Raw genomic sequence first — 72,089 nt, 5'->3', positions numbered from 1 at the left:
GAACCCAATCAACAGATCAAACATTGATATTCATTCAGTTAATAAGTTGCAGGGGATAGAAAGAATTTGCTGAGCCTGGAAGAAGTCTTAAATTTGGGAAAAATTAATGTGATTTTTTATAGGTTTTTGGTGTTGCCATTTAATTTAGTTGCAGGGCGTTGTTTGTGCGTGTGTGGGAGGGGGTTGTTTTGTTTTGGTTTTGGGGTTTTTTTAATTGTTGTTTTAATTCCAAATGGCACAATCATTTGAACTTAATGATATTTAACGAAATAACTAAGTTCAAAGAATTCAAGTAACCTATAATGATTTGCATTGCCAAAACTTCCTTGACTGTCCTTTTACCATCAAAAATTCACTTGCGAACAGTGAATGGAAAAAAACATTTCCAAGAAGTGCTCTGACCTTTGTTCTCCAGATTCCTGGTAGAAATGTATCTAAAGCCTCCAGATCAATGCAGGCTCCATCCTACAGTGATGCTTATGCAACATGGGGAGGTGTTGTGGCCAAAAACATCGGTTATTTTGCTATGATCCCAGGGAAATCCATTCAATTCTTGTTCTGGATGCCAACCTAACTCCACCCAACTGGTCTGTGGGTTATGTAGGCTGGAAAGTCCAAAAGTAAGTAGATGGTCTATTCACATACACATTTGCCTGACTGAACATCAGACTCCTGGGAAGTCATCCCTTTAATTCTAACTTGGCTTGCATCTACGTGAGGAAAGTGTGCTTGACTGACCTATATTACTTTGCCTATACTGAGATCAGCAAAAACATGAAGATTGTAGTTTGCTGTTGATTTAAATAATCTCCACTTGCTTCCAATGATCTCTTAAGCTGAGGAGTGATTTTCTTGTTTGGTTTCAATTACACTGAAAGAATCAGAAAGTAAGGCCAGGACTCTTGTCATCTGATAGCAAAGTGCCAAAAGATACATCTAGACCTATCTGAGATGCCCTAGTGCAGCTGAGGCACCTAAAAACATCCACTGAAATCATCTTCCAAATGGTCTTTAAGTCTGCGTCCTGTAGCCAGTGAGTTCAGTATGCAGATGAGTTAATCTTGATTTTATATTATTCATGTTTTATGTTTGTCAACAGTATATTCCCTGAAACCAGATTGGTATGCCTTCCAGATAGAAGAAAAACACTGGAACCCACCAGAAAAGCTGGGTAGGCTAAAAAATCCCATTTCTCTTCTTCCTCTGTACCTATATCATTTCCTTATAAAGCAAGTCATTTCTTTATCCCATACTGAAAGTACCAGAGCATGAAAATGTCTTCAGACTGGCTTGTAATTCTTATGATGTGCATGCTCTGAGTTACCTGTTGGTGCATGACATACAGATGTCACAGAGACTTGAAGAGCAATGTTATCTCTGTAGCTGAGCAGCTAATCCCTATGAGATGTAGAGGTATAAGGGTTCAGACCACTCACCCTAAAGGAAGTTGTTTCTACATGAATGCCTTACTCATTGAGAACTGGAGATGGAAAACACACAGTAGAACTGGAACCTGTTCTTGTATTTTAGTAGTGACATCTATAGCCCCTTGTCCACCACATCTTTAGCATAACAGAAAGAAGAATGAAGGGGGGGAAAAAACGCATAGCCAAATAACATTTTACTCTCATCTTTATCTTCTGCTGCTCTGTGAACTGTTTGATTTACTCCCTAGTGATGACCTTAAATCACAAAAAGTCACCAGTTAATGAACTCCTCTGCGTGCTGTTTACAGCTCTTGAAGATTTAACACCATGGCTGAGCTGTTTGGCTGTATGTTACTCAGATAAAAGGAAATTAAACCAGAAACATTTTCTAAGATGCTGTGTCCTTTGAAGGTGAGAAGTGCTGTGAGTGGAAGCACACCAATGGGACATGGAAGACTATAGAGAGCCTTGCAAATAAAGGATCCCTCTAGAATCTTGCTGGGTGTTAATGGGACTGGAGTACGAAAACACGACACCCAGCATGATCCCTAAAAAAGCTCAGCAGAACATTCAGAGTACAAAAACCATTCAGAAGGGACACCCTTGGAAAACAGGCACTTGTACACATAGCTTTCAAAATTATAATAATAGCAATAATAATAATTGCTTATTTATTGATTGGTTTGTTTATTAATATTAAAGTTGCGGTGTAAATACATAAAGACCTGTGCATAATGCACTCTCATGACACCAGAGTTGAGTACATATTAATTTACAGCCAGGAAACTGGAGATGGAAGACTGTAAGAAAGTGAAAGATCCAAATCTGGAATTTAAAGTTCAGTTGTGGAGGGAATTTTTCTGTGTGTTTGAGAAAAGGTTTCTGTGCATTGCTTCCCAGAGTCTCCTCTTTGACATGAATTTATTCCAAGAATAAAAGAAAATGCGCTACTAGGGGCTATCATTCATTATCTTACCATAAAAGATAATACTTTTAATCTTTAAAATACCAGTTGTTTTTTTTTTTTCAGCCATTTCCTTGCTAGCAGATGGAAAATCTCTTACATTTATCTCACACTGATTGCCCATGGTGTTATTCCTTTTGCTCCTTTTCTTACTAATGTAATTCCATAGTTGTAAATGCCAGTGCGTTGAAGCAAGGTGAGCAGACACTGAAATTATAGAAGTAGAAAGAAACTGTATTTTCTTATATTTTGCATATTTTGTTCCTTCCCTGGTTTCTTCACCACTAATCCATGCTCTGCCTTTTGCATGACCCAGTGCCCAACCACTGCATTGTTGTGTCCCATGATGAGGATTTCCACTGGGGACCTTGTTGTCTTTCTCCATATGGCAGGGAGTGTTTGTGTGTATAGGTTCTAGGACTGAAGCACTGCTAAGCTCTACTCATTCCTCATGATGACACCGAACTGTCTAATTATACTCTGGAGAAAGCTGAATGTTATGAATTTAATCCCATTAAGGCCAACAAACAGGACTCTAGTAGACAATATTAACCAATTCTTGAACACTGGCTGATACACATAGATAATTTCCCTCCCACAACACTTAAAATAAGCAGACACAAGTGATCTTTCCTTTGGGAGCAAGCAAATCTGTGCTTCTCCAGCAGTTCTCAAGCATTGTCTGAGCATCTGAGCTTGGACACAAGTCAAAGCTACGCCAGGGTCTATGCAAACAATATATGGTACGGGCAACTGTTGGATGTTGCCTACATCCATGGTTTGGCTCTGTTTAATTTGCTATATAGACATCCTGACTTCAGCAAAAAGATAATCTAGCTGCACAAGAATAATCTGTGCAGTATCCAGCTACAGTTCAACTATCAGGCAAGCAGGAGTCCTAGAGAATGTTTATTTTTTTCTTGATTCCTTATGGGTATTTTTCATAGATATAAGTATTTATACAACTTAAGGGGAAAAAAAATAGCTCGTAGAATTTAGGCTTTCTTCATGTCTTTTGTGGTATTTGATCAGTAATACTCTTAAATACTGAGTCACAAAACAGATTTAGTTAAGGAATTTCTTCCTTCAAGAGTTTGTGAGATGTCTCAAACCATTTGAAAAGCTTTGTTACTTTAAACTATCATTTCTATTTAAGTAGGTACAATATAGTGATTTGTTGCTCTAAGCAGAGATTATCCTCTTTGTTTTAATGAATTTGGCTGAGGCTGGGGCACAGCCCTGCTGAAGTTACTCTGACTTTGATGTAGAAAAATCTATGAAGATGACATAAAGATTCACATCTCACAGAACAAGAACATACTGAATTCTCTCTTGGTCCTACAAAAGTCACGGAAACCTCTCTGTGTTGTTGGGTCTGAATATCAGCTTTCTTGTGCAGGGAGAGTGAAGTGCTCCAGATGAGGTTTTTCAGAGCTGGCTTGCTGTGCTTCCAGCTGAGGTAGATCATCAGAAACACTGAGGGCCATTGCTAATCTGAATGCACTAAAGGGCTGAAACACAAAATTTGAGGCTTGTGGGAAAAGCCTCCTTCTGCATCAGATTTGCAGCTGGAAATCATCTCCTGAATTTCTTCACCTAAGCCAATCCAACTGCATTCATATGAAGTGTAGATAAGGACCTATGTGAGGTCTGGTTTCTTAAGTGTTGTCTGGCATCAGATGAAGTATGAATCAATGTTTGGAATTCTATAAGACTGAATCTGCTACAGCTGCAGACTTGCCCAGCTCTGGACCCTCAGACCACTTCATAACCAAGGGTACAATAGTAGGGCATCCTGAATAGTCTTATGTCTTTACAGAAGTCATTCTCAGCTTAAAAGAAACCTAGATTTTGACGTAAGAATTGCTACACAATGATCTCTAAGGTGTTGGCTTTTTTTTCCCCCCTGTTTTTCCCCAAAGCTTACAATTCCTTGATTTTGGTTTCAGAATAGAGAATAGCTCTGTTTCTTATCAGTAGAGAAGTAGACTACCTGAATGTGTATAAAGGATGCATATCTTCCTTTCTCTTGCATACCCTCAAAACTGCAGGCTTTTTACAACCCCAATAGAGTACTTTTAGTACTTCATTATCCTTAGTATTTTTATCATAGCATCCAACTAAATCTCCCTAACAGCAGTTATAGTCCAGGACCTTTTTTTTCTGTCTTCAGTGGAGATGGAAACTAGCTTAATCTCTGGCAACAGGAACCATTTACAACTTAAAATAGAATTAGTTCAAACCGTTGGCAAAGGCTCTGAATTGAGATTCTTTTACCACATTAGTGTCATAAAGCCAAGGAGCTAGACAAAGAGCTGCAATCATGGGGAAGAAAAGGGTTAAAAAGGATAAAGAAAGAACAGGTTAATGAAGTCAATATGTCTCTATCTAGAGGCTGAAGTAAAAGAAACACAAATTGCAATCAAAGAATCAGAATCATTCGAGTTGGAAGAGACCCTTAAAGGCCATCTGGTCAAACCCCAATGCAAGGAACAGGGACACCCACAGCTCCATCAGGTGCTCAGAGATCTATCTAGCCTGATCTTGGATGTCTCCAGGGATGGGACATCTACCATCTCAGTGCAACCTGTGTCACTGTCTCATCAACCTTATTGTAAATAACTTTTTCTTCATATTTAGTCTGATCATTCAATCACTAAATCAGATTGAGCGCAAATGCTTATACCTGAAGCTACACCTTTATAGACAAAAGGACTACATCAGGATCTGTACAATATGCTCAACTTTGGTTATCCATGGGTTTGTTATCTGAAGTGTGTGCTTAAATTTCTATAGCAAATCTGTTAAATATTAATTGCTTTGGGATACTCAGACTTGGAAACACATGCCAGGATGTATGTCTCAGACTTGGCTTTCTCCAGATTACATGTAATTACATTGCAAATGGTGGAAAAGTATTCAGCACAGCTGTGATATGGCACCTGCAATGCTGACTCCAAGTGAAGCACTGACAGAAACAGTGGAAAGCTACAGATAGTCCTTCCAAGCCTACTTTACTTGATTTGCTGGTTGGAATTTGTAATGCAGTGATTATTTTTTCTAGCACAGCAGACCTTCTTCTGCCTTTCAAAGGAACTTACCAAGCTTTTTTATTGAAAACAATAAAACTTAATGCTTTGAAAATATATTTTGTACCCCTGTATCTATTTCTCAGTCTCTTTTTGCTGCCACTAGTTTCTTTTGCTTTCACTGGAAGCAAATATATATATGTATATATATATATACATAAAAATAAAAAAAAGGAAAATAGAAAAAAAAAACAAATGAAGAAAAAAGACTGTATTTTTGCTTGAGATAAAAATTAATAATAGTAAACAAGGGTGTGAATAAAACGGTGCTGAAATACTGCACTTTAAATGAAGGGCATAGTCATTTTTACAGTTGTTTGTAAGGAAGAAAAACACATTAATTCTGGTGAACGATAGTCATGTCCAAAGAGAGTCTAAATCCAGTTGGTTACAAACCTCAGAATCTGCTCAGGAAGTCATAAACACACATTCTCTCAGTCACACAAACAATAGCATCAGTCTTCCCCTAAATGAGATGCATTTTGCAACCTGCTCTCTTCCACCTCCTGCTTTGATGGTCTGTTTCGGTTCCTGACAAGACATCTGTCTGGCCAGTTTGTTCTTGATTTTCTCCTTCTAGCACCTGCTCTGCATTAAAAACTCCAGCTCTACAAGTAAGCATTCCAGAACCAGACACAAATATAACTCGGAATTTAATGAACATCCTGCTCCATTAACTTTCATAAATGGATGATGCCCTTTGTTTTTGAATACTGCCCTTAATGGCCCCTGGTAAGGATGAAGCAGTTTTGAGTTTAGCTGTTACTGGATTTCCCTTCAAACTAAAGGCTGTCAAACTACACGCATGGAAACTGATGGACTTTTCATTGACGTTGCTTTCTTGAACAGTGCTTTCAGAGTTGTTTTCCACTGCAAAAATGAATAAGCAAAATGTGGAAACAAAATGCTGGAAGACAACACAAAACTCAGCAAGCTGTGAGTGGGTTCACAGAGTTTATCACGCGCTCAAAACCAAGTGCTGCAGCACCGTGTTGAACTCGGCTTTAAGTTTGCAGTAGAGGGAACAAAGTGATGCACTGAGAAAGATTCCTGAACTGCAAGTGCTCAAGTCCTTAATCAGATTACACTTTATCAATTTACCCCTTCTGATTGATCCATGGTAAAAGTCACGTGAGCTCTTAACCTGTCCCAGCTCTGAAACAAAATGTCATCCGAGACTCTATATTAGCATCTATTTCAATGCCAGGCAATTGCTGAAGGCAATTTACTCAGTGCTAGGGAGGTACAGCTTAGAAGTGTGCCTCCTGTGAGATACTGCAGAACTTCTGAGAAATGTTAACCACATGCACGATTAACTGAGTAATATGCAGAAATCGGGGTAGTTTCAGCTTGCAGATTCAAACTCAAGTGTTACGGGAACACATGCAAATGTCTGCATGTGAAATGGTTGTGTAAGATCTCATTTCAGTTAGCAGAAAACCAGGCAATGTAGCCAGTGAAATTCAGAAGCTAGCAGGGAAAAAAACAGGGCAATTGGAAATGTTGGGACCTTCCTGAGCATCTCAAATAAAGTTTCTGCATGTTGAAGCTCAAGATTTCCACATACAATAACATCAGTTTTCACACTTGTCCCACAGGTTGCTCCCTAGACATGGGCACACACATCTTCAAAATGAATTAGTGCCTGAAGGAATGATTCCCTTAACACAAAGCATTTACTGCAATTGAAGATACCACACGTTCTCTTGTCTGATCTCCACCTGAAGTATGAGAAATGCATAGCTCTCCCCTGGATCCTGTGCCATGTCTGACAGCCCAGCATGGATGCGATGATGTTTGAAGCCAGTGCTAAACACTGAGTAAGGCAGCAATAACCATTAAGTTTATCCCTTTCCAAATTCTCCAAGATTTCTTTCCCTTTCAGAGATTGCTGTCTAGTGTCACTGATGAGAGTTCTTTCTGAGCTGCAATTTAAAGTCTTCATAGCCAGTCATTCAAATACAAGGTCATCACCTAAAAGGACTTGCAACTCATGAGCAGCTAGGGATCAGCACCTGCAAAAAGAAGAATATACAGAGCTGGAGTCTTGACTGAACAGAGAAAAATAAGCTGTGTTTTTGAAGGAAAAAGTCATTTGAACATCCCTAAGGTATTTGATATGTAACCAAAGAAGTCCCAGCAATGTATGTACTGAAGATAACTCACATAATTGACTGAGAATATTCATACTTTTCCTGATATTTCCCTAAGAATTCTCGAGTAATTTTGTTAGAAGGGAATCCATGACATCTTTAAGTAGGTTGGACTACTGCTTACCTATATCTCAGTACTAAAAAACAAAGTTTTCTTTACTGTAGGAAAGCCAATAACTTCTTTTCCTTCTTCCAGTGGGTTCAAAGAATCATACTATATTATGATTTGAAAGGGACTTTAAAAGGCCATCTAGTTCAACTCCCCTGCAATGAACATGGACAGGAACACCAGATTCTTAGAAGTTTTATGCCAAATTTATTGTTAGATCTGATAAGACTCCCAAGGAACAATTTGTACAGCTAAAATTCAGTGTCTACTGACAATGGAGGCACCTTTAGGCACCCAGGAGATCTGCACAGGTCTGAAAGTTTTGACATGAAACCAATAGGAAACACAGGATCATCTAAATTTGTAACTGGAGACCTAGTAGGATAGCTTCAGTCACATAAAATGTAATTAGATTTCTGTGACAAGACAGATGAGTCATTTCTGAGTAGATGAAGAAATTCTTACAGCCTTTATTTTGTAGATGGAGAGGAAAGGCCAAGGGAAATGCCACATCCAGCACAAGTAATGAATTTTCTGGTAAAGTCAGGTGTCAAAAGCAGAGCACTGGAGTCTCTCAGTTGTGGTTTGGCCAAGGTTTTGAGGCTGAACTGTGTATCCCGAACACAACAATTTGAGCTCAGGTCACTGGCAACAGAACCTCATTTCTACTCAGAAAAAAGGGTCATGTTCAGTCTGGTTCTGTTAATGCCTTATGCCTCACCACTGTTTCCTCTGTTGCTTGCGCAGGGATCAGAGTGAGGGAAATTGATCATGAGACAAAACCAAGAATCCCCTTCCAAAACCTAAGATAGTAAGACAGGTGCCTAAATTTACCTTCAGTTCCATGGTAAGTAGCCTGAAAATGTATTACTGCTCACAGCTTGACTAATATACCCTACATAAATCTTGCTTATCCCCTTTATGGTGAAGTTCATGTGGGTCACTATGATTTTGGGGTTAGCAATTAACTTTCCTTATACTATTCCCTGTAATTAGAATCAAATACATGTTTAGCTTCAGAAATATCTGGAAACAGTGTTGCCAAGGTAATTGCAAAGGCATTTGTAGAAGTTTTAATAGGGACCACTGTGTAAAACTTTCCCCTGTTGCTGATTTTGGCATGCTGACCTATGTTTTCTCATGTTCTTTATAAAGAGAGCTGTTCTAAATGATTTGCTTGCTGCCTCACCTCCCTTTCCTGACCTCTTTCTTATTAAAAGCTATAGCAAGGAGTCAGTCATTAAAAGTTGATTTGTCTGTCTTGATGAGACTCACAGATTTCCTAGGGTATCTGCCTAGTAGTTAAACAAGGCATTAACTACCCAGACAAACACTACCTATGAGGAATGAGGTGCTATTGTGACTTATTTTCTATTTAGCATCTGTGGTTTTAATAGATGTAAGAACAAAGAGATATGGTACGATCGGGAACACATTAAACTGAGAATAAAATGCATATATATATTTCAAATGCATCTTGAACACTCTGAAACAGCTTCCACTAGAGATTGCCATCAGAAGAGACTAGGGAAAACTGCCTTAAAAATAAAGGGTTTACACTTAAAAGCCCTGCCTGCTTATACGAAATTCAGACTTACTTATTTGTAAAAAATTCTGAGATAATATAACTGCAGTGTTTGGGGATGCAGATCATTATCTCCTCTGAGCTCCACACTGTATCGATGTGAATCTGAGAGTCACTTCAGGCAATCTTTATGCTAATGACGTGCCTGATAACTAGATTTAAATGAAACCAGCTCAGCATTGTGCTGCTCCATTTTCTTCTACAGTCAGTTATGTTTTTGGTCATCGGTAGACATCCAGACAGGGTCTATTTTTTTCTCACTCTTAGGGCAATATTCTGTGACTTTGACAGTTCCAGGGGCTGGAGTGGAGTATTAACCCTACCATGTGGATTTCAATCATCTGAATTCAAGTGTCTATATGCAGTCTGTTCATACAAATGGGATGTCTCGCATCCTGTTATGGCTTAGGTAAACCTGTGATTAAAATCAACTCCCAAAGCAGAGGCAGCTACTGCTATTTCTGGCACACTGGGTTATCTGAATTTTTCCTTTGTTCCCTGTCATTTGTATCCTAGAAGGTAAGATACTTAGCCTAGGGAATCTCGGAGGACATCACGTACGTACAGTGAGGAAACTCAACTGGCATGAGATTTTTCTTGTGCTGTGGGGGGAGGTAGGACACCCATTGCACAAACTGAGTGAGAGGATGTCTAGATTTGGATCTAAATTACACACACATTAGGAGTTTAATCTTTCTGAGCTCCTTCTATAATTGACAGAGAATATTTTCCATGAAAGGACAATTAGGAACAGCAAATTGTGTCCTTCCTCTAAATCACACTTCAGTAGAACCTGTACACTTCCATTGACTGCAGGGTATGCGGGCTCCTAATGCTACTCTAATTTAGGTGCCTGACTTTTATGGCATTACAGCTGTAGTAGTACATATCCTAGTTGATGCATACGTGCTTAGGAAAGCCTCCACCAGCTTCCCTCCCTGGGGAATGGAAAGTTCTGTTCTTATTTTAGGTTTGTTCCCACCCACGTCAAGGATGAGGTATAAAACATGTTTGGCTTTAACCTCTGTGCTATCCAAGACTGATCCAAACCTCATCAATCTTTAAGGCACATTCGTCCTGATTGAGGTGGCCCTTGGATGAGGCCTACAAGATCAAAGATAAAGGGGAAGATAGCCAAAGTCAGATTTAGAAATACAATCAGCTTGCCATAGCTACATTCTCAATTAAATTGCTACAGGCCAACAGCTGCTCTTTAGGGAGTCTCAAAACTCCAACACATGCCCCTATATTACAGTAGTAAAACCAAGGAATAATTTCATTCAACAATAGCTTTCCTGTGTGCGTTGAAATGGCCTAAAACACTTTCAGGCTTGAATTTAGTGGTTTCAGGATAAATATACAACTGTGAGGTTTTCTTCTTTTTCTTTTTCCTCCATTTTTTTTTTTTCCTGCAAAACCCAAATTAACAAACCACAAGAAATCTGCACGACATTTCTCCTCATCCTCCCCACTCACTAAGTGATGCAGCTGTGAAATCCAAAGCACGGCTCTTTTCCACAAATACACCTCTCTGCAGACATCAGTACCACAGACTCTAAACCAGAGCTGATGGCAGAGGTTGAGAGGACAGCAATGGCCTCTTTGAAATGGAGCTACCCATTCTGAGCCTTGAGTGTTCTATCTATTCCAAAGAGCAAGGAGACACAGCAAAGGAAGATCAAGTGAGAGAAAGACAACTGAAAGGGTCCATCAGACCCCAGAAGATATCACCCAAGACTAATACAGTAAGAGCATAAACATCAAGGCTTTTTGTGATCCTACTTCACTTCAGTTTTCTAAGCCACCAGCTCAAGGCAGGGTCAGCTCTCGAATTAGACAGGTTGTTTTATTCAGTCTGATCTTGAAAACAACAACGGATAGAGACTGCACAACCTTCTATTGTAACCTGTTCCACCACTGGGCTATACTCATCACAATAAAAAATTCCTCCTTAGAACCAGTCTCAACCATGCCTGCTTTATCTCATCCTTCTGCCTTCAACACTAAACTGGGAGAGGTTGTAGAAAGGCCTTGCAAAGACATCTTGGTGGACTGGAGGGTTGAGCAATCACCAACTGCATGAAGTTTAACAAGAGCAAGTGCTGGATTCTTCAACCTGGGGCAGGGCAGCCCTGGCTCTGCATGCAGAAGTATGAGAGGCTGGAGAGCAGCCCCACAGAAGTGGAACTGAGGTTTAGGTGGATGGCTGGACTGGATGATCTTGGAGGTCTTTTCCAACCTTGGTGATCCTATGATTCCTGCTGACAGCACATTGAATGTGAGCCAGCAGTGCACCCTAGAGCCAAAAGGGCCCCCGTCTCCTGGGATGCTTCATGCCCAGCACTGCTGGGTGATGGTAGGGACTGTCCCCTCTGCTCTCTGCTGTGGCCTCACCTCAAGCAGTGGGAACAAATTGAATGCCACAGCGTAGGGGCATAAAGCTGTTAGACGGTATCCAAATGAGGGCTGCAGAGATGGGGAAGGGTCTGAGGACAAGGGGTATATCAACAGCTAAGGAGGCTGTTGATATATGAGACAGGTACAGCTCCTCATGGTGACCTGCAGCTCCTCACAGGGCAGTGAAGAGGCAGGCACAGATCTCTGCTCTCTGGAGACAATGGCAAAGCTTTCCTTCACTTGCCTTTCTCAACTACTAGTCCCTACCCTCCAGTATCCCTGCTAGTGATTTATTTGAACTGTATCTGGATATCTCTTAGGATGAAGTGAATCAGATAAAGGCAGATTGCTTTTAGCAGTCTGAAGTTACTAAATATAAACCTTTTTATTACAGCATCCCAACCACCTATAAATACTAAGGAACAAGGAGAAGGCAGTGCATTGCTGCAATAAATGCTCTAGCCTCCACAGGAAGTTACAACACTGTCTGTAGATAATGCTACCCTGCAGTCCTATGGCAAACTGAAAAGTCTAGTCTAGGGATCTGCAGAAAAATACACTTATATGCCATTTACATTAAACTGAATGGGCTATCAAATATGTATTGAGATTCATGCCTGCCAACCTCATTCCATTCCATCCTTTCCCTCTCAGTTCCTTCTGGAGAAAGCAGAAAAGTTCAATGAGCAAAGGAGGTGAACTCCACCAAAGCAACACACTCTACATTTGAACTCATGAAAGAGCTGGTTATTTCATTCAGAGCTAAATAATGGAGGATTTGTACATCTCCTGCTCTCTCACATTTCTGAATGACTTTCTTCCTATTGACAAATTGGTCTTTTTACAGATTGTACTGAATATGTGTATTAACGTGGACGTATACAAGCGTGTACCTGAAACAATTTTAGCCTTCGGTTTGTGTTTTATTCATTCATTATTTGTTTATTTTTAAAAGCAGAGTAAAATAGCAGAGTTATTTCTGGAAACAAGCTGAATTAGACTGAGAAAGTACTGGCATGCTCAGACACGGGGGTTTTTCAGAGGTCAGGTAAGTAAGTGCTGGGTGGCCAAAGGCAGTGGAAATGGCTCAGCAGTTCTGCCTTGCTTGTGGGGTCAAAGAGCTGAGAGAAGCTGTGACAACATGGTGCAATGGCAGCAGAATGGAATTTCATCATCCCAAGTCCTACTGGGGATACGACCCAGCGTGTAGAACCACAAAACCATGAGGGAGAAAGCAATGTAAGAGGTCAGCATGAGCTAGATGTAAATAACTTCTGGCTACTACCCACGGCTTTCTGCAATGCAGATCTATGCCAGCTGCCAAACCCACCTAGCTTTTGGGGGATAAACATGCCCGTATTAAGCCCTCAAACAGCAGCAGATGGTGAATGGAGCCCTCATGCCTGCAGTCTCAATACGCACAGTTGAGCTAGTCTCTCTTCTCCATAGCAAGCAGAGCAAAGTAAGGATTGGAGGGAATAACTAATCAGCTCTACCTTCAGCACAGACTTTAGGATGAGAAGAATCAGACTCCAGTTTATTAACTGTATTGACTGCCTCTCAGACAACAGTAAGAAAACATTCAAGCTATCAGCTCAGGTGGAAATGTTGACACTTAGTTGTGGAAATCCCCCAGCAAATACTTCATGGAAGATATCACGTCCTTCTGTCCTGCAGGATTCTGTCCAAGGACATCTATTCTTTAGTTTGCAATCCTGTATCAGATCTGACAAATGAAATCTGCAGAGTATTAAGGGATGTTATTCTCAGAAATTGCCACATTTGTTGCAGGGGGAGATTCATTGCTGCAGGTTCAGCTGGCAGATCAGTCCTTCAGTGATTGCATCCCTGTCGCTCGCCCGATTGTTTGCAAGGTGCTGATTACAATTCCTGTCTGCATCTTTCATTGCCCAGAGGCAGATAGTCGGGAGTCACTGAACAATTATCAAGCCCTTAAATCAACCAACATCTACTGAAACTCAGAGATGGGAGGTGAGGAAAAAAGCATACTTGGGAAGAATGTGGCAAGGGAGGACATGAATATAAACTGGTTTCCAGTACAAAATGTCCATGTCACGTTCCCTCAGACCTTTATCAACATAATCCCTACATGAAAGCCAGTAAGAAGTCAGAAGTTTCGGTTGTACTAATTTACACTTGTAACTAAGTCAATAATGGTGTATATTTGGATTTTTATTTGTATCAGCTAGATGAAGCCTTCTGAAGACTTCATAGGTAGGAATGGATTCTTATGGCACCTGATTCTTAATCACAGTCCAGATAACCACTCAGTATGTGCTCAGTTCTAAAAGGAAAGAAAAGGGAATGGAAGGAAAGGAAGAGGAGGTGATGTAAGGCATACAAAGCAAGGCAAGGCAAGCTTTCTTTTTCCTTTTTGTTTTTCCTTTTGTTTTCTCTTCTTGTCTGGTATTAAATGTGGAGGATGGTGGCCCTGCCTTTGGCAGGGGGCTTGGAGCTTGTTGATCCTTGGTGTCCCTTCCAACCAAAGCCATTCTATGAGTCTGTGATTCTATGGTTCTTTTTTGTTTGCTCCTTTTGGTCCTGGAGGGATTTTTCTCCTCCTCTGGGGAGGAGAAGGAGGGACTGCCTTTTATTCACGCAGTGTCCAGTCTAGGCGGGCTGGGGACAATCTGAATATCTTGCATTGTCAAAAACAAACTCAGCCAAAATGGAGCCAACATATGTTTTATGGTGGCACTGAAAGTGGGCGGTGGAACATTTTTGGATGTCTTCAGATCTCTTGTCTTTGTCAGTGCTGCCCGGTCTCTAGACACTCCTTGTCTTTCTGAGGTTTTGTTAGTTTATGGATTATCTGTGTCTGATTGGAGGTTCACTCTTCCTTCCCACCTGGGAAATCTGCTTTTGCAAAAGTCAGCAAAAGAGAAAAGGATGGAGAAAAAGTGAAGCACTGGCACAGGTTGCCCAGAGAGATAGTGGGTTCCCTGTCCCTGAGGACACTCAAGGTCAGCCTGGATTGGGCTCTGAGCACCTGATGGAGCTGTGGATGTTCCTGTTCATTGTAGGGGAGCTGGATTAGATGCAACTCAAATGCCCCTATGATTGTAGTATTCTGTATTCATGTGAGTCACTGACATCACATTCAGGTAAGCGCAAGATGAGTGTGTGGATATTGGCATCTATAATGGGTGTTTCTACTTTCTACTTCATCTTATTGGTAGGAGCTAAAAAGTGGTTATATTGAAAAGGGGAATATATATTTATCAAAGACAAATTGTTTGATGCTAGCATACAAGCTGTAATTAACAGCTGGCACCTTAAAACAGCCCATTGGTAATCTGTTTCCTATTCAGACGTCACAGAATATCAGGCAGTAAATGAAGACAACTAATGAAGTCGTCACTGAATTAATGTGCTGGAAAGGTCTACCATGTAATAACAGGGCACCTGATGCAAACCCTTCCCATTCCCTACAGGGGGGAGGGATGCAATGCCATCCTGGTTACATGTGATATAATTAATGGGAATAAAGCATCCTCTGGTCTAGATTTCACCTTTTATCCTGCACCCTCTGCCCACAGGGCTCATGAACAGGAGCAGCTCATTAGATGTCTGCTCTCAGTTACAGTTGCACTACAAAACCACGTAACTCACATTATTCTGATGTTTCCAAGTAAATTATGGTGGTATTTTCACCATGAGAGAACATTATTTAGCTTTCTAGAAGGCTGCTGTATTTTAGGCTTGGCTGGGAGCAACATGAAATTGCATCTCTGCCACCCATGGATCAGTGTGCCCAAATCGATCCCTGCAAGGGTAGTTTAAGCAGGTGATATTCCTTAAATCTTTACCTCGGCTCTGAAACATGTTCCAACTTTGGTCATGTAAAGAGTCCCATTCCCATTAATGCACCTTCACCCTCTAAATAGCAGCAAATAGAAATTGGCTCATGTGTGGTGTGTCAGTTCCCTATAGCACACGTCCGCTGGCTCCAAAACTCATTTATCATAAGCACTAGGAAGAGGAGGAAGAGATTCTGAGCTCAAAAAGTCTGTCCCCTCAGGATGAGGACAACCCATGTGGTATCATTACACACATCTCTGCTCTATCTCTGCGCTTAGTGCCATCTGCATTAACACTGCGATGAATAAGCACCTGCTATTTACATTAGCAGAGGGAGCTAAGATCATCTAGACATGATGCCAGATGCATCATCCCCTCTGTGCACTTCATTAGCTTGATATGTAGTCTAGGTTTCATTCAAGTCTGAAAAGCTGCATCTCTCAGTCGAGGCATGCTTACAGTGAGGGAACTTTGAGCAAAATGCTCCATCTCTTTGCATGGGCCTTACCAATTTAGAAAAATACAAATCAATTTTGCTTGTGTAATTACTCTCACAGCTCCTGTTGGCACAGCTGCACCAAGCAATGGTCGCACCTATTTGTGCTATCAAGCAGCTTATATAAAGGGAGAAAAGTGAAGCGATTTATTTCACCAATTTCGAGTATAAAGCAAATCCCTTTAGCCCAGTGGTCGTGCTTATTCTGGAGGGTGAAATTCTCCCTTATTTCACTTGAACAAATCCTGAAAACCTCTGCAGTCTGTGTGGTACTGAGAAATAACAGGCTCCAGTTCTCTAAGAGATAGCATCCCAATCTATGGGTTTGCATCAGAGTGCATCATAGGAGGAACACTGTCCCCTGGGAATGCTTCTAAACAAGGACTTTGAGCATCTGTTTGAAGACTGTGCAGTTTTTAGCCTTTCATGCAACGTTTCCTTGAGTGATGGAATTCTTTCCTGGCCTATGTGCTCACACTTAGCTGCAGAGCACGATGTGACAGTGTAAGTCAGCTGCAATGTGAGTACAGGAGAGATGCAGTGAGAAGTTCCAGAAAGCAAAACTTCAGATGATGGGGAGCTTTTTGACAACTTTTCTCACACTAGAATTCATCCATGTTCTCCAAAACAGCAATGTGAAATTGCTCTGCCATTTGTCATTAACAGCTTAGACACAAATAGCCGTGGAAACTTGGATTTCACTTTGAAGAATTCTCCTTGGTCATTTCTCATGCAGTTCCTGCACACATTTCTGCTGCTTAAAGTGGTGTATTTTTGTCAGTTGTTCACTTTTCTGTGTGACAGTACCATGAATCACCGGATAAACACCATAAACATGCAATCAGATGAAAATAATAGTTTTGAAAGAAACTAGACTGTAAATATCTCTGTGAAGAAACTGTCTTTGTCCTGTGTCAGTCTAGCATCAAGTACACTGTGGTCCCAGTCAATGACTGCAATCCTTGCAAAGAATCATGATTATTAGGAATTTAAAAATTAATAGAAATTCATGACGATCAGTAGTTGCTAACAGTGCTATTGTTCATTTTGGGATTTGCCTACTGTGCATGTGGTGCTGGAAATTAGCCATGAAATATTTTATCTTTACTAGTTGCCTCTCATATGCATTCATCATTTTTCTCTCTCTACTTTCTTTTCTTTTCTTTTTTTTTTTCTAAAATGCATGAAGCTCCATTTTATAGACAGAGAAAAGGGATCCCTCCTGGTCTTTTGGAGAAGACTGCTGAACTGAAGAAGATAAATAAGTAAGTCTTTCAAGAAGACTGGAGGAAGGCAGATCTCTGCAGCCCACTGCCATGCTGTCTCTGTAGATGTTTGCCTACATTTTGTTAACTTCATATTCCAACTGCCTTCACTCCAGAAATTCCCACAGGCAACAGGTTGAATACAGTCCTACTGTGTTATCCCAGGGCTACTCAATTTATCTTAAGATCCACTTTTATGCAAATAGTTGTAACATCGCTGTAAAATTTGCCTTTTAAACTTGGGCCTCACACACACTGACATAAGCAGATACACTTCCAAGACTCAGTTTCCCCTCAGCAGGAACCACACTAGGCCCTCCATATCAAATAAACTTGTACCATGTTCACAAGGCCAAAAAGACAGCAGAACACCTTAGCAACCTACAGGGCTTTTGCTTGTGGGAATATTAGAGATGTTATATATCTGGGATCTGGGAGAGGCCAGGATCTAGGCAGCAGGTTGTTTTGGATAGCTGTGTTCTGGAGGCAGTAAATTACCTGTCCAGACTAAACCTGGATTTTGGTTTCTAAATGTGCTACTTGAAAGTCCTCTCTTTCTTTCCATTTCCACTCATAAGACTACAGTGTTGGACAAAGGTAACTCATTAGGATCCTAAGAACCTTCAGGCTTTCAGTTGAGCAAAGGAATAATATTCTGGACATGACACAAGCCAAATTTTGTTTTCTGTTTAAGAAGAAACAGAAAAGTGGTGAATGCATGCCATATTCTCAAGGACTTGTCCTTTGAGAATGAGGTAACCAGAATGAAAACCATCAAGTCAGTTGTGGGCATCTACAGAGGAAAAGTCCACATACCTGTGCTGTAAATTCTTTTGGGGGACTTATAGTCCCAAACTATTTGTGCACTTTAAAAACATATGCACATGTGTTTCTTGGGGAGATGGCTGTGGACTCAACACACTGCAATTAAAATCAGCATTAGCATGTTAGAATCCCACTAACATCACAGAGATATGAGATAGACTTGAGGAAGTCCAAAAGATAATTGTATTGTTTTCTACACACCATGAACATTTCCATTCAAGAAATGCTTGATTCTCAGAGATAGGTTTTGCATGAAGTTAACTTTGTGAATGTTTATGGATTCTTGAAATTCACTGGCACCTCCCAAATATCTTTATTTCCATTGTTTGCCAACTATCAACATTTACAAACAGCAGTGGAGAAGAACTGCTCATGAGCTCAGTCCCTTCTGAAGAATGTTTTCTCTGGCTGAGTTGACTTGATTAAAGGTGGTTTTGTTTGTTTTCTTCTTCTTTCTGAAAGGGTTCATTGCTGGGTTATGTGCTAAAACACCGGTAGTTCAGCAGGAAGAAGGTATGACTAAGCATCATCAGATAATTAGCTCCTCAAACTCAAAATGATCAGCATCACTCTCTAAGCTTTCAAGTTGGTGAGCATAGATAAGTTGATGCATCTTCTGTATCACGCTTGTGTTTTCTCCCTTCCCTTCCCTTCCCTTCCCTTCCCTTCCCTTCCCTTCCCTTCCCTTCCCTTCCCTTCCCTTCCCTTCCCTTCCCTTCCCTTCCCTTCCCTTCCCTTCCCTTCCCTTCCCTTCCCTTCCCTTCCCTTCCCTTCCCTTCCCTTCCCTTCCCTTCCCTTCCCTTCCCTTCCCTTCCCTTCCCTTCCCTTCCTTTCCCTTTTCTTTGATGGGATCAGGGATGGATTCAGGATATGTCTATAGATCAGGACAGAAGCCTCCAGACTGTACGACAGACTTAAGAATGGCTCCTTTTTATCTTAAACTTTACCTTTTTCAATTTCTCTATAATGAGAATGTATTCTGTGATTCTGTGATTCTGTGATTTTGTGATTCTGTGATTCTGTGATTCTGTGATTCTTATTTCTCCTAGCTGGTGCTTCTATGTCTGATCTATTCCTATTAATACTGAATTTGTTCTGTGCACAAGTGAATCCACATGCAGAGTGAAGGTCTGAAGGACAGGTCAAACGTGAAGGGAGATGACCTATGAACAGGAGGTGCCTTCTGGAATGGAGGCTGACATAAAGTCATGGCACTGAGCTTAGTGAACTTCAAGAAGCATTTGGACAAAACTCTCAGTCATGTGATCTGATTTTTGGGTGGTTCTCCCTGGTGTGGAACCATGGGTTGGACTCAATGATCCTTACAGGCTCCTTCCAACTTTATTATGGTTCTGTGAACTTTTTCAGATGTTTTGAGCAGATTTGAAGACACAGGAGTTTATACTGGAGTACTCTGTGTTGCATGATTATTGTATTCCTTTGCGTTATTTTTTAATCTGTTACTAGGCTCCCAAAATCCGAGTATTATCAAACAAGAAACTTCTTTGCAGAAATGTCAAACCACATCATGAGAGACTGTTGTTTTTTGCACGTACTCCCGCACACCTATGGGTTCCATCTGGTGGGAACAGAAATCCAGCTTCAAATGCTAGCACTGCCCCAGATGACACATCTTTATCTCAGTTCAATATAGATCTACCGACACACATCTGTACTTTTCTTTCTTCATTGCTCCTGTCTTTTATGTTTGGCATACATCATAACTCTCCCGTGACACTTTTATTACAGGAAAGCGAAGGAATTCATAGAACAGCTAGTACAGAAAACTGGCACTTTTGGGTTTATAAATGAAAACATTCATTTTACTGTTCTGCTGGACTTTTGACATATTTCAGAGACATTGCTGGATAAGTGTGAGAAGAAAGATAGATGAACACAGGCTACATAACAAACTTCAGGGAATCCAAAGAATTTTCCATGTTAAATGAAACTGTAAGAAAAAATAACTATATGTTGTGTCACAGGGCATTTGGTGAATTTTAAGATCATGTGGTCTACATTGTGCTATGTAGTTACAAGCCTAGGCATACTTGCACATATACTTAAGGTTAGTGGTATGATGTTGGATATTAAATCTACCTGTAAATTTGAAACTGCAGATATTTTCACATTGTTTTTCTTACAAAAATGCTGCTACAACAATCAGATAAAGAAACCTGTTATCCTAACTTGAGTGAGAAGGGGGTGAAGTGGTGTGAAGGTGGTGTTATGAAAGGTCTATAAGGACATAATTTCTCTCTTTGAGCAATTAACCAAGCTTACAAATTGAACGAGATGAGTCTCACAGACTGTAGATAACAGGAGGACGAGGGGAAGTGGTTTTAAGTTGAGGGAGCGAAGATTTAGGTTGGATGTCAGGGGGAAGTTCTTTACTATGAGAGTGGTGAGCTGCTGGAACAGCTGTCCAGAGAGGATGTGGATTCCCCGTCCCTGGAGGTGTTCAAGGCCAGGCTGGATGAGGCCCTGGGCAGCCTGGGCTGGTGTTAGATAAGGAGGTTGGTGGCCCTGCCTGTGGCAGGAGGGTTGGAGATTCATGATCCTTTATGTCCCTTCCAACCAAAGCCATTCAGCGATTCTGTGATTCTGTGATTTATCTATAATAGCTCGAATCAGAATATTCAGAAGGCATGCATTTATATCTAAGCAACAGCTAGAACCACGAGCAATAATCTAGAGCATTGCAAATGACAAAGCACACCTCTAGTTAAGCCAAGTTCATCAAACCTATTCCTGAAGTAATCATTTGGGGTCATTTTATTCTTAGGGGAGAGAATAGTGTTTCTTAGTGGCAGTGAAGAACAAATCTATGAAAATCAAACAGGTTGACTGTGAAAACCGAATCCTGGATACAATGCCAGGAAAAAAAAATGGCACTGTCTTTGGGCAATGACATCATTCTGCAGGAAATTCGTGCTTAGAATCAGGTGTAGTTTTCATAACATTTGGCCAAAGTAAAAATCTGGGTCACACAAAATATAATGTTGAAAACGTAAAACTGTTTCACTTTAGAATTATACGGATGGGGCATTTTGATTTTTCACTACAAAGTAGTAACTAGCCATGTTCAAAATGATTTAGAGAGTGTTGAACATGGCAAAAAATAAAATAAAATTGAGATGCATCACATCGCTAGGGGGCAGAGTATTTTTGATTGAGTCCCCAAATGAAACTTCTGATGCATTAATTTGTTTATTAGCTTGTTAGCATCATTGAAAAAGTATTACTGAAAAAGTATTCAAAAGGATTTGCTTTCTCTTCGGCTTCCTGATCAATAACCCCCACGCTTCATACTGTGCTCTGATCCAGGCTCGTGTGAGTTCAAGGAAAGAGTGATGAAATGCCAGCCAATATCCTTACTCCATCTGAAACCCCTTCTGCATGACTGGGTGTTGCAATGCAAGTTGCTGCTGGAATGTACGATGTAATTCTGGCAAGGAGTCAAGAGGCTCAAGCTCCTCAAACAACCAAAACATGGTGCTAAGAAATCAGTGGAGCAGGGAGCAGCCCAGACAGCCAGTCCATTAGCTGCTTAACCACAGCAGATGTAAAGTCACCAACAGAACTCCCTACGGAGACTCCCAAAGAGCCAGATGCTACTGCTATAAAAAGATCTTCAAGAAACTTGGCATGTCTCCTGGCCACATTTAAAAAAATAATAATAATAATAATAAAATTTCTCCAGATAGGTTATTTTTCTTAATTCAGGGTTAGGGGTTGGGGAGAGGAGAAGTAGAAGGGAAGGAGAAAGAAACATTGCTTATTTATTCCGGTTAGCTTGTGTGTGAATCTCATGCTTCTGAAAACAAAATCCAGTGATAACATGTCCTGAGACACAGAAGGCAATAGGCACTGCTCCAGCTTTCGCCCACACACAGCTTTGCTTATGCACCTTGGGCTGACCTGTGTTTCCTTCCATGAGGAGCCCTGCCAGTGCTCTTGGGGTGAAATACCAGCTGTTATTTTACTCTCTTCTGCTGCTAGTAAGCCTTGCTCACCTCCAGTGCTGCACTTTGGCAGTTCTCTTCCCTAGTATGATTTCATGGTGCACTTTAACTCAAATGGATGCTTAGCTTGATGGTCTTTGCCTCTGCTGTTGCTCCACCACAGGACTTGTTCACTTATTTTCAACACTAGCAGCCCTTAAATTCCTCCTGGAATACCTGTGAGCCTCATGTACTCCCAGCAGCTGGATTCATGTGACTATGTGGGTCAACACAAAGTAATAATATCTAATAATGTGTAAGCCTTGCTGTATAGATACCACCAGTGCCGGTAAGATAACCATTGAATACAACACAAGCATAGGACAGACGGGGGCACCAACTGTGCAAGCATTGTCATTTGTATGGATGAAAATCACCCCCTTACCCTGACAAAAAGCTCACTTGCATCTGTGGATGTGAACAGATGTTATTTTGGAAGCGTAAGGTGAAACATTCTGCAAGACTCCAGTGTAATACCTCAAGGTGTCTGTATCCTGGGGGTCTGGGAGGCAGATAAGGTGGTTGCACTGTGCTTAGTAGCTGAGAAATAAAGCAGCTGATGGCTCACTGGAGAAATTAGGATTGGTATACCACACCTGAACTGCACCTGATGTAGTAATTTCACCTCTCTGGAGAGAATTCAGAACAAACACTCTTGTTTTGACATTGACACCTTTTCACAGGTCTGGGCCTGGAATAGGTGATATGGGACTCTTCGTAATGAAAATAGCCCAGCTGGGAGTTGAGTTTTAGTGACTGTAAAACAAGGTATGGAAGAATGAGAGGAGAGGGTCATAACGAGCCAATAAATTTATAATGGCACCTGCTAGCAGAGTTTTCACCAGGCTCTCATAATGCTGTTAAGCACACAAGTCCTAGAGTTCAAGTGTTTTTCATATTGGATGTATCCCTTGCAGGAGATGGGAGACATTTCCAGGTGATACCCTACACCATCAGGAAAGGCAGAATTACATACTTCAGCTGATGCATTCCTTTAATTCAAAACAAAAATAAGCTATCATAAGGATCTACTATGAGAGCAAAGGCAAGACATTTTTGGAATAGTGTTTGCCCCAAGACAAACTAGGACTTAGGAACTTCCAGGAAACAATGAGAAAAGAAAGGGATGTCCCCAAAGGGCTTTTTTTTCCCCAGTGTCTCTTGCTTAAATGGAATGCTGTTCACTTAGATTTCTTTTTGTATCACCTAACGAGCTGCATCAGCTTCTATCCTCTTTTTCCACACTAAAGGATGTAGTGCTTGAATGATCTTTTTTTCAAACAATTTTTCCTCAGAAAATGAAGCAGCTCAATCTGTGCTTTTTTCATCCTCCCCCACTTTCTTTTGTCACTACTAAGGTAAAGCATTTATTCCCCATTTCCCCTCCACTTACAGAGACACAGAAACAATGAAACAAAAAGACAAAGAATCCCATGTTTTACTGCAAGAAAAACAGGACCAAGAAATGCATAATGGAACAATTTCAAAGTCTTCATTGGGAAAAACATTTCATTTGTTTCATAGACCCAGACCGTTAAAATGAGAACATACCCTTGCAGAGAGCACAGAGAAGGGATGCATTCTAGCAGTAAAGCATACGCCTTTGTTTTGTGTTGTTCATCCTTTACATCTCACATGTTAAAGGTGGTGTCTTCCAAAGCTGAGAAACATATAAAAAAAAATCATGCATTTGTTGCTGATTGTTGGGAATTCTATTTTTGCTGTTTTTCACCAAAGACTAAGAATATCCCTTGCACACATGAGATTCATGCAGTTGGCCTAGTTTCTTTTCTCTTATTGCATTTACAAAAGCCCAGGTATTCATGGTTTTGGTTCTATGTTTGTTCAGTTCCCCGTTTTCTTCCCATGAGGAAACAAGACAAAACAAACAACAAACATTTATCCAAATAACTCCAGGGGTGGTACGTTTTATAGCTCTGTAGTGGGAATCTGGGCTGAAAAATGAGAAGACATCACAATAAATCAAAATCCAAGGCCACATTCTGGGCTTCTCCATGCCTGTCTTGTCCTAAAAATAATTGTTAAAACATTAGAGGAAGAAGGCAGAAATAAACAATAACATCAAGAATCAATCTCAGTTATCCAAATAGAATACTCATCTTAGGGGCAATGAGGCCCTATGAAGATCCCAGCTGACATCAGATTTCATGCAAGAAGACCAAAAATTCTTAGACTCCATCTGAACCCTGCAATCTTACACTCAACATATAAATGGTGGATAAAATGTAGTAAGCAGTGATATAAAAGGGTGATAGAGCCATGCCATATATAAGACTAGAGTAAAGGCCCAGCTTTAAAAATAAATAAATAATAATAATAATTAAAAAAATAAATAAATCTCCAGTTATTGAGCCACTGCACAGTTTCTCCTTCTGTTGAGAACATCCCTGTGCAGACAGCACAGAACTTGGTGTTTATGGAAATGTTTTCCTCTTTGCACTGGCATTTAGACTCTATATCCCTCTTTGAGTGAAATGAATCACTTTGCATGCTCCATCAGATGTTATCTCCTTTACATTTGGAAACTGAGATACCCAGCTTTCATGTAAGCATCTTGCTCTGATGGTATGATGGTATGATGATATGTCAGTCAAACACATATGTACTCCAGCATTTCTCCTGTGGTCACACAAGTTCAAGACATGGGGTAAAATCCACTCCCTGACATATTGGCACCTAAAGACACTAGAGATATTCCAGAGTACCAGAGACACAGGGCTTCTGTAGGCTCTGCATTGTATCTGTGAGACCATATTTGAGACACTAGGAACATCTCAAGTACTACCAAGATCTTCTGTGTGGGACATTGAACTGAGCCCCTGCAAACTGTATGGCTCTGCTACTTGAGATTACCTGTTGGAACTAGGGTATTTTTATTGATTGTGTAGAAGTAAACTGTGTTGTCACAATTGTTATGCTCAGAAAATAAAGGGAAAGTTATAATTCAGCTCCTGTATTAGGATACAGATCAAGCCTTCCATCAGTATATGGAAATGGCTTAGAAATATGAGGCACTACTTTATTTTTGGAATGCGATCCAGATTCCCATTGAGTTCAAATCCAGTGCTTGGGAATTTGTTTGTTGTATGCTCTATGGCAAAGGTCCACCAGCCTTTCAAGAGTAAAGACTGCAGTTCTTTTCCCCTAAACGTGCCAACAGCAACACTGCAAGAAATTGAAGATGCCACCCCTGAAAGACACCCATTATTGGCAAATCAGTTTTTGGTTCTATGTGAGCCAGGGAGCTCTCAGCTCCTTTTCCAAACCCATAATAAGTCAAGAAACATGTGCTGTCCCCCGTGCTGCATTTCCCAACCTCTTTCCAGCTTTGCAGCTTACCCACACTCACTTGTCTTCTTCAGTGGCTGTCTCTGTCTTTTAGGTGATTAGAAGGAATTTGTGTATCAGAAGGGGAATTTCCCATGGCAGTGGATTTAGGAAAGGAATAAGAACTGAAAACATCCCTAAACAACAAGCGTGGATAATGCTAACTGTAGGAATACCCAATATGGCTGTGGGCCCAGTTCAGATCTTTGGAATTCAAAACTGGGAGCCAGCGTTGGAAAAATGTGTGCATGTTCAGAGAACAGAAATGCCTGCAAGTAAGGCAAATGGACCACAATAAGGAAAAGTGGTCAGCTTTTAAGACAGTTTACATTTTGGTCAATCATATCTTGGAACAGAAGTCCCTAAGTCTTGGATTTGACTCCTACTCAACTCACTCCCCAGAGTGCCAGAGTGCATAATAAAAAGTCACCACATGGCAGACAGGTCTCAGTGGGCTGGGATAATGTCAGCCCCAAAAGCAAAACAAAGGCAGTCCTGGTCAGGAGTGAGTAGAAAAATAAACCAAAGAAGAAGAAAAATAACCCAGAACGAATCCGAAGGAAGCCACTGCCTTTCCCAATCTATCAGATACTTTGCAAAATAGATGGAGTTGGTTAACTGTCAGGTCAGACCTTCCTCAAGAGATGACCCAAGGTAAATAGTGACAAATGCCAGTTCTAACCAGCTGTCACATTTTACAGGAATACCCCCACCCCCCAAATAAATAAATAAATAAATAATGTATTAAATATATATACATATATAAGATGATGAGGCAATACTGGAAATGAATTTCAATTCATTTGCAATGGCGAGACTGAGATTCCCTAAAAGGCACTGTGGTTTAGAGACATTACTGAATAAAGTCAGAAGATATGCTGGACAAAGCTCTTTTCTTGGAAAACCAATCAATTTGCCAGGACAATCTGGAAGCCAGGTTTATGGAAGTCCAATAGTTATCTTCCATATGTAGGCTCAGAAACAAGTAAACACTAGTCCTTATCTACTTGTATTTTGTTTGTCCACTTTTTCTCTCGTGAACTCAGTTCTTTCTTATTGTCTCTTGGGATAAGTCTAGGAGCAGAGCAAAAATCTAAACCATTTGAAGTTTCCAGTTAATCATAAAGGAATGACTTCTCTGGAAGTCAAATCCTTTTAGGATATATTACATTGGATTTCTAAAATAAAGGTGTCAGCAGGCAATTCACCAGACAAGATTCACCAGACAGTTGTGCCAATTTGTTGTGCATTTGATAGGATGAAGAAATATTTTATCTTATTCTTGATCTAATTCCTTATACTACACGCTGAAAATGCGGTCCTGAATTAATCACTTTCACATTCCTCAAACATATCATAGAATCATAGAATCACAAGGTTGGAAAGGACCTACAAGATCATCTAGTCCAACCGTCCCCATATATATTCCTCAAGTCATGCCTATCTCAGATGTCCTAACTAAAATAATAAGATATTGTAAGAGGACAGAAGAGACTTACCTGGTGTTCAGTTAGCCATGATATGTTTCACAAAAGCTGAAAAGAAGAGAAAGGGAAGGATCGTTTATCAATTCTCCTACATTAAACTCAGTAAGGTCCCACATATTTCATCTTAATTGATATTTAAATTAATTCCTCTTGCTTCCTCTGATGTAATGAACACTACATCACTTTGTAAATGAGATTCCAGATGCCCTGGTGCTAAATGAGTTGTAAATCCTTAAGATAATATATATTACAGTGCAAGGTAGTCAGGAGTCTGGCTGGCCAGTAGAAATGAACACAAATATTAGTCAGTCTATAGCTTGCTTAATCCCTTACCCCTGGCTACCAAATTAAACTGCCTTTCCAAAGTATACAACCATGAGAAACTCTGGGTCATTATTATGGAAGGTTTCAGTGCTTTAGGATTCAGGCAGAGGAACTAAAAGAACCTCTTGGAGTAAACCTCCAGGATCCACACCAGATCTCCTAGCCAGGTGTCATGACTTTATCTCTGGTGAATTCAGATTTAAAAACAGACAAGATGTGTCAAATCCAAATTAAGTTATTGGATTTGTTGCTGTTGTTGTTGTTTTAACAGAAGGCTTTGGGTTTCATTTTTCTCCACTAAAAAAAAAAAAATCACCCATCATCAAAAAGCGGTCATGACTCTACAATTCAAAATGGAAAGGAGAAATTAATTGCAGCAAGAAAATATCATTTTCCTTCCTAGGAATTTCTCTGAGTTTACTGCAAGTTCATGAGACATTTGGGTTGTCTAAATCTACAGATTTCTTTTTACTGTCTCCTTACAAGAAAGATTTCCCTGAGGTCAGATCACTAGCATTTGTGAGTCAAAAAAGTCTACCAACCAGAATATTCATAAAAGACTCAGTGAGGATTATAGACCAGCTAAGTCATCAAAATAATACAACAGCCACCAGTTAACCTCCAGAAAAGGGCTCAGGTGTGTGCAATAGCATGTCTTTGATCTCTACTAGAACACTGTGTTTTACTGAAGGTTGAAGCATATAGGCTGTCAAGATGAGTGAGAGAAACACGGTCCATTTACTCAGGACCAAATCTCTTTTTTTTCTGGCCATCTACCAACAATGGAATAAACAGGGAAGTTTTTGGAATGTCTTGTAGATATCTTAGGTCAAAGGATGAAGGAGGATCCTAAGGAAAACATATTTTGTTAGATTTTTGAAAGAAAATCTAGTGATTTTCTGTATGGAGCTCTCAAAAGAGATCTTTATCTTGTTTTTAGAGGACAAAGAGATGTTGGGTTCAGGTAGAAAAAAAAGAGTAAAACAAGTTCACTTGTATTGGTTATATCAAGTTAATTTGATTAGTCTCAAATATGGAAAATGATATTCTGATTTTTGGGAGTAAGATCTTCCTTGGATTTAAGCCTTCACAGAAAAAAACTGTACAAAAGCCTTCAAGTACATGACCACTGCTCAGACCGGAATGGTCATACCTACCTTCATAGTTGATACAACCATTGGCATCTTCCTGGCCAGCCATTAGCTTATCAACTTCTTCTTCAGTCAACCTTTCACCTGAATGGAAAGCAAAGTGCTTTATTAGCTGAACCATTCTTGAGGATGCATGAAGAACGGTTCAAAGAATCCAAGAATAAGAAAGAGAGAATAGGGGGAGATTTTCTCCTCTGCTAATTTTTGGTGCTGACTGCTAGGAAAGCTAGTCTTACCCTTGCAAACAGAAAATTTGATCTGAAAACCAAAGAGACAGAATAAATACGGAAAGCCACATGACATCCTGTTCACATCCTCCTTCTTTTAAGAATAAGTTTTCTCTAAATGCCAAATCTTGAAGGTTTTATTCAGTCCTTTACCAAGTCCTCACTGGCCAAACTCTCAGAAATTTCACTCTCTGGTATGCCTATGGCTTTGAGGTTCAGGGAGATTCCAACATCATTTAGGAGATCTCTGAACTGAACCAGTGATCCATTCTGTTTATTTAATTATCTAAATACTGAGGTCATATGTGCTCATAAGGCTTCATTCTGGATTAAACAGATGAATCCATTTGATAGGACTCCCCACTGGGCATTAGGCACTTGTTTTAGGATGATATCAAATGGCTTCCAGAAGTGTGTGGGATAAATTTTAGGATGATATGAACTGAAACTGTAGATGTTAAAATAAAATGCACTGGACTTGCCCTGTTACTTCTGTTGTTCTACTTGCACATCACTGTTCTCTGACACTTAGGAACAAGTCCTCAGTGGTGGTAGTAGCAGTTTCTTTTTCATCACTGATTTTGTCTCCCAAACTTATCCATGAGTATCCAGGATGCAAGTGAAAATAATACTGCTTTTTTAAATTATTATTATTCCCTGAATCATTAATGGAAATGGATGTGTCATAGAATGGAAGCACCTGAGCATCATTAAAAAACATATTCTTTTTAAATCAATATCGCAGCTCAAAACATACGATTGGAATTCTTTGATCTAAATAAAATCTCTCTTGTAATTACTCATCCTTTTTTAAAAAAATAGTCAGCAAACCTCAGTAGAAAAGGCTGATTTTGAGAAAAAAATGCCTTCTAATCCAAATTCAAAACCTGTCATTAAGTTATAGACAAATTTTCTATCTGGTACTCATGCTTCTGTTGTCTCCCCTTGTGAAAAGCTGAGCTTCTAAACTCAAGATTTGAGAGGACAGAGAAACAGTAATTCCTGCTTTAAAAAGATATTTTTCATTTCAGTGACAATTCTGTTATGCAGATGACTGATTAAAAAGTACTTCATCCTGGAACTTTTTTGAAGGGGGAGGAAAAAAACAGGTGCAAATATTGTAGGAATAGATGCGTTTCCAGGGTTTTTCTTTACAGTTTTTCATACAAACATGATATTTATAAGAGAAATATGACACTAGAACAAAGAAGTGTTATACTGTGATACTGTGAAGAAAGAAAGGAAGGGGGGGGAAAGAAGGAAAACCAAGAGTTTGAGCTGCAGGCCAATGATCTTATGCTTCATTAGTAAGAAGCTTTTTTTTTGGTCTTTATATCTGAAGACAAAGTGATGACTGAAGACTTGCATGGTCATTTTCCCCATAAAACCACCCAGATTAATACAATCTGCATGGGAAAGACCTCAGTGAGGAAAATGTATAAGGAAAAGTTCACCTTACCCAGTGTAGCCAAAACGTGGCGGAGTTCAGCTCCCATCACTGTTCCATTTCCCTCCTTGTCAAACACACGCAGACCCTCCACAAAGTCCTCATAGGTGCCTGTGTCTTTTGTCTTGGCAATATGCTGGAGCATGGGCAGGAAGGTCTCAAAGTCAATCATCTTGGAGTTCATGTCTGAAAAGGCACAGATAAAAATGAAAGTTTTAGTGGATTTTGGGAGTTCTGAGGACTTGTGCCAAGGCATGGAGCAAGGGTAAATGGTGAGAGTAGAACCATGGCAATAAATCCTGGCTAAAGAGGATGCAGGTATGCAGGAATAAGGTAAGTGTAGGTAGAGGAAGGGATAGTCAAAGTTGGAAAAAGAAGTCTACCGAAAAGAAAAGTGTGTTTTTAAGAGACCAAATAATAAATAGACATCACTTAGTTATCACATCAGATATCATGTGTCTGTCATATGCGAATAGAATGAAAAGCAAGCACACTTAGAATCCCAAGGTTTCTGATGCAATAAAAATACAAAACTAAACAGAATGCAATAGAAAAGAATCTTCCTCCTGACATGAAATCAGATTTGCTTTGCAGCCCTATAGCACAGAACTATCTCAAACCACACTGGGAGAGGAGCTTCAGTGTGAATAGTGGGTTGACGAGTATTGTAAATCCCATTTTCCTCATTCTTTGTCTTTCGAAGTATCACTGGACACTACAGTCCCTTAGGACTACTTGTCCCATCCAGCACTGTGTCTTTGCCTTATCAAAAGGTATCGCCTCCTTTGAATGAGGGCCCAATGGCCTGTTTCCATTAACCTCAGCAAAAAGAACAGTCAAAGAAGTCACCTGGAAAGTCCCTGAATCAAATATACAGTCCACATGAGATTTCCTTTGTTATAAACAATATTCTGTATGCAGTGCATGCTGAAGGCCAATATAACTGCAATTATTACAAAGCATCTAGCACACGCTCTTGTAGAACGAGCTGTGACTTTTCTTTCAGCCTATCCTCTTGTTCCTTTAGATGATTTCAAATGTCTGAGTTTTTAGTAAACATAAGTGAATGCCTACCCTCAAAGCAATTTTAAAAAGTAACATCCTTTCATTGTAAACATATTGACACATGGCTATTAAATTAGTCTCCCAAAATTGTAGACAATTATACTGAAGTCAGATCGGTTTCACCCTTGGTTACTTTTCTGGTAGAGATTTGCAGAGGCTGTTTTGTACCCTTCAGTGTTTCACAATTAGTCTTTCTATCAGAAAAAAAAAAAAAAAAAAAGGAGGCTTCATTTACTTCATCACTAATTCTTCAAGAGATGTTTTTCAAAATGAACACTGAAGAGGACACCAACCTTCTTGTTTGGGTCTGCCAAGCACCTTCATGACCTCAGCCTGGGTTGGATTCTGCCCCAGAGCTCTCAAGACATCTCCACACTGCGCATACGTGATCTTCATCTCAGATTTGGGAGTACGGTCAAAAAGTGAGAATGCTTCCTTAAATTCTGGAAGACAACAAGATAGAAAGAAATGCATGCCATGCTCCCTCAGATAAAGTCCAACCAGCCCAGCCCTTCCCCCTAATTAACCCAGCATGACCATTTTATTTTGCAGTCTGGGAACAAATTTGATGAGCTTTGTTGGTGGTGTTATCTGAAATGTTTGTGTTGCTCCTCTGCTGCACTTCCTGGTTCAAGCAGGGGATGGAATTGAAGAGGTCAAATGCTTTTCTTATGGTATTTCCGTCTCAGCTACCATCAGAAAGTGTGGAAAACCTCACAGGAATGGTTGGCCTTGAGATCTTTCCAGCTCAGCAGGAATGCTCAGGGCAGCACAGAATTCAGTAGCCATTCTGCTCATTTGCTAACTGGAAGTTGCATTTAGCATTATACCTTTAGAGAACATCGACAGCCCACAGATGGAAGAGCCTCTACGTTAGCAGGTAATTAGATATACCATGATAACCCACTGAAATAATCACACAACAGCCTCATGCTGGGGTATGGTGAGTGTATGAGAAAAACCTTACCATTAATCAGTTGTTGTGTTTGATAGTGTCAATGGACATCTCTAAAAGAATCCTCTGATTCCTCTATTTTCTAGCAGCCAATCCATCTGTGTCTGGAGAACTCAGATCTGCTATGCTGTCAGCTCCTGAGGCCAGACCAGATCCCATGTCTGGAGATGCAACCACTCACTCCAGTGACTCCACATCTTTCTGCTTCCCCAGACAGAGCCCTTCCCCTAAAGCAGCCAACTCTCCTCCACTTCTCTCACATCTTTGTGAACATCTCTCCTCTCCTCTCCTCTCCTCTCCTCTCCTCTCCTCTCCTCTCCTCTCCTCTCCTCTCCTCTCCTCTCCTCTCCTCTCCTCTCCTCTCCTCTCCTCTCCTCTCCTCTCCTCTCCTCTCCTCTCCCTTCACTTTTCTTCACTTTACTTTACTTTTACTTATTTCTCTTTTTCCTTTCCTCTTCCAGTGCTGCTCTTTTTCCTCTCCTCCTTTCTCCCTCCTTTTCCTTTTCCTATTGTTCCATTCCTATCTTACTCACTTCCTTCCTCATCCAGTGCTTTCAAGCAACGATGTCTTCTTCTCACTTAGGACTAATTAACACTCCTGTTTCCTTCTTTGCATTCTCCTCTTTGCTTTCCCTTAATTTCTCTCCCCTCCTCTCTCTCCAGTCTTTACCTCTGTCACCATCTGAAGCCCAGGTCCCACCGGCATCCCTCACTCCAGCAGAGGGCAATAGTGGATTTTCGTGGGCTCCTTGCTGACAGGAGCAGGGGGTCAAAGTCCTATTCCATGCTGTGTCCTTTCCTGGGGGGTCTGAGCAGCCAAGGAGAATGGGAAACACAGGTGCCTCCCCAAGCTGGTCATCTCCCTGCCCCTGAGACCACATCTAGAGCACCCTTTGCACCACCTCCTAAAAGCCCACAATCCATCAGTCGCTGACAACTCACTTCTCTCTCAATTCAAATTCAGATGTAACCACCTCTGATCAGAGCATTGGCCTGTGGGTTTGGAAGCACCATTCTGTCAACATACAGAAGCTTTTTCTTTTTTTTTGGGGGGGGGGAGGGTTATTATTTACTTTTACATTTTCTGGCTTAATGCAACTTTCCATCAAAGCAATGAAACCAGCATGGCTATGGTCTCCTTTGTCCCCTTGCTAGCCATTAAACCACAGGCAGGAGCAGTTTATATTTTCATATGCCTAATTGCTACCTATCTTCTCATGTTGGATAGCTTGTATTCTTCTCATTTGTGAAAAGGCCAGGAATCCAATTTCATAATGACACATTGCCACAACTGCTGACTTTCACTGGCAGTGCAGGCAGGAGGACATGTGAGGATGGATGTATAACACAGGGCTTCACCCCTAGAACATTCTTCCTCCTCTGAGAGTAACATTCTGGGAGCTACCATAACAGTGACTCTTTGCAAGGAAGTATGTATGCTACAGCAACAGCTTTTCCTTAGCAAGAGGGTGTGGTTCACACTATCCTGGAAGATATGGCTTGGAAAACTTTGATAAACTTTGTTGTCACTTTTTTCCCCCATCACCTCAACACAAAATCAGCTGTCAGAAAGACAGCTGGGGTCAGTTGGTCAATAGGTTGACAGACAACTTCAATCAGCCCCATCACTCAAGCCCTTCTAGTGTAACAGCTGTAAGTTATGCCAAGTGTTGTTCATTTCCTGACCCATGTTTTTAACACAAAATAATAGTCTCAAGCACTGGAACACCAGCTGTCCTTACTGTTGAACTGGTAGCATACATCTTGGCAACGTTTTCACCTGGTACTGAGGACAGTGTACGCTCGGGGCAATCCAGGTACAGCTGGGTTGAACAGGGAACTGGGCAGTGTGATCTAATCAGTGGGAACCAGCTCATGGCATCACGTCTAGAACTGGATGATCTTTGATGTCCTTTCTAACCCAAGCCATTCTATGATTCTGTGATTCTGTGAAGCAGAGCTTTTCTACTTGCTCCCCAAGTGACATTCAAGCTGTTAGGCACTCTTTCCAGCCATCCATGATAGAACTGATGAACAGATGTGGGAATAATGGTAGGCTCATTTGGTGTTTTTCCTGATGCTGGTACACAGTAAAACTTCCACAGAATCACAGAACCACAGAATCACAGATGTCTTTCCATTACCCTGCTGTGCCTTACATACAGGTCTCATAGCTTTTCTCACAGAGATTGTTATCAGCTTCCTGCACCATGGCTTTTCCTTTGATGCTACAAGGATATCCTGTTTCACAAGTTCCAGGTCCCCAGCTTTGCTCAGTGTGCACAGATAGACTAGAAGGCAGCAGAGGCTGCTATAAAGAGAGAAAATTCAGTTTCTGTACGTAGTCTACATCTACTCCAGACCTGGTACCTTTCATGGCAGCCAATGTGTTGCTCCAGATTTGTTTTTTACTAGCCATTGTGACAAGCTGATAGTCAGAAATGCCCACTATCTTTTGGTATTTTTTTAATTTTTAATAGTGTTTTTCCCATTCTTTGATAGGGCCTCTAGAGCTTATTCTCCTTAGGAACACGGAAACAAGACATAGAAACTAGTGGGGTACTATTCAATCCAGAAGGCATTAACTGATTCAGCTGTTTCGTGTTTATGGAATAGCTTGAAGATTCGAAGCCCAGAACTGGGCATCTTCAGTGGATTTCCCATAGCTTTGGGACTAGAATAGGGGCACTTCCCTAGAAATAGTAGTTGTCTCCATTCACAAGGTTTTTTTGACCTGCTGTTAAAATACAGAAACTAAAACTGTGAAGAGCAGCTTGAAAATCTGAAGGTAATTTTGAAAGTTTATAGCAAAGCCTCAGTTTCTGAGGCATTTGGTTCCAGTTCAGAAAATCCTTCCTTCTATATCTCTCGGAATCGCTCTGACTGTATGGCCCATAATTTTCTCATCTGTGTTTATTAATTCATTTTATGATACCATTTTTCTTAGGCTCTATCAAGCTCTTCCAAAGGTTTGGAGACCAAAGCAAAGCTCTGCCAGATGTTCAGTTCCATCTATCAATTATCCTTTAAGTACAAAGCAGATACTTGTTGAGAAAAAAGGGGACAGCTTCAACAGATACTGTTCCCAAGACTTCGTATGTGAGGTTTCAGTATCGTTTTCTTAGGCTGGGACAAAAGGTTCCAAAACTAATGCTGATGTTTTCCTTTGAAAGAAAAACCATCATTGCTGTCATTATTTGATGGTTTCTGGAGAGATGTCACAAAACTGTAATAAATTAATTTCTGATTAAATACAGGGAAAAGCTCTCAAAAGCAGGGTTGGGAGATTTTCTCTTGAAAGGATTGATTTTTTATTGATGGGTTTTCTGAGCTAAAAGGCATATTTTTGAACTGTGGTTTGGAGGAGTGGGTTATTTCTTCTTTGTTTTTGCTTCATAGGCAGAGGAAATGATGTTTTCTTTGACCAAATATATGCCTAATTTGCATGGTGCACGATTTTCCCCCTTTTCCCTTGATCAACTCAATGGAAGATTTGGAGGAGGGATGAGGCAGAGGTAGAACCATGAACACATGATTCTCTAAAGGGAGCTTCAATATCCGCTCCAATATCCACCAGTATTTCACCGCAGCACTTGCCTCCCAGTGGTGGCATTTACCGTGCAAAATAGAGAAACACATCGTTCTCACCTTCAATCTGATCAGGGGTGAATTCAACCTGAAAGAGATGATAACAGCCAGATTAAAACAAGAAAACCATGCCATGGTTATGAGGTCCATGAAAGTCATTGAATCAAATATCCAATAAAATAATTTAGTATAGCCTGTAGATGTTTGTTCTTACATCCTTCATTTTCCCATATCAGTCAGTCCTATCTTTAGCACCAAAAGGCTTCAAATGTCCTTTGTTTTTACTTCTGCTGCTTCTCTGTTCCTCCAGTAGTGTCTTTTGTGTATCTCAAGTTCTCCCCTACCGCTGATGCCCTCTAAATGATTATGGCAGCACTGTCCTAAAAGGGTTTTATCTGTAGGCTGCTGGGAATATAAAATCCATAGTCTAAGAGCTAATTGGGCTCAGTGCAAAGCAAAGGAAGGTTGCCCAAGGAGGTTGCGGATGCCCCATCCCTGCAGGCATTCAAGGCCAGGCTGGATGTGGCTCTAGGCAGCCTGGTCTGGTGGCTGGTGATCCTGCCCATGGCAGGGGTGTTGAAACTGGATGAGCATTGTGGTCCTTTTCAACCCAGGTCATTTTATGGTTCTTTGTTCTTGCAGTTTAATCATGAAAATCTGTGATACTGTGGAAACTCACAATCTATGTGTGTGTAAAGGGTCACTGGACCACTTCTCGGAGGTGAGAGCCATTGAGGTTTACCAAATACTCAGAAATGCTTAACTCAGGAAGCCTCTGAGGTTTAGGAGAGAGTTTAGGGGTGTTTTGCCCTGGTTTTATATCTTTTCCTAAAGCAACTTCTGAAAACCACTGCCGGCCTGTATGGACATTTCTCAGGACCTTGTTCTACCATCTGTTTCTTGTGCATCATGTCCTATTTCCCACTGCTCCCTAACTTCTGGGATTGTTCTGATCTCTGTTTTTACATGGCAATGCCCTTTTTGCCACTCTGGATTCCATTCTATGAGGCCTCTGGGATGACGCTGAGCTTGAACGCAAAAGAAGAAAACACAGTATCAGAATGTGATGTCCAAGCTTCTGAATGAATAAGCATAGAACAGCAATGTGATTGCACACCAGATTGCAGACTGCCTCACAGACTTCTATTGGGTTTGTTTTGAGACAAAGCATGATGGTCTACATTGAAAATGGGATTCAAACCCACAAATTCAAAGTGCGCTGGATTAGCGATCCATTGCTATAACCAGAATGCTGCTGACAGATGAGACAAGACACAGCTTACCACATATAATTGCAGGAAATTGCACACTAAGAGGGCTGGAGGATGCTTATTACATACTTTTTTTGTTGTTGTTGTTTAAGAAGATCCAGACATTAGCACCCTAAGTGTAAGGATGAGGAGATTTGCCCACAGAAGATATCCAGTCCTTGGGAGTATCTCATTTATCTAGTTCCTTGCTTGTGGATGTAGGCTTAACTTCATTTTACAGTCTCCTTCAGTGTAGTCTTTAGCTCCTTTCAAAAGCATTTGTCAGATAAGCAGGGAGGCTGATGTCCTAAGATACACCAAGAGCAGATAACTTTCACCCCATTAGATAGTTTTGTTCTCTACCTTCAATGAGGGAGTCAGCCTCTCAGGAAATACTAATGCAGTATAATAACAGTAATAATAATTGGCATCTCTGCTGATGGAGACATTCCTGTAAAGCAGGAAGATTGTTGGACTGACCTTATGGTGAACACACACATGAAGAGAAGCCCTATTTGTTATGAATTAATTTGCATGTAAATATACATCTGCAAATAGTACCCTTGATGCAGACCTGACAGTATATAAGCATACACCCTTGGAAGCATTCTGCTCTCAACATATTCAGCCTCTTCTCTCCCCAGCATGAGCACAACCCTGCATATTTTGGGTCAAATTTTCCTTGTGAAGCTGACCATCTCTCATTGCTTAAGATTATATTTTACTCTTTGGCAGCAAAGCAGCTGAGTGGAGATGAGGCATAGTTAGCACCTTACACACAAACTCCTTAACTCCTTCAAAGTGAAATGCAGAATGACACAACCCTTACCATCTAGTTGAGATTTTCATGCTCTTAAGGGTTAAAGCTGTACTAAGCCCCTAACCCTGCAGCCCAAACATCTGTGACATGGAATGACACCACCAATATCTTGTTCCTTCCACTCACTGGTTTAATCTCTCTTGGTAGAAAACATCAAAAGACCGTATTTTACTTGGTACCTCATTTAATCAGCCCTAATCCTATGGATGAATCCTTCCCCTACATATATATCCTACCAATGCCCTGTCTTTTTCTTCCTACCATACTATTTCTGAGCATCTTCTGGCTTAGGAGAAGGAAGAACAAGAAAACATCTGGTGGACTTGGAAGAGAAGAATCACAACTAATCCTGCAGCTGCTGAAAACCAGGCCACTGTTTTTGTGTCCACCCTGTTCAGCCCTTATCTGAATTAGTTCATTCAGGGGATTATCACTTTGTTTGTAATTCTCAGTCATAGTTTACCTTGAACAAAGTCCAATTAATAAAACGATTGCCTAAGTGGCAGCCAGGAGACTGTCTGGAAGGAAGTATGTAGTGAACATAAGTTAAGGAACCAACACAAGAATAGCAGTGTTCTTTCTAACACATAGACAGATCCAAACATATCTTTGTCATGAAGATTATAATAATCTAGATTAGGTTCCATCCTAAATTTGCTTATTTCATCTAAATTAGAGGTAAATATCCATCGAGGAACACATTTACACAGGCGCATTGTCAGCAGACATCCTTACAGTCAATGTGTCTAAATACATAAAGCTTTGTGAACTTGACTTAAAGTAATTGCCTATTGAGTTTATTTAGGCATCAATAGCAAGTGTGGGTGAAATAAGGCCAGAGCTGCTTGCAACTCATACTTAAATCACTTTGATGGATTGTTCTTGGGAAAGAATTTATCTCAGCTACACTTAGATGTAGACAGCCAGATGTGTCAGCCATCTCTCATTACATTTATACCAGCAGAGTGGAAGGGACATTTCTAGGGTGTGATTTGACTTTGTTTAATTCTGTGCTTAAGGAAGAGATTAATTTTGCTCTGATTTCCACAGAGTGGATCAATCAGTTTTACAATGATGATATAAAGAGCCTGGGTGAGTCACGCAGATGTAGATGCCTTTTCTTGATCTGGTGAATCCCACCCAGGAAGACTGAGCTGGCCCTCTGGCAGACTGCAGGCCAGGAGAAACTGTGCCAGAACAAAAAAAGAAAGGATGACTGCAAATTCCCACGGCCAGATCAAAGGGAAGGACTGGGCTGAAAGGCTGAGCATGCCTCACCTCTAATCATGGCCCTATAAAAACACCACCCAGAACTGGAGGGCTGTGCGTGACAGCTGACAAAGCTGTGGCAGACACTTTGACCAGACCTACCACCCAGGCATGGCTTCCTCTCAGGAAAGCTTCAGAGATGTGTGGGTGGTGTCTATGGCTATTTTCTCCTCTCTTAGCACATGCCATCATGGAGTTGAAGGGAAAGGCAAGCCATCATTTACCCAGACACAAGGTATCACTGAAAGAAACACATTTAGGCTATAATTAGATTGAAGATGGCTGGGGTTTTGTTTCCCACCCCCCCTCTTTCAGAGTGGTATAGAACACTCGAGACCAATGCCATCTCTATGTAGTTAAAGGAAAGGTGCAGCTATCCATGAGGACAGCAGGACGCTAGGAAGAAGAGATCCAGAGGGCTGGACTGGCTGTAAAAATAAGGTCAGACTAAGGCAAGCAGCAAATAAAGTGGTCCCAGTGCTTGCATCTACATACAGTGGCTCCATACCCATACTTCTCCAGATCTACCGCATCAGCTTCCAAGGGACTGAAAGCCCTCATCAGTAATTCTGATGCCCATACCCACTCCAATGCACAGACACTTACCCAGCTTCTCACCAGCATAACTCCACATTTTGCTGAACTCAGTCAACAGAGCACCCTTCATCACCCAAAGCTACAGAGCATACTTACAGGCAGAGTGTGACTTTGCTTTCCCAGATGGGCTTTACATTCTCAAGTTCCTTGGGTTAACTAGTATAATTTCCCTTGGGGTTTTATTTGTTTGTTTGCTTTTAAAATGCTGACATTTTAGAAGATTTAAATTTACCCTGGCCAACGTGGTTTCAACTCAAGGACATCCCTATGAATGCCAAGGACCTGTAACACCAAGGCTTACAGTGCTGTTACTTGGTACAAATCCTTATGAGACAGAGCTGCTGACTCCTAATCACTTTCCTCTGCCCTGATGTGTGGGCTGTGCTGCATATCCATCATAGATGCCAGGCATATGAATTAAAGCCTTTTCCCACCAAGTGTTACGCCAGCTTCCCTGAAGTTTTAGCAATCTTGTCTTAATTACCTGGTTACCCATGGCACAAACCGTGGTCCAAATGTGACTGCCCTCTCTGCGTAAAGGATAGCATTAAGCTGCTTTTGTCCCAGATTGACCAGGAAAGATGTACGCACCCTTTTGTGCTTTGAACGTCATTCGCAGCTTCTTATCTCAGGGACTTCATTTGTGAATCCACAGTATCTCAATCAAGCACATAATTCTATGCATGCTAAGTCGGTCATAGCTAAGCCTGAAAGAAGTCCTATTAATAAAACTGTTGCTAACCAGCATCCAGGAGGTTATCTGGGGAGAAATATTTAGACAATGCAAGAAAGGAGTCCCTCCAGAAACAAAATAATAATAATACCATTTTCTTCTGGTTTCATAGTACTCTGAGGAACAGTAATACAAACAGCAAGGTTTTTCACTTAGCTGTGACAGAACTAGTTTTGGAGAAGGAAAAGGAACTTTCTTATTTTGCTCTTGGGGGCCAATTTAGGAAGCAGACATGCAGCAGATGGAAAAGAGCCCAAAATGCCATAAAGATCAGTATAATGGTGTTGAGGCTATGTTTGTATTTCACAAACATGTTTTCTTTTTTCCACTAAGACCTTTTAAAATCTATTAATACTCCTCATCTCCACTGTCCTCTCCCTGTTCACTTTCTGCGTAAAGCAATTAGGGTATACACAAACTCCTGCACTGCCCATGGGCAAACATTGGCACACAGTCAAGGCTCATTCCTTGACTATTTGTAGTCATTCTTGAGTTCTCATAATCTCTGGATTCTGCAATTCTTTTGGTACATCTACATTTAGTTCCCAGGGTTGTGCTAAGGATGAGTCAGGAGGAACGGTACAGTATGGACACTAGACTAGAACATGAGCTGTGACCCAATACAGCATGAGATGTTCCACCTGGTCTTCATGGGGAACAGCTTATGCTGAACATATTAGCATCTAGAAGCCCAACCATAAAACTCTTCAGGGTTCAAATTGACTTGAATATGCTTTAAATCAGGAAAATGGGGAAAAACCTTAGTCAAAATCATGGAGAAGGCGCAGCCACATAAGGAAAATAAAAACCATTTTGTTTCCAGCACATGCTCTTACCTACAGGAAAATGGTCACCTTGAATTTTTTGTTTATCTGAGTGTCCTAAGAGTTGAAAGAAATATAAGAGTATGTCATCACCTCTGCCACTATACCTTCAGCAGACTTTATGGTTTCAAGGTAAGTGGATGAGTTTTACAGCCATACTGAGAAGTGAATTTGGAGAACCCATTAAGTTTCTCTCTGAAGAGAAGAGCAGAGTAGAATAGAGTAGAGGAGAAGGGAAGGAAAGGGAAGGGAAGGGAAGGGAAGGGAAGGGAAGGGAAGGGAAGGGAAGGGAAGGGAAGGGAAGGGAAGGGAAGGGAAGGGAAGGGAAGGGAAGGGAAGGGAAATGACCCAAACTGGAAGAGATCCATAAAGATAGTTGAGTCCAAATCCATTAAAGTAACTGTGCACTTTTCAATCACTGTTCTTTTCCAATTCTGGCAGTAGCCTGTAAATCAATAGCTCTCTCTTTTAGAATAGGGAATATGTTGTCACAGTTTTCCAGAGCACAAGGAGAAATTCCAGAGCCTTGACAAGAGAATGACACAGCTGTTCTGAAGAACAAAGACAACTTCTGGCAACAAGAAGCACCAGAAATATAAAATACTTTGTAAACTGACTGTTCTGCCTGTAGCTTCATAGTTTTGGATTCTCCAACAGTTTACTGATGGCTGCCTTCCCTCCTTCTCTCCTCTCTGCAGCCCCCCTTCACCAGCCTCACCAGCAGATGTTTGTTCAGATGTTTGTAACTGTGGAAGAAATTATAAAACCTCAAAAATACACTTTGTTAAATCCTGGAGTGGAGCCTTGGGTGTAAGGAACATGAGACACTGCCGGTACTGTCTGCTCTTGGGTTGAGACAGCAGCCCCTGGGTTCAGTGTCTGATGGGGAAAAGAAGATCCCCAAGAATGTGGGCGTCACTGAAACATTTCCTGAAGCTTCAGACCTTCGAACCTTCTGGCAGTGGGAAAAAAGCTGATCTCTGAACCCAACATGTGCAGAGGTGGATGGCCCCCACCATCCCACACTGAAGTGCGGGTTGGCGCTGCATTTGTGCCCCTTGCAGTCAGATCATCATAAGATGAAAGGCCTCAAACAGGGCAGAGAGAAGCAGTCAGCAGGTGATACATTTGGTGGATATTACATGCTAGCAAAATGTCCAGGAAGCGTGAAAAACTTTGGTATTTAATTTTGTAGATATCTTGAGTAAGAAAAAAAAAAAAAAATTATTATTATCATTGCCATTATTGTTGCTTTTACTATTTCAACTTAAAGCCTTTCTCTTCGACTTTCATTTTCAAATCAAATAATCTTCATTTGTAAATTCTGGCAGGTGTTTTCTTGTTCTTTTTTAATTCGAGAATTTTTATATTGAAGTGGCATATTTCACATAAAATTGACCTAAAGAATCTCACTCCTCCATACTATAATATTCCAAACCCTACCAAAGCTATTCCTTTCAAACTGAACAAACCCATTTCAGGTTGCCAAATAAGAATTTTTGTGGCTTTCTTGTGTCCCTGAAACCTCCTCCTGAAAATCCAAGCTGTTTTCTTCTTATATTTTAATTCCCCCACCAAGCCTGAAAACAACTACTCTTTTCTGGACTAATTTTCTTCTCAGATGACATGGTTGTGTAACCCTCTGGGCTGCTGATTGACATGCCAGTCATGCTTACAGTGAATAAGCCCATGTGAGGCACTCACTTGGCCTCACTGACATGAACTTGATGGGTCTCAGACAAGATGTAGCAGAAGGGCGCTTAAGGCAACATCTGGATGCACCAGAGTCAGTTTTGGATGTGGTAGCTGAAACTCTTGCTCTTACTCAGTGAGGTCCCCCTGGAAACAAAATTCTTTGGCAAAGTACCTTTACCAATAGCACTGGCCACCACAACCATCTACCATGTTTTTCCTTCTCTGAGATGTAGACTGATAAGATTTTGCAGCCTGATGGTGCACTCAGAAAACCTTTTGTTTCTTGAGTAGAAAATAATAAGCTTTCCCCAGATGTAGCCTGAAACCACCTACACAAACGCTTCAGACCATAGGGCACTACATGCTGAAAACTTCACTCTATATCAAAGTGCTTATTTTTCTCCCCATCACTGACAGTGCGGTCATCACCACCCCAAACCTTTCCAGGGATGGGATGGCACCAACCTCCAGTCCCTAGAAATGCAGTCCATCATCTCCATGCACTTGCAGCCAAACAACTGGAGCCCTTTCAAATGTCACAACCCTTCACCTTGCATCTGTGCTGAGATAACAAAGCCTTCTGTGCCAGAGGGTCATTGTGATAGAGTGCTGGCAGTGGGGAGAGCTTGGCTTTTGTTTCTCAAATCTGGAAGAAATGGTGTACATAATGCTCCCAAAGCAACCACTCTGTAACTCAGCCTCACATTTAAGTGGGCCCAAACTACCCTTTAGTAAATCAGTGAGCACAAACTAATCCATCATTGGGATCCACTTAGCTTCAAGCTTGGAGTGGTGGCCTGCCTGTCTCCAGCACTGCCAATGAGATCAAGACTCAAAAGCTAAGCTTCAGCTGGGGGCTGGTCAAAAAGATGGAAATAATGAATCCTACCCTTTCAATAAATCCTGATTGAAAGAGAAAAGGAAGAAGGAGAAACCCTTTCCCTCTCCCTCTCACCATAAGTTGTTTTCCTTTCAATTCACTGCAGTCTGCTGGGGTTCCTTACTTGTTTTAGTAGTTTATTAGTCCACGCAGAAAGAAGTCAAATCTGAACTTTCTGGCAATCACGACTGGAGCTGATGCTTTAAGAATTTTGTTTTGCTTATTTCTTGTTCCACTTACAACAGTGTCAAGGTCCAAAACTTGATCACAATTAACAAGTGCTCTGAACTACGGCTGTTTTCTTGAGGCTTTGCATCACTTCCACTCAAAACTCATGAGATCTGCGCACATCACTCCCAAATGCCCTTTCAGACTCATTAAAGTCAACCCCTGCCTGCTGTCCTCCGTACTCAATGACGTTGAAAGCAGATTGCAGCAAGAGGCAGTGTTTATAAAGCGCTGTCACCAAGCAGCATGGCACGCGATGACAGTCCGTCTCCAGATAGAGGGGGGTGAGCTTGGGGCAGTTTATTTTTGCAGTCCCTAAATCAAAGAGAAAGAATGCTTTTCCCCCTTGTTGGTGTACCTACAAGTCAACACCAGCAACAGATTCTGAAAAGCACTTTTCATTACTGACATTTTTTTCTCTCCTTTTTTTTTCCCCCCCACATATTCAGTGGTTATAGTCAGGCTGCTCTTAACCATAGCTGGGTTCTCTTTGAGCCTTTTTTTAATCTCTGTGCTCCCCGCTGCTGTTTTGTTAAGGGTGGGTGGTTCATTAACTGGTTTGTTTTTCACCAGTCTTTCAGCCGTGTCTGCCCAGCCGTGGAGATGTTCTGTCACTTCCCAGAAAACACAATCGATGGATCGCTGCTGTTTCTATTCTGGGCTTTGGATGCATGTGTTTGTTGGAGTAGAGCAGCTTTAGCAAAGTTGGAGCGGGTCTCAGAGTTCAGATCTGGGGAGGGGGTAGCGGCCCCCAAATTGTCCAACCAAGCATCTCACAAGGGTATGGTATGTGTGTAAGCCTTCTGATAAAGAACTGCACAAGAGCATTTGTGGGTATAAAGATTGGCTCCTCCACATCAGTGTTTGCATACATGTGCATGTTCATTTATTTGTACATACGAATATACACAGTGATATATATAGGGATATACACACATTAATCTTTCCTATGTCTATGCACATGTTTAGTATATACATATGTATGTGTGTATATACGTATAAACTATATATGCATAGTATGCGTGTATGTATATATATACCTATATTATATTACATATATAGAGAGAATGTACAACTCACTTTCACAACCATTCACACCCACTAACCCCCAAGCCAGTCAGAGAAACTAGAAGTGAGAGTTGATCAATACAGAGGTGAGGATCTCCCTTGGCATTTTCTGTTTCAATTGTGCTTAAAAAGAATGTGCTCATGCTCTCAGCTGATGGAAGCCAACACAAATCTTTCACAAAGTAGGTATTGATATGGGATAAATCATTGTGGAGGGTATGTCTGGCTGGAGGGGACTATGTTGATTGACCCCACTGGGAATCAGCCCATAATGGGATCAGCATTCACAAGCAAAAGCCACTAAAGCTCTCCAAAACCCTGTTATTAGTGGCAACAAAGCCCCGTTCCCAGCTATGGCAGGGGTTCTGGGAAGCAGCTATCTCATCAAAGGGAGCTGGGCTGGAAGCTGACCGCACACCCTCAGCACAGCACGATGCTTTCAGTTCAAATTTAGTTGAGTCTCTCTCCTCCATGTCTGCTTTTTTAGGATTCGGATTGCAGATAGGATGGGGGAAGGAACAATGCCATATAAGATGAATGCATATAGTGACATGTGAAATTAAATTCAAGAGGGAAACTTTCTTAGAAGGAAAAATAAAAATAAAAATCTGGAGATTATATTGGCATCATCCCTCTACTAATATTACATCCACTTTCTTTCCCATATTTCTTTCCACTTCTTCACACTGCCAGCATATAATTCTAGACATATAGATTTATATAATGAAATATTGTTGGGAAATATGCTTTGAAATTGCTTTGTTATTCCTGTTTTTATTAATACCTGAGCTTTAACCAATCCTTTTGCCACTTGGAAACCTTACAACTTAGTCAAAACAAACAAGTTAATCCATGGGGTGGGGGAGGAAAGAGGAAGGATGTGGAGGAGCTCACTATGAGTCTAACACCAAAAAGCTCCATAGTTTGAAGCCGTTCAGAACCACTACAGCTTTAGGAGGGGCTGGAATGCTTTGGGACCCAATCTGCCAGTGTGTGTGCATTGTGTTGGCAGGTCTCTCAGTCTGAAGCTTCGTGCACGGAGAAGCAGCATTTCTCATTCTTCTGATTTTGGTGCAGAGTTAGCTGGTTCCCCCTCTTCAGGCCACTCAGGTACCCAACATACAACTCTGCCTGAGAATTGGTGTATCATCAAGGTTGGAAAAGACCACCAAGGTCACCATGTCCAAACCCAACCCACCCCACCATGCCCCCTCAGTGCCACATCTCCATGGTTCTGGAACACCTCCAGGAATGGTGACTCCACCACCTCCCAGGACAGCCTGTACCAATACATTACCACTATTTCTGAGAAGAAATGTTTCTGAATAGCAAACTCAAACTTCCTCTGGGATTCACTTTATCTTATTCTACTACCATGGGGAACTGCTTTGCAATAGCTTTTAGGTACTTATATCAGCTTCATTCTTCTAACACCTTAAAACCTTCACAGAAGTCCAGCTTGGAGCTATAATTATCACTACCCGAATTTTGTTTCTGGAGCATGCAAACTCTTTACTCAAGGTGACTGCTCCCAAGGTCACCACTGCAACTTACACAGCAAAGCCAAAGGGCTCTTTCATTTGGGAAGCTACATTTTAGCCACCCACATTGCAGCCTGTTTAGCTGAGGTTCATCTGTAGGCACCTCTGGAGATGCATTGCCCTAGGCCAGCATGGCAGGGACTTGCTGACACTTCGGGAATTGTGTGATCACTGCCTGCCCCTGGGAAGGGCTGGGTTGTGTGACCAAGAGCTAAGCAGCAAATTGTCAGCCCGGCCCTTAGTCACGTCCCCAGCCCAGCTCATGACATGTGTGGCACTACTTCCAGTAGGGAACACACACTAATGATGTTTTCCATCCTCTCAGCACCAGGTCAAAGTCCACCCAGACACGTCTTCCCAAAAACTAGCATCTTTGCATAAGTTCCTAACTCAAAGCTTCTGTTTCTATTAGGAGCCACTCTCCTCCCTTCTCCAAGTCAGGATTTAACTAGTTTACGAGAGAAAGAAATATTTTTTCTCTACAGCCCAGCTTTACAGCAACTTGGGAGAAGTTAGCACTTTGGCCAGGGCCTTCTGCATGCTCTGAGCTGTGCATTTAATTTAAATTTAATAGTTATTGCACGTTACACAAATGGCGATTAAAACCACATTGATTGAGGTTTAGCAGCTATGCAAGAAATGCAGATCTTATTACAGAGCTGCTCCTTATCCAGACAGTGCTGTTAATAACACATCCAGGGGCAGATTGGAGAGGAAAAGGAGCACGGAGCAGGAGGGAAGGCTGAGAGGCACGGTCAAGAGGGAAAACAGTCGGGCTGCAGGGTCAGATGGCCATCACTCTGTTCCCAACATGGGTCAACACACCTGTAGCATGAGATCTGCACAGATATAGACATGCAAACAAGCATACAGGGGCCTCATCCACACCACGTGCTGGAGAAACAGGCAAGCAAACTGGCGGAGATTTCAGATGATAAATTTCTGTGGCAGGATATGTTGCCATGAGGGCTTTCTAGGTCAAGACCTGCTGCAGAGACGCTTGAAAAACCCAGAAACAGTCTGAAAAAAAAAAAAAAAGGGGGGCTTATTTATTATTCCCTCAACCCATCTTTTCGAGAAGCTGCAAAGTTCATTCGGTGGCAAAGCAGAAATCAACAGCCCTTGTGTTCTAGATGGTCTGAGATAATGACTGTGAAGACAAAGTGAACCAGAAAAATAATAGCTGCATCCCAGCAGCCCTGCCGAGGTCAGTGAGAATCCCTTCCAACCAGCGCTCCACTTTGCACAACTCCAAGGGCCACTTGCATGCCTTGCACAGATGTGAAAAGCAGAGAGGGAAATAATGCAGAGAGATGGGGGCAGACAAACAAATGATGTGAAACATGGAGGGGCATGAGAGGAAATGCAGAGTGTGGTGGGAAAACAATCTTTATGCATGCTTGCACAAAAGTTGACTTTAAATTTAAGACTCACTACAAAGACCATCCCCATCCCATGAGTGACCCAGCAAAGCCATGTGAAGAAAATCCATTTGTAATTTATCCACAGGCTGCACATTTTGCTGCTCGACCTGAAGATTCAGCCTTGCTACAAGTTATTTTGAATATTGAAAAAAAGAAGTAAAAGAAAAAAAAAAAAAAAAAAAAAAGCTTATGAAATTTGAAACATTTTCATCTGGACAGCCCTCAGCCCAGACTGAGCTGTTTACATGTTGGGCTTTGCACATGCCTGTGCCACAGGCATCAGACACTGCAGAAAGGTTATTGTTTGGCAGCTGCACAACAAAGACTTAGAAGAGGAAACCAATATATATATGTGTGTATGTATATATATATATACATATACATATTTTATTATTTTTTTTAATCATGCTACTATGTATTTTAGAGTGCCACTGAGTAATTTCCTGATTTTAGGGGGAAAAGTCTTTTTCATGATGAACGAAAACAGGTTTGGGTTTTGTGTTTTACTTGATGACAGTTTTAGTTGGAAGCGGAGGAGAAAGATTATCCCAGATTGGTCAAAATGTTCCCTTTTGCCCAAACTGTAGTAATTTCAATCATTAAAGATCTCTGGGTATTTTTTTTTATATATATACAGAAGAATGAGAGAACTCTCCAAAATTAGAATCTGCTTCAGAAGCTGAAGCTGGTAATTTTCATTATCCTTTTCAGATTTTTTGAAAACCCTTTGCAAAAATCTCCGTGTGTTTGAAAAACACTCCAGTGCCACCAAGCTGCACTTGCCAAATCTCCCAGAAAAGCATTTTTACGAGAAACATCGCCCAGCTCTGAAAACAAGACAGATACACAGAGATAGCCAGACTTTTGCTGGCCCAGAAAATCCATCTGGAAAGCACTTTCAATTTCCAGAGCTATTTGGTTTTGGCCCCAGGAATAAGTGGAATATACTACAAAGAATCCCTTTTGCTGTGTTTGAATGCACATTTGCTCAACACCTTTCTATTTCTACCCCATTCTAGCTTGAGACAGCGTTGTGCTAGCAGCTGGTGGGGAATGTCTCCTTTTTTGCAGTCTGACTGACCAAAAGAGATTAATTGTGATAATCACCCTCTGTTTCATTCCAGGGGAATCAAGGCAAAAGCAGATATTGGATTAACAAACTATAGTCATAGAATCATAGAATCATTAAGGTTGGAAAAGACCACTAATCACCTTGGTCCTACCATCAGCCCATCACCCAGCCATCAACCCATCACATGGGTCAACCCCATGGTCTACAGGAAAACAAGGTCAACCAAGTCTCTCTCCTCAAAACCACTGTCCCTCTGTACTTCTTGGTCTCTTTCTCCACCTGATCCAGTTCCCTTCCCTTTGTTTTCCCATTGCATGCCATTGCACAGTTCTGCATCCTTGCCTATATTTCCCCTTTGGAAACATGTTCCCAGTCCCAGCAAATGGAGTCATCCCACACCCCTCATCCAATGTCACATTTCACCAGGTCAGGGCTGTAAATTGTTTCCTAACCTTGAAATACCCTTTACCCTTTCAGACACTGATGCACTTCTGCAGAACAAGCTGCCAAATTTATGTCAGCCCAGACCAGCTGCTCCAAAGGGAAGGACAGGAGGGAGAAAGGTGCTCTCTCTGCTATTAAAAACTGCCCCACAGCAGCCAGCCTGGCTGAGCATGTCCCATGCTTTCAGAGTGACACAGACTGTGATAAATAAATAAAGAGAATAAGGGAGCAGAGCTGCCTTTAGAAGCGTGCTATGGAAGCATGACATTCTAGCTATGCTTACCCCTGGGGTCCATCTAGGAATGCTGAAGCAATTTGCTAATGGAACATAATAAATATAAACATTATAAGAAGGTTTTGTAGAATCATAGGTTTGTTCAGGTTGGAAAAGACCTCTCAGGTCACCAAGTCCAAGCACAACCCATCCCCACCATGCCACATCCCTCCGTGCCAAACCTCCTTGAACACCTCCAGGGATGGTGATTCCACCATGTCTCTGGTAGCCTATGACAAAGCACTGCCATGAGGTCACTGAGGTTTGATTCCCCACAGTTTCATGGGGACGGTGAATGGGAAGGGTGTAGGATTTTCTTTCAGACATGATAAAAATAGCTCAAATTTGGGATCCTGAGGATCTGTTCTCTTTCACAGGCAGCCCAGAGACAAGAATTTGGAGTAGGTCCAACATTTCTTCTAGACTAGTGCCACGGGCACTAACATTCAGCAGCCAGTGCCTGTATCATGGAAAAATCCCCAAACTAGTAGAAACTCGTATCTTTTGAGCCATATGGTGTTATACACACCACACAGTTCTACTGGCTTGCATCCAGGTACAGCTCAGCTCTGGCAGTGCTCTACTGGTGAGTACTAAATGTTTGCAGTTCTTGTAAGCTGGAGCATGGAAAGAAGCTAGTAGGACTCTTCTGTTGCAACCAGATCATGGTCCCTGCAATTCAATGGGCTCTCTTCTCTACCACCATCTTATTTGATCTACCTAAGACTCTCATCTTAGGGTGAAATGAACAAACTTTTGAAAGTACTTGTTTATATTTACTGGGAACCTGAAGATATTTGCTGAGTCTCATATAGCTAACCTGTAGTTGACTGAGACATAGCAAGTTAATTTTCTTTTTCTTTTCTTTTTTCTTTTTCTTTTTTTTTTATTTTTTTCTCGTTTTCTTTTTTTCTTTTCTTTTTTCTTTCCTCCCTCCCTCCCTCCTTCTCTCCCTCCCTCCTTCTCTCCATCCCCCCTTCCCTTCTCTTCCCTTCCCTTCCCTTCCCTTCCCTTCCCTTCCCTTCCCTTCCCTTCCCTTCCCTTCCCTTCCCTTCCCTTCCCTTCCCTTCCCTTCCCTTCCCTTCCCTTCCCTTCCCTTCCCTTCCCTTCCCTTCCCTTCCCTTCCCTTCCCTCCTGCCTTCCTGCCTTCCCTCCCTCCCTCCTTCCTTCCCTCCCTCCTTCACTCTCTCCTTCCCTTCTTCCCTCCTTCCCTCCTGCCTCCCTCCCTTCCTTCCTCCCTCCCATCCATCCATCCATCCATCCATCCATCCATCCATCCATCCATCCATCCATCCATCCATCCATCTATCCATCCATCCATCCATCCATCCATCCATCCATCCATCCATCCATCCATCCATCCATCCATCCAAAATCTTCCTCTGGAATTAGAGGAGTTCAACAATCTGCATCCAAATATACTGTGCCATATCAATGCAATTTTTGAGCACTAAGAGGCATTTGCAACACACTAAATTAGAAATAAATCCTGATAAACTTACTGAAGTTGTCACACCTTGAAGGAGCAACAGCTCACAGCAAGAGTGGTGAGTCAGAGGGAAATCCTATAAGAACTCAAAAGTAAAAAAATTCTCTCTGATTTCCATGAGCTTGCAATGGGGCCGTTTGTCTTTACTGAACTTTTTGTTGTTTTTGCCTGGGGCCTCTTCAAGACTGCCTGCTCAAATTTCCCTGTGCTTTCAAGCACAGGAAGAAACCGCTGGGAGTGGAAGAGGCCCAGCATGGACTAAGTTTAGCCTGGCAGGTGACTGCCCACTTCAGAAACTTTCAAATATGTGAGCACAGGAGGGAAATTGCTTTCTAAAAGTGTTTCTACTGAAATGCACTGTGGGCCAATAACAACAGTGGTGATGACAATGGGAACATGTAACACCTGCGAGGAATGAAACCAAGAGGAAACGTAAGTTGGAGAGAGAGAAAGATGAGAGGGTGTTGGGTGGTTGAACCCATGTGGTGGCCAAGTACAGCTGACTTAGTCTGATCTTGGAGGCTTCAGCATATATGTGGAAAGAGCTCCCACTTCATTCTCCAGGAAGACTTATCCAAATTCTTGCTGAGGTCTTCTAACACCCTGGAAGGTTGTAAAGTGGGCAAAGACCTGCATCTCCACCATGTCTTACTGAAACACTGCTTTATTTATTATTTCAAGCTGGATGTGGTGCAAGGAGTATCCAGACAGCCTTTCTCCTGAATTAAACATGTTCTAAGTAATTGGATGCCTTCAGTATGTCTTGGAGCATCGTCTACTCAGAGACTAGTAGAAATCATCCCACAGATATGTTGAATATTAGGAAAAATTTCTGCTCTGAAAGAGTGGTGATGCAGTGGCACAGCTGCCCAGGGAGGTGGTGGGGTCACCAACCCTGGAGGTGTTCCAGAACCACAGAGATGTGGCACTGAGGGATGCGGTCATTGGGCATGGTGGGGACAGCTTTGTGCCACATTCTACCTGATGAGCTGTTGACATAACTCCCCTGGTGTAAATCAAGGTTAGAATAAACTGATGATGATGGTGCTAATGAATGCTTCCCACTTCTGTTTCCTCTGCACCAGAGCGAAGGGGTTCATCATTATGCTGAGATTTGAATCATATTTGTCCCAACAAATGAGGCAGAAAAGGTCACCTCTTTCCTATGCAAGTCTTGTTGTATCATGCTTTCCAAGGGTCTGTGTTGCAAAGAACCATGCACTCCAGCCACTGACTACAAACTTACTCTCTGCTGAGACCCATCCACCACAATAAATGTGCACCCTTAAGACCTCATACTGTTTCCATCACACATCCAGATAAAATACTTGCTATCACTCATACTTAGATTCAGACATTCTTTACTCCCATGATCCGAATTAATTTAGTAATAACATTTTTAAGTCTTCTTTTTCTTCCTCGTGCACAGCAATAAAACACAAGTAGCTTCTGCTTTTTTTTTTTTTTTTTTTTTTTTTTTTTTTTTTTTTTTTTTTTTTTTTAACTTTCTCTCATCTCAAAGCACTAAAGCACTTCCACACTTATGCCCACTGTTAGGTCATAAATTTCTCCCACATTCAAGTTAACCCTGAAATACAGTCGATGCAGTTACTTTAGCCCAAAACAAATTCCTCTGACAACTGATCTCTGACAATCTCACCTAGCAGGGCATTCATTGCTGAAGCAGGATGTTTGCCTGTTTTCCCCGTGGGAAGCACTTTCATCTCTTCATGCAGAAAAAGCTTTTATTTTTGAGGGTTCCTGCAGATGTTCTGAAGCCCCCAGGGCTTCTCAAGGAGAACAGGCTTCACAGGGCCCCAAGATCACAGTGCTCCATAAAAATAAGTTCTGTTTTTTCCCCAGGCACCGATATCAGTGCATGCTGCTACGATAAGCGCATCAGGTACCGGCACAGGAAAATGTGATTATGAAGTATAATTGCATATGGCAAACTGTGTCCCTTCCAGGTCCCCATGTAGACCAGCTGTCTCTGCATGATCTTTTTGTACCCAGGACATTGGGTACACGTCAACTTCTGCTAATTTTAGCAGCTGAAATGTTGGCACCTAAATACCTGCCTCATCCCCTCCTTCATGGATTGCCATCTCCATGAGCCGATTCAATCCATCCCGATATGGGCATCAAGCAACTACACAAAAAACAACCCACCAGAGAGCTTTTCTCTGCTGGTTGTCAATGATCTGTTTAGGGTCAGCAATCCACTTTCTAATGGACATTTCTCTTTTCTGTGTCAATGGAAGACGACTCCTGTTTTGCATCAGTCCTTATTTTTCAGGAAAGAAGAATTTATTTCTGGCAATATTTCACCCTTCTGCTAAAAGAGAGCTTTCAGAAGAAAAAAATACGGAAGGGGCAAACTTCTTTCTACACAATCTCCTAAGGAAAATCTGTTCTCCAAACTAAGCTTAGGGAAACTGAAATACTTTCTTTAAAAAGCATGAACAGCCAAACTATTTCAGAGAAACAAAGAGATGAAAGAAAAAAGTACAAAAAGCCAAAACCAACCATCCAACCAACCAAGCAACCAAATAAAACCTCTTTTCCCTGAGTTTTGAGCAACATTAAATTACACACAATCTACTTCATAAAATTTAACTTCAGGGTCTGATCCTATAGGGCTGTATAAGTATAGAAGTCAAAGTCTTCACAATAAAACTCTGGAATATTTCTGCGTACTTAAGATGATGTAACTCACATTCAGGATGACTGAGATCTTGACCAAGAAGCAGTAAGAAAAGCAGCAAGAAAATTTCTATGACTCTGGGTTGCAGAATCATGCTGATGGACCATTATTATGGCCATGTATTGTATCAAAAGAAGTAATAAGAATTATTTTTCCTTCCACAGAAACGTTGTAGTTTTGAGACTTTTTGCTCTGTGAAAACAAATTCCAGAAATACAACTGTACAATAAATCCTGAGCAACAGATATCAATAATTCGAGACGTTCCAATTAAAGCACACGTTTTGAGCATTTCCAGCACTTTGTTTTGATACGAGTTTGGTTCTTTCAGCTATAGATTATCTTATGCATGAAGCATAAAAAAAAAAAGAAGAACCAGTTTCACCCTGGAACGCAGAACTGGGAGAATTTCAGAACTCATTAAAGCATTCTTTCAAATGTTGTACAATGATCTGGGGAGGTATTCTGATCTACACCAGATGGCCTGAGCTCCACCAGAGCTAGGTTTATGGAACAGGAAGCAGTATATTTGCCAGACCCAGCCCTTGCGTGCGAACGGCTTCGATTTTAACAAAAAAATATTTCTGATTATAAACACTTAATTGAAAAATTCCCAGGAAAATATCTCTAGTGAACATCATCTCCCATTGCTGTGAGTATTGGGTAACAAACTACCCTAGGCCCAAATAGTTTGTCTGTCAATGCTTTCCCTGTATATAGTAGATAACGGGATACTCTCTGCAAAGATGAAGAGATATTGTCAGGGGGTTTACTCATTTTTTAGAAACTCAGTGCACGATTTTTAGTACTTTAAAAACCATTAGAAGAGTTCATAACTGCAAATAGCACTGAAGGGAGAAATAATAATCTGGATGGGTAAGTGTATAGGATGAGTAGTTTCAAAAAAATGCAGACATGAATCAATTTCAGATCCAGCTCGGCTGAAAATGTGTTTGATGACTTTTCAGTCATTGTGACTACAAAGATATATGCCTGTTTCTTTGAGCGATGCTATTTTATTATTATTATTATTATTGCAGCTCAACTTTATACTGGACTTAGGTGCCCTTCATACCACAGTGTCACAGTATCCCAGCTGCATATTACCATAATGTCATGGTATCCTGACTAAAGGTATGAATGCCCTCTAAAAGAAGTTATCACAGCTAACCCCCCCTCCCTTTACAATGCAGGAATGTTAAGTACAGAGGCAGCAACAGAGATATATGGATACCCTCATGTACTCTTTGCTCAAGGTCACAGCAAAGTCCTGCTCAAAGCACTGCTGCCGTGACTCTAACAGTGGCCAAAACTGAATTCCTTATAGTGAGAATTCTTCTTGATATAGTTTGTTTGTGAGTTGTTTGTTTGTTGTTTTGGTTTTTTTTCCACCAGTATTTAGACTGAAAGGTTTGCAAGGTTGTTTTGATTTAAGGCAGAAAATTGCTGGTTAGAATTCCCAGCTATACGAGACAATGCAGTTACAACAGCCCACAGTTCATGAGTCACCCATGAGACCTTCTGTGGGGTCCTCAGAACCACGGGGTACCAGAGATCTCCATCCCTCACCCCAGCCATGAGCTGGTCTATGGAGGACAGTGGGGCTCTGTGATTTCTTTTCATTGTCATGATCTAGTCTTGTTTTGTCTCTGGTGGCTCACCATAATCACAGGTGATCACTAGACCTCCCATGTTACTGGTCTCCCACATAAACAGGAGAGGGAATGGCTGCTTACAAGGGTGGAGAGTGATAGTACAAGGGGGAATGGTTTTAAACTCAGTAGGGGAGGTTTCGGTTGGATCTTAGGAGGAAGTTTTTACCCCAGAGGGTGGTGATGCACTGGAACAGGTTGCCCAAGGAGGCTGTGGATGCCCCATCCCTGCAGGCATTCAAGGCCAGGCTGGATGTGGCTCTGGGCAGCCTGGGCTGCTGGTTGGCAACCCTGCACATAGCAGGGGGTTGGAACTGGATGAGCACTGTGGGCCTTTTCAATCCAGGTCATTCTATGATTCTAGGATTCCATGATGTTTGTTCTCCAATTTCTTGCAGGAAACAGGAATTTATTTGGTTGTTTTAAACTAATTAACAACATAATTCTCATTTACATGCAATCATCACCTGGCACAAGGATGAAACCTGTGAAGTGCTTCAGAGCTTCTCTTTTCTGCAGCTTAAAGGACAATGCTTTACAAAAGAAAATCTTTCCATGCCTTGCAGTGTCCATGTACTGTGTGGTATTTACTGTGCAAAGCATGTAGGAAAGCCATTCCCAAAGATGGGTGCAGAGATTTCTGATGTTCCTTATGAACATGTGTGATGTGAAAGGAACAAGGGGGAACTAGTTGTTTTCAGAATTTTCTTTGCCTGTTTCATTTCTATAACTCAAGATGCCATTTTTAGACACTATTTTTCATTACTATTTCTGGAGGAATGTGTTTCTTTTTCTTTTTTTCCCCCATCACTCTTTGAGGGAAATTTCCTTTAAAAGAACACTGACGCTGACTTACCTGCTGAAAAGACCATTATCATGTTTAAAAGCATCTGAATGAAAAACAGATCTCCAGCCTCATTTCACCGGAATTCCCTACTTCACAGCTTCATAACCTGTAGCATTTCCTAAACGTTGGTAGTTCCCCATCAAAGGGGTGGTTTACTGCAAGGACAATGATGATGTTAGTCAGGCAGCTGAGAGCCTGATTCACATGAACAAGACCAGTGGCACAGAGTCTCTCAAAACCCATTTCAGAAATGCCATTAGTTTTGTCTCAGCACACATGAGCAAGACTTGAGCAATCCCAGCTGAGATCGGCAGAGATTGCTCTTAAAGAGGCAGAGGAGGAGCAGGCTCATGTCTTGTCAGGGATCAATGGGATGGACCCTGAAAATAGCAGAACATTCAGGAAACCTTTCCTTTTTGATGGAGTTTCTCTCTGCCTTTCAAAATACACACATACACAAACACAGTGTTTCTTTGTCATTCAATTGGGCTTTTCTGGAAAACTGCAGAAATTGCTGCTGGTTCACTCTAAAGAAGTTCCACACTGGTGATGTCAACCATGGTACACTGCAGAAGGACAGCAATGAGTCCACTGAATGATCTCAGCCCACCCCAAGTGGCCTTGGCCATTGACTAATCAGTGCCAAGTCCTGAGTATGGTCCGTCTTTATTGGCATCTTCCTATAATATTCCCTACAGAGGATCTTTAAGGCCCATTAAGGTCAGTGAAACCTCAAAGCAGCTAAATTTTCTACTTTGGTTATTAAAGGGGTCAAACATGTCTGGATATCATTAAACCAAACAAGATCAGGCTTTTAGCTTACCTATTTAGCAGATTCCTCAATGAATTTGCATTGATTCAACCTGTGGCAGTCATCTTTTCTGCTCACTTTTTGCCCAAAATCAAACACCACGTCAACACCAGAACCACCACCAACCCAAGCCCCACCAGCCCTGGCTGCTTCCTCCCCCTGCAGTGTTAAAAGATACATACTTTGATAGAAGCTGGGTTAAATTCAACCTCTTTTTTGGGCTCTGGTTCTGCTGGTTTAGGTGCTGGTTTGGGTTCTTCCTTCTTGGGTTCAGGTGCCTTCTTAGGTTCAGGCTTCTTCGGAGGCATGGTGCTTGCTGGTGGGATGCTTTTGGAAAGAAGAGAAGGAGACAGACAGGCTGGAGGTGGCTGCTGCGGGAAAAGTGGCCAGTGCACACAGGTCTTTATCCCTGTCCAGTCTCTTGAAGTCACAGTGTGTCACTCTCAGACCTGTCACATGCCAGAGCTTACAATGGAGCCACTGCTATAAAAGGACAAGACACTTGCCTGGCTATTTTAAAGCCATCCGATAGGGCATTGTTATGAATTAGCACTTAAATGGAAGAAGGGATTGGGGGTTTTAGGGCTAGCTGGCACCGGCACAAGCATTTTTAGTCCGGGTGTGCACATATGTACATGTGCGCTGAGGAGGTTGGGTTACAGCCCAGGTCCCAGCGATGGGTTAAAACCTCCCAGGGCTCTGCTGATACCTTCCCAGCTCACCTGCTGCAGACTGTCTCTCTTTCAGGCTGGATGGTACCCCTGGCCTTTGTTGTGACACTGCCCATTGAATGGCAATCACTGGCTTATATTTAGATATGAGGATGCAGTGGTATGGGAGGTCAACCGTCATCGTAACAGCTGGTGCAGGGAAGAATTCATATCCCAGATCACATAATGCTCTTTTCCTGGGAAGGAAAAAAGAATGAGTATTGCTCAAAGCAGACTACATCTACCAAGCAGGAATATGTACATGCACATACACACACACTCTGGGATAGCACTGGGTGTCTCTGTAAGTACAGCCTCATGGCTGAGATTTTCCAGACCATTTTAAAGACTTGAATGCCAAATTCCCATTAAAATAACTAAGATAAGGGTATCTATTAAAAGCTTTTTCTAATCTCAGACTCGCTTTGATTTAAGTAACCCCTTCAAAGCCAAACAGAGTTAACAGTCTTCATATTTGTCTTTACTTGCATTATTTTTCTAAACCAAGAGTTCATGCTTAGCCATTTCCCCATTGCACCCAGTCATTTCCCCATTGCATAGACTTCTCTTTCTTAGCCCCAGAATAAGACAGCTTCCTTCCACATTGCAAATGTGTTTGAAATGGGGGGTATGCTGGTGTTTCAAACAGATATGTGTTGAATTATATATCTCTTATACTGAGTTTCCGTGCCATCTTGATAATCCACCATTCAAACCCTTTGGAGATCTACTCTGACTTCACAGTGAGCTTGAAATCCCAGTGCCTGCCTATCTGCACTCCTCATTTCTGTGTATGGATCTGCTTGGGATTCATCCTGCCACGCTGCCCCCAGCTCCTGGTACATAGAATCACAGAATAATTAAGGTTGGAAAAGAGCTGTAAGATCATCAAGTGCAACCCCAGCCCACCCCCACCATTCCCACTGACCACGTTCCTAAGTGCCACATCTCCATGGTTCTTGAACACCTCCAGGGATGGTGACTCCATCACTTACCTGGGCAGCCTGTGTCAATGCACAACTGCTCTTTCAGAGCAGAAATTCTTCCTAATATCCAACCTGAACCTCCCCTGGCACAGCTTATGGCCATTATTTCTTTCATCCTATTGCTGTTATCTCGAAGAACCCAGCCCCTACGTGGAGTTGGTAATAGAGAAGGGATTTCTTTCCATGAGAAGGTTTACACAGACCTGGTTCTGCCAGTTCTTTTCAGTTCACCACAGCTCTCTGATGGAGCCCAACAGTCCCAATGTGTATTTTTGCACAATCACCTGAGAAAGAAGTGTCTGACAGCAATTAATCATCCATTCAGATAGGTGGTTCATCTTCCCTGTTGACCATGGACAGACCATGGATGGAGCAGAGCTACCCAGCTCACGTAGAGACATTTTCATTGCAGACACCCAATATAGATAAGATGAACCCTACCTGTGTTGACTTCAACCTTCTGAGGTTTCTTTCACATTGCAAAGACCCAGAGCAGAGGTTTGCCTTTAAGTTTCTATTTCTCATTCACATTCTGCTCCTATTCTGACCATGACAAATAAGAACTAAGTGCAGAAAATATCCAGGTACCTCACTGATCAGACTAAGAGATCTCTGCAAACTTTGTAAGATATAGATGTTCCTGCAAAGTAATAAATAAGATCCTGGATTGTTTTCATGCCTTGTAAGAGGATTTTCTACTTATTTTTCTGCACTGAATTGAATATCTGGAGGACAGTACATGCTCTCCTCTGGAAGAAACACCAGGGAAGAGCTTCATGTTCACCCACTACAGATTTCTTTCTTAACATTGCAGTAGGCAGCATAGACCCAGGAAATTCGGGCTTCTCCTTCATCAAACCTGCAGGGCTACAGCTTGGGATCTTGTCATAATAATAGTAAAGGAGACCCAGAATAATGTCTGAAAGCATAACCATGTTTGGATCCTTTGCCAAAGCTTGTAAAATAAAGGAGTTGTACAGTCCTATAGGGATTACCTGAGAATGTTTGTTCAGTGTTCATGATAAAATTACTTAAAGGATGTGGCTTAGTGGGGAAATATGGTGGACTGGGCTGGGTGACTGGACAAACAGGCCTATCAGAGACCTGAATGCCCTAACAGATCAGGGTATTTCTCTCACCACAAGACGTCCCTTTCCTTCCTCACGGCAATGCAGCATAAATGGAAGGCAAAAGCCTCATCTATGTGCTTTCTACACATATGTATGCAAATATTTGTTTAAATACACAATGCTAAGGCAAAGCAAGGAGATTTTATGAGTTTTAAACACCTACAGGCTTGGCTGACCACTGCTGGGTGGAGGTCTTGGATCAATTGTGCGGATTAAATATACTCCAATGCCCTGCAAATCCTTCTGTAAATCAAAGCAACTAATCTTGCCCTAAGTTCTCCGTTCATCTCTTCCATGAAGATCCCTAGAGTCCCAGCAGCTGCAAAAAAAAAAAAACAACAACCCTAAATCCTTGACGAAAAATTCTTTTTCCTATTAATAGGATTTGAAGAGAGGAGAATGTGCTCTTCAGTTTTTCAGTCATGCTCACAACAGATGTTAGTGGCAGATCTCAGTGCCAGAAAGCAGTTTCAGAGTTGCCCTGGAGTCCAACAGAAGGGGCTGGGCTGGCTCTGAATTTTGTAAAATTCTCTTGATCGTTGGGATATGATAAGTTTCTCTTGAGAGATGGACTGGGATCATCCTCAAAGAGAACAAAGCTCACCGAGAAATTTCCCACAGAATAAGAAAATAACTTTAGAACAAGAAAAAAAGATATATATATATATATATATATATAAATGAAATATTTTGGCCAAAATATGCATAATTTAAATTTTGGAAAGCTACCACATCACCTTGTGATTCTCTTGTCCTTGATAAGCCCATCCCTCTGGTCTTATTACATTGACATCAATTTGCCACACACCTCCTCAGACCAAATGGAGGACACTGTACAGATGATGTAAATTTCTTCTTGCAGAGAAAAATGAGGAGAAAAGCTAACAATTTTCATGAAATATTATTGAGGAATGTTAGAACCAAACTATTTAGGGCCGAACAGCATCAGCTTTAAGACATTTGGTTTCTTAACTTCCCTTCAACCTCGTATAAGCTTTTTATATATTTTTTCCCCCCCAATTCAAAATAAAAATAAAATAAATCTTTGAGCTTAACCTTTAATTCTCTCTTGAAAAACAACTATTGATGGAAACCCTCCAGACATCTTTAAGTGAGAGCACGTCAAGGATGTTCTCTCTCCAACCAAAAGTGATTGTGCAACTTTTCCCAATAAAGAATGCTGTCCTTACAGTTATAAGATGGCCACAGCTTGAGTGTCTTCCCCAGAGAACCGATGATACATGTTTTTAGAATATTTGCAACCAAAAATATGATTTTTCTGCTTCTTCAGTCCCCAGCCCAGCAGATGTGTTGTCAGCTGTTGGACAAAGAAAGAAAGCCCTAAACCACATCTGCTCATATGCTACTCAACATCTGTACTCTAATACAAACAAGTTATAAACAGTAAGTCAGATCGTTTCAAATGGCAGTGATTCTTTAAACATAGCTTTTTTGGTCGATTATAGAGTTTTTGCACTTGTGCCTTAAGATTTGAGTGATTAAAACAAGACAAGAAGATGCTGCAGAGTGGGTTGTGTCTGTTTGAAAAGAGAAGGATTTAGTGGAAAATGAAAGGGTGTGTATCCATATGAGAAGCTGATGCAAGCAAAGGTGGAAGAGGATGGAAATTAAGGTAAAATAAGATTGTTTCCTGACATTACAGCTGCTGCTCCCACTTCTTCTTGGGTGAATCATCCAACCTATATTACTGCTGTTCCCAATAGGAACATCAGCTTGAGAGACAAGCAGATGCCTGCCTTTGGACCTACTCTTCAGCTGCTATAAATCAGTGAGTTCCACTGACTTCAAGGAAACTATGCTGATTTATACCAGCTGTGGATATGGACCAGAATAGTAGATTGTCTGGCAGTAACCATCAGTTACTTTCTGACTATTAGGATCAGGAGAACATATGTTTGCTGTTCATTTTAAAAAAGAAATTATAAAAAGGAGGAGAGGAGAGGAGAGGAGAGGAGAGGAGAGGAGAGGAGAGGAGAGGAGAGGAGAGGAGAGGAGAGGAGAGGAGAGGAGAGGAGAGGAGAGGAGAGGAGAGGAGAGGAGAGGAGAGGAGAGGAGAGGAGAGGCAGTTAATAGTACAAAGTAGCAGCTATTCCGCATGCTTCATGATCAGTCACTTTTTTTAAACAATAGATATCTTTTCTTCAGAAGATCACTTAGTTTCTGTTAGAAACATTAGGGAACAGTGATGTCATTTAATTTTAGCATTAAATACATTCCTAGCTTTTAGATGAGCACCTTTTCTTCTTCAGACTAAAGAAATACTTCCAGATGGTGATTTTTTCCAACTTTTGCTCTTTAAAACAAGTAGTACAAATGTCCTTCATGACTTGTCTATCTCTATGTATATCAACAAAGGAAGTCGCACTAGTTCAGACTGGAAGCCTAGCTTTCAGATGTTTAAACTGAGGACATTCCACATTTTCATACTCTTATTACCCATCTCATTTCATTCACAGGGATATTGCAATTTTCAGTTTTCTTCTAGTAAAATAAAAATAATAATAATGCAGTCCTTAAAAGGGAATCTAAAGGGAACATGTCTACACCAGCCCCCATCCATCACAGGCTTTTCTGCCTTTATCTCAGGGGCTAAACAGCCCATAGGTATTCTGAGAACTCTGGATACTTATGGGCTATGAGCAATTCAACTGATGGTCTTCTCAGGGACAGAGTAAATTGATCAGCCTCAGAGACTGACAGGTTGACAGCACATTTCCACCCATACTCTGATCACTGGTTACTTAGTGGGCAAGTAAATTATTCTTCTCAGGGTGACCTTGCAAATCCTAGAGTGGATCCTGAGGGCAGAAGAGGTAGATGGAAATTGAGTTATCCAGAAATTCCACCCACCACAACCGTTTCATCATTACTTTGGGTTTTCAACTTTACAAAACCTGATATGAGGAGAATCAGACATACACAACTGGATTCAGTGGAGCTGTGGCATTTTGCTCTCTTCCTTTCTGATCTTTCACCCTCTCTTTTTGGTACTGGGTGAGATCAGCAGCTCATATGGCATTGCAACTATTTTTACTGCCTTTACTGTCCCCACTTGTACTGCAGTGTGGCTGCTGTAAATTTCAAAGCCGAGTGTTTCAAGTTGTTCCTAAACCACTACCAGAGACAGCTGCAAGGCAAGGGATGGGCAAAGGTGGATTTCTTCCTTTCTCCCGTGCAGTGCTGTTTTCAGGGACATTAGCTGAAAAACCACCCCAGAGACCATTAAACTGAAGCTTCTAGAAACTTGAAATGCATTCACAGGACCTACCTCTGTATTAGGGAAATAACCCCAATGAGTCTTGAGTCTTTAGAGAAGAAGTATAGGGATTCATCCAGATTCACCACAACATCTCAGAAAAGGACATCTCAGGAGACTTCTCTGAGCACCAAAGATAATAATTCACCTTTCGTTTGTAGCATCTCACTTCTCTCTGTGCCTTTGTCCTATAGCAGAAGAACCACCATGGCAGGTCATTTCTGATAGATGGCCACTGTTATCCACCTCAAGTAATGAAGACTCATTCAAGCTCATAAAATAATTTAAAAAAAGAACAACTCACTGGGGTCTGAAATTAACTGTTTGCTTGTAGGAGGACATCAAATGGTGGTACGTTATCACGAAAGCCAAGCTAGCTTTCACACTGTGTCTACAAGCAGCCTTGCCTTCCTTTTTCCCTGCCCCTATATAGAAACACTCTTTATTATTATTTTTTATTAGGTTTCTACATTAGATCCCCACAGCTCTGTTCCAACACTCTCAGAGTGACTGCACCAACAATACGCATTGATTTTGCAGAGGGTTTTCTCTACCCCAATAATTATCAATACCCAAACATAGACTCCATCAAAGGAAGTTTCCTGGACGTACGTAACTATAGCAATTATGTACATCTTTGAGAAGCTCTGAGCTTTTGTTGTCCCTTGATGTGATGAGATGAAGACAGAAATCCCACATCACAGGAAAGAGCCTTCAGCAAGCCAGGCCTCTGCTGGAACTTTCTGTACAACACCAAAAATAGATGTACTCATCTTATCTCATTTCTATTTCCTATAGGCCAAACTCTGCTTAGAGATGAGAACTGTCAACTCCAAATAAACCATAAAGACTCATGATCAGGCCCTGCCACTCATTATCCTATTTCTTTTTTTATTCTGAGAGTAACTTAAATTCTGGACCATAACCAAAGAAAAAAGGAAACTTTTGCAGCAATGATTAAAATATTTTTACATCTTATAATCACTTTTGGTTATAATTTGAGTCATGTGGCCTGTGATTTTTCATTTGATTCCCAGGTCTTAAGGCCTCAGCAAAAACCACAATCCCAGACTTCTAGTTACCAATATGGAGAATGAAAGCATGTAGAAATATTATGTAAGATATATAAATAAAAATGTAACAATTCTGAATATATCAGCACGACATGAGAGACTAAGAAGGAATGTTGTTCTATGCACAGAGCCTCAGTGATGGGGACATACTCTTTCACTTGTGCAGTGATGTGTTAAGAGTAAACAATTTCATTGGTGGTAATACTCTTATTTGTTGATATTTGTTTTACTAAATAGATGGGGTATCAAAAGGGAACAAGGAGTCTTTTCTTGTGATGTCACACGTGTAACATTAATGCTAGTTCCCAAAATACTCTGCTTTCTATTTCATGCCCTGGAATTTCTGGCCTGACTGTGAAACTCAACCCCCACCATGAAGAGCTGTAACCTAATCTGTACCAACAGCTTGGGAACAATGGCCACATAGTGAGGATTGGAGGAGGAATGCCCGGAATGCCCTGCAATGAAGGGCTCTAGGGCTGGCTCTGCTCTGCACTCTTGAAATCCTGACAAGTCTCCTCAGGCACTGCTTGCCTGAAGAAGCCACAAAGGTGTGAAAGGAGCTGAACTGTGTGTGAACCGTGGAACTAAATCAGTGTGTTACATAGGTGCAGTTCAGCCTGTGAACAGGGAATATGATCCCAGGCTAACCCTACAGCATTCATACCCACGATTTGCCTTCAAGTGTATTTCTAGCAACATTTCTTTCTCTGCCTTAGCTGTACTCCGGTCCCCTTGTTTATTACTTCTTTGTTGGCACATTTCTTAAGGAGCTTGAGACATTTTTAATACAGGTTTCCACCATGCATGGATGCTGACATTTGTATTGGTTTTCAAAAAATATCCTTTTTTCCCTTTTTCCGAGTACTCTTCCCTTTCCTTCCTATTTATTTATTTATGTTTAAATTGAATTAACAGATTCCCCACATACAGGCTGAAGAAGCTGGAATACAATCTGTGCAAAGACCGAACAAGCTCTGTGGTTGACCAGCTGATACACAGGTAAAAGTCACCAAATACCATATGAGGTAGGAAAGTCAGATTTTTGGGGATCTGGAAAGCTCTGTATCATGAGTCAGTTCTATTTTATATGTACTTTTCGCTGGGTAGACCAGTAATATCACTGATCTCTGAAGTGTTTAGACTGAAGATTTCTCCACTGACTCTGTTTGTCACAGAAAATGTCTACTAATGAATATCCTTCTACATGGGGAGTACATCCACAAGACTCATTTCTCCTTTCCCCTTAACCTTCATACACTTGTTCAAAGTGACTTGAGTATGTTGACCTACCACATATCTGCCAAGCCTGTCCATCTTATGTGAAAAACACGATTGGTGTTGTGGTCTTAAATTTTTTAATCCTCTAACTTTCTGTTTAAAGGAATACCAAGGGTGCCTGCAGTGTATGGGATTGCATTTTTTGTGCAGGATACACTTAATGGTCAAACCTTCCCCCTACAACACAGACTATTCTAAATGTTTGCAGTGAAGCAGACAAAATCTGAAAATGAACACAGACAAGCTCTTTGTAAAATAAAGTTTATATAAATAAATAAAAAACATAAAACAGATATCAGCCTGATATCACCCATTTTCTACTCCACGAATTCCTCCAGAGATGATGCCGTACTGAAGAAGGACAAAAGGTTTCAAGGGGAGTAGATGAACTTGAACTCCACCGATAGGACCGATGGGGGTTGGTCTCTCTTTGTGCTATGATACCCACAGGACATGTCAGTCCATTACAGAAGCAGCTAATATGTATTGTTCATGGGAAATCCTACATCCAGCACAATGACAGACAATGCCTTCTGCCCCATTACAAGTATGTATATATTTTTTTAATCAGTGAATAACACCTGACAGCAGTTGAAGACATGCTGGGTAACCCTTTCAAAGATTCCAAAGAGATGTGTATTCTAAGACTGAACATTCAAGCAGGTCTTGGACTCCGGCTCATGGTCTAAGAGACACTGGATCCCCAGCAGCCCAAGCCAGTTATATCTGAGGTTTACAACATAATGCAAGGAAATAACATAGAAACATAGAATAATAGAATTGTTCAGGTTGGAAAAGACCTTCAAGATCATCAAGTCCAACCACAACCCAACCACACTGCTTTAACTCTAACAACGCACCACTAAATCATGTCCCTGAGCATCACATCCAGGGATGGTGACTCAACCATCTCCCTGGGGAGCCTATTTCACTGCTTAAAATATAAGAGGATGGTTTCTGGAAAGAACGACTGAGATTCATACTTGTTGACATTAATAAGCCAGAGATATACTTGACTGTTTTAAAGTATTTCCAACATCCAAAATGTCATGGAAACATTTGCATTTATGAACATACATATACATAAATATGTGCAAATTACAGAATCATAGAACAACTTGGGTTGTAAGGGACCTTAAAGATCATAAAGACCTAACCCCCCTGCCACATTCAGGGTCACCAACCTCCAGATCTAATACTAGACCAGGTTGCCCAAGGCCCCATCCAACCTGGCCTTGAATGCCTCAGTCAATATAGAAGCATTAATGATATTGTCATTTAAAAAAATAATTTGAAGTTTGCCTGTCAATCTTGCTGCTTACTTAATAGAGGGATTTTATGCTTTATTTATTTGCCAGGAGCACAGAATAGAGGCAATATTCCTGAAATTCCTGGCACAGAAGGAATGGAAGAGGAATGTCTACCATTCTTCTGGTTAAGAAGAGGGTGAGTAATGATGACTGTTTTCTGAGGTTCAACTAACTGTGCAAGGTAAACCTAATGAAACGAATGTGGACTACTGCATGGAAGTGGGCGCTGCTATGTCACATTCTCTACCCCCAGGAGGTAGAAAGATCTGTATAGAAAGAGAACAGCCTACAAATGCGTGTGCCTCTGAGATTCATGTACTTTGTTTAGTCAGTGTTAGCGACAACAGTACACAACAGATAGCATAGAAAATAAAATAAAATAAAATAAAATAAAATAAAATAAAATAAAATAAAATAAAATAAAATAAAATAAAATAAAATAAAATAAAATAAAATAAAATAAAATAATAAAATAAAATAAAAATTAAACAAAAAACCACAAAAACAGAGAAAAACTGTATTAAGAAGGATAAACTAGTCAGATGGAATGCCTGCCAGGTGAGTTTTCCAAATCTCATTGAGTTTTTTTCCCACTTCTGTTAGGCTGAATGACAACTGCAGTGAGAATGGTCATATTAACAGCAGCGCTGCACAGGCTGAAATAAAGCAGCACGTCACCCTCATTCACATCTGGTCTTCCAAGAGAGAAAAATTAAGTGCAATCTGATGACAGTATTGTTCTACCCATTCCCATAAAACACAGAGTCTACCAGATTTTCCCTTCTGGTTCATCAGCTGCAATGCTCATGGTTTCACAAAACATCAGTCCCTGGACACCACGTGCAACATGTTAGATGAAGTGATGGGTGCTGCTCAGACCCTGGAGCAATAGGAACCATATGAGCACCTGACCTGTTGCTACACTAGCTCAGAAGTTGATTTAAAGGGAGGGAGGAAGGGAAGGGGCTTCCAGTTGTGTAAATCATCGTGTGATGATTACTGGTTGGTAAGGGGCAAGCTTCTCTTTTTGTGAAGTGAGGAGGGCCACGTGCTGTGTAGCACATCCATCTCACCCACATGGCGGCCTATCAAATCCTGTAGACAAGCCTGTTGAATCCTGTCGGCAAACCAACAGAGACACAGAAGTAAGTTTGTTGTTTGTGTGCAGAGTCGGAGGGGAGATTCCTCTACAAGCTGCCACAAAGCATAAATCCAGGAAATATGAACTATGAGGACAGAAGGAACAAACTGGTGTTGTCTTGGCTAAAGAAGGGTGGAAACAGGGGAAGACAATGTAAAAAGTTGACAGCCTTTAAGCACGTCAAAAAATACTTCAGTGCATACAAAAATACTCAATGCCTGTGACAACCAAGAGCTTAAACTGCAGGACAGTCAATATTTCTACTTAAATGTTCGGAGAAACTCTGTGTCAAGACAAATGCAGTGTGCAGGAATCAGTGTTATGGAAAACTTTTGTCTGCTGGAAAGCTTTAAGGTGAGTTTAAATAAATGGCTCTCAGGAAGAGTATAGACATAATTGTTCCTGTTTTGGGACTGGATGGTCATTCAGGATCTGCCAGGACACTGAGATTCCCTCTAGGAATCAGTGCTAATCCCACTCTTTCTCTCATGTAGGCAAGACAATTAGCTGCTTAGGTTTCCAATCACAACCCTACAACAAATGAATCTTGGCAGCTCTATTGCGTATAGCCAGTTCATTGGTATACTGTGCACTTCATTTAGGTTTGCCACCCTTTTCACTCATTTCTTTTTTCTTGTTAGCTTATTCCTTCAGTTGCTTATTCCTGCAAGATTAGAAATTACTTACAGCCATATGGATTTAACAGAAGAAAAAAAAAAAAAAAAAAAAAAAAAGGAGGAAGAAAACCCAAATAAATATCACTAAATATAGTTAAAGCCAGCTGGCTTTAGTTACAATTGTCTCAATGCAGCCACACCAAAAGAAATCCAAGCAAAGTTCTATGGCATGATCTGTCAATCAGCCAAAATCTTTGAGGGGTTTATTGTATGCCCTGCAGCAAAATCCCATCCATCTGTAATACAATGACGGTGCATTCCAAACATATTTCTCTGCTGAGAGAGGGTGTTTTAGATGCAGTGGGATCAGTCCATCATCTGATCCTGGGGCTCAGGATCATGTTAAACCTAGATGGGCTCCATATTCAAGGTGACCTCCAGCATGTTGAATAGGGATTACACATGGGATAGTGAATCATACTTGTGATATGTCTCAAGGCTCTTCCGGGTTCTTCCTATTGCTGATCACCTTGGTCATGATGCAGATCATATAAGCTCAGTATATCAGCAAATAGCATCTACTATTCAGTCAGGTAAGTAGTTGGTTGTTCACATCATTCCCTGGGAAGCTTTCATACTGATGGCTTTTGACTCTTTGTGTTGAACAGCCTTCTTTACCAGAGTTGCTACTGATTATGCAGGTTATGAAAACATGGCAAGGCTCATAAGCCAGAGAAATGGTAAATGAAGAAACACTCTGCCACCCCCTTCCCTAGTCAGTCATCTTGGAAGATTATCTTAGAGCCAGCCCTATTCTGCACTGAGGTATGGTTATGGATGTCGTGCAACCTCAAGATTTCTTCCAGCTCTAACTTGAAGTGGTTTTACTGGTGGTTTCTGAGATGAGCCAAACCAGAATCTGCTGAAGTCAAAGAAATTTTTACACGTGTGTAATGCCAAACTCAGAAAGTAGACAGCTGTTTCATTTAAGTTCCATAACTCTGCCTTTCTGAAAAGGATTTGATATATTTCCATACTCTAAGGGCTGCAGTCTCATGTCAGATCACATTTCCTCATAGTCCTTCCTATACTGAACACTTTTTTGAGCACGCAGCTCATATTTCATTACACAATTGGCCAGCGAGGATTCACAACTGATATAGAGAAGGGACACCAGATAGCCCTTATGTCCTGGGGAAAAAACAGCTCTCACTGGACAAACTCTTCCAGACCTTGTTCATCTGAACAAAAATATTACTGCCTTCAGCTGTCTGTCTCTATCCTCCATCCTGAAGTTTGTTATTCCTGCAACCCGCTAGCAGACAGGGCAATGTTGACATTCATTATTTACCTCAAGCAAAATAATAGAATCACAGAATTGTTAAGGTTGGAAAAGATCACTAAGATTATCTAGTCCAGCCATCAACCTGTTACCACAGTGCCCACTCAACCATGTCACTCCTGGTGATCATAATGCAGGCAGGTGGACCCCATTTAATCTGCCTGAGCACAAGGAAGGGTAACTATGTGGTCAAGGTAACACATATATGAACTGAACTTTAGCAAACTGTGAAGGCAGCTAACTAACTCCATTGAAGGACCTGCAGACAACAGACAGAGGGGGACAGGAGATGGTTAACTTCAGGTAAAAGGCAGATCACTGCACATGTGAACACAGAAGTGAAAGCGATTGCCTCTGATTAGAAAGTGTTTATAAGACGTCATCCTTCCCCCAAAGAATGACAAAATCAATCTATTCTGTTTAGGTTTATTTCAAGCAGTGCTTCCTGAGAGTGCTCTTCCAACAGGAAACTCTTTGTTGCCATTACTTGACATATGGAAGAAAGTTGCATGGGACCTGTCAAATAGCAAAGCTACTAGAATCCCCTTTTGCTCCATTAGGCCCAACCCTAATCTTATTTATAAATCTTCATCCTAACAAGGCTTTATTTTCTTGCCTATGCCAAGAAAAGCAAATGCAGAATTAACAAAGTATTTGCAAAACTAACCCTTGCTCTGAAAATGCAGAGTTGGTTGAAATCTTGGGAAAACTATCTCATTCATATCTCCTCTGCCAGGAAAGGTCTGAGTCTGTCATTTCCAGCAGAGGTGAGCCAAAAATCTGCAGGGATGGGAAATTCTCTGTCTTCCAGGTAATACATAGAAGGTCCCTCAAGTCATTACACATTTGCGGGGGGGAGGGGACGGATTTTGTTCTTCATTTTTGTAAAGAGGCCTAAACTGATCCATCCTTGCTGCAGTTTATCCTTCTGACTATTTGGCCTAACAGAATTGGACGCTGAGAAGATGAAGGTATCTTTTAACCCTTTTGTCACTGTGTCTTTTTTACACTGCAGATTCTCTCCAGTCTTCTTGAGAACTGTCAGCTGCCTCGAGGTTATATAGCACCAGGCCATGTGAAAAAAAAACTGCTTCCTTTGATACAGTACCACCATACACATACAAAAATAGTAACAACAATAATAAGCCAATTAAAGTAAATGTTCCCAAAGTGGATGGAGATATTAGTGAAATAAAATACAAGGAATTTGTACTTGCAGCACAGTGTTTCTCTCTGCTTTATGCTGCAAATGTACTCCATGCGGTGCTGATCTCTGCTGCGTGTTGAATGCTAATTTTTCATATGTTCTGGTGACAGGAAAATTCTTCATCTGGTGGATATGAGCACGGCTAGGAATGGATACTTGCAGTGTAGAATGAGAGACATATTCTGCCCATCAGTTTGTGCAAATGTTTCATGAACAAAAAGGAAGTCTATGTTTGGGTGCTGGGGGAGATGCTATAAAGTATTTATTGCAACTTGTTTTCATAAGTCTTGTCTAGCAAATCCATGTGGTTTCCCTCAAATTTTCAGTAATAAACATTTAACAGCGTGTCCCACCATCCTACTTATATAGGAGATTTTGTTGGTTGAGTGAAAGAAGTTGCTTGGAATGAACAAGGATTGCTGTGTTGTAGTGTGACAGATACATACTGCAGGGAGCCTGAGCATGGAAGCCTTGTTGTTTCTGCTCGATGACCGATGGTTGAGGCATCTTCATCTTGAGACTGGGAGAGAACTCAGTGTTTTTATATAAAGAAATCAATATTTCTGATTTAATAAATAAATAAATAAATAAACAAATAAATAAATAATAAAAGTTTCTACATTCTGTCAAATTATGGGCAGAAATGAATTCCTATGAGTACAAACC

The 72,089-nt window shown here is 41.2% G+C and overlaps 1 protein-coding gene across 1 annotated transcript; it reads right to left on the bottom strand.

The window, feature by feature from the left end:
* Positions 1-23,797: 23,797 nt before the first annotated feature.
* On the bottom strand, positions 23,798-57,657 carry MYL3 (myosin light chain 3). The gene is made up of 7 exons (XM_072329161.1): positions 57,532-57,657; positions 35,789-35,816; positions 31,479-31,628; positions 30,133-30,306; positions 28,453-28,530; positions 26,984-27,019; positions 23,798-24,091 (listed from the first exon to the last, which is right to left on the bottom strand). The coding sequence occupies exons 1-6, from the start codon at positions 57,655-57,657 to the stop codon at positions 26,991-26,993; spliced, it is 585 nt and encodes a 194-aa protein (XP_072185262.1). The 3' UTR covers positions 23,798-24,091; positions 26,984-26,990.
* Positions 57,658-72,089: the final 14,432 nt, after the last annotated feature.

The sequence above is a fragment of the Excalfactoria chinensis genome, chromosome 2, assembly GCF_039878825.1.
Source record: "Excalfactoria chinensis isolate bCotChi1 chromosome 2, bCotChi1.hap2, whole genome shotgun sequence".
In the NCBI taxonomy this organism is placed as follows: Eukaryota; Metazoa; Chordata; class Aves; order Galliformes; family Phasianidae; genus Excalfactoria; species Excalfactoria chinensis.
The sequence above is the reverse complement of the archived record's forward strand: the minus strand, read 5'-3'. Positions and strand labels throughout refer to the sequence as shown.

Coding starts and splice junctions, on each gene's coding strand:
- MYL3 (XM_072329161.1), bottom strand. CDS start 57,657: ATGCCTCCGAAGAAGCCTGAACCTAAGAAGGCACCTGAACCCAAGAAG. Junction 30,307..31,478: donor TGGCAGACCCAAACAAGAAG/GTTGGTGTCCTC, acceptor GTGCCTTTTCAG/ACATGAACTCCAAGATGATT. Junction 28,531..30,132: donor CCACGTTTTGGCTACACTGG/GTAAGGTGAACT, acceptor CTTTCCATTCAG/GTGAAAGGTTGACTGAAGAA.